At 49.6% G+C, this 60,948-nt stretch overlaps 3 protein-coding genes across 4 annotated transcripts; 1 reads left to right on the top strand and 2 right to left on the bottom strand.

Annotated features, from left to right (window-relative positions):
- Positions 1–2,042: 2,042 nt before the first annotated feature.
- Prr15l (proline rich 15 like) lies at positions 2,043–7,516 on the top strand. The gene is made up of 2 exons (XM_038328513.1): positions 2,043–2,243; positions 6,458–7,516. Exon 2 carries the CDS (start codon positions 6,486–6,488, stop codon positions 6,786–6,788), a length of 303 nt encoding a protein of 100 aa, XP_038184441.1. The 5' UTR covers positions 2,043–2,243; positions 6,458–6,485; the 3' UTR covers positions 6,789–7,516.
- Positions 7,517–9,816: 2,300 nt separating this feature from the next.
- On the bottom strand, positions 9,817–16,684 carry Pnpo (pyridoxamine 5'-phosphate oxidase). The gene is made up of 7 exons (XM_038328600.1): positions 16,426–16,684; positions 14,354–14,478; positions 12,881–12,980; positions 11,925–11,978; positions 11,555–11,683; positions 11,173–11,243; positions 9,817–11,006 (listed from the first exon to the last, which is right to left on the bottom strand). Exons 1-7 carry the CDS (start codon positions 16,561–16,563, stop codon positions 10,838–10,840), a joined length of 786 nt encoding a protein of 261 aa, XP_038184528.1. The 5' UTR covers positions 16,564–16,684; the 3' UTR covers positions 9,817–10,837.
- Positions 16,685–30,757: 14,073 nt separating this feature from the next.
- On the bottom strand, positions 30,758–56,419 carry Sp2 (Sp2 transcription factor). 2 transcript variants are annotated; one of them, XM_038328413.1, is made up of 7 exons: positions 56,356–56,419; positions 40,012–40,088; positions 37,652–38,626; positions 34,651–34,963; positions 33,572–33,746; positions 33,184–33,377; positions 30,758–31,862 (listed from the first exon to the last, which is right to left on the bottom strand). In XM_038328413.1, the coding sequence occupies exons 1-7, from the start codon at positions 56,360–56,362 to the stop codon at positions 31,762–31,764; spliced, it is 1,842 nt and encodes a 613-aa protein (XP_038184341.1). In that variant the 5' UTR covers positions 56,363–56,419; the 3' UTR covers positions 30,758–31,761. The 2 variants fall into 2 exon arrangements, with proteins under 2 accessions (XP_038184341.1, XP_038184340.1); XM_038328412.1 differs by having other exon boundaries at positions 40,012–40,091; positions 56,356–56,392.
- Positions 56,420–60,948: the final 4,529 nt, after the last annotated feature.

Here is a 60,948-nt window from a genome sequence, read left to right as displayed (position 1 = left end):
AGGAAGATATTCCTAGCTCGGAGCAGAGCCAAAACTCCTGAATCCACCTCCCTAAGCACTCTCTGTAACCATCTAGGCAGGCAAAGAAGTGCCTGGGTTCAGGAGAGTTGTTGGGGAAGGGCAGAAGAGTCTGGAAGGCTCTGTAGTCACAACCTCCCTAACATTGCAACCCTTTAACACAGTTCTTCATATGGTGGGGACCTCCAACCATAACATTATTTTTGTGGCTACTTCACAACTATAATTTTGCTACTGTTATGAATTGTAATGTAAATATCTGATATGTGACCCCCAAAGGGGTTGTGACTCATGGGTTGAGAGTCACTGCTATAGAGGTTCCCTCTAAGAGAACCAGGGGTGAGGGGCTCCAGTGTGGGCCCTGGGATGGGAAGTCTTTGAAGTCCATCCAAGGGCAGTTTAGGAGTGGCATGGGGTAGGGTATTTAGGTTATAAAGGAAAAGGATCCAAGGCAGAAGAAGAAGAAGAAGAAGAGGAGGAGGAGGAGGAGGAGGAGGAGGAGGAAGAGGAGGAGGAGGGGGAGGAGGAGGAGGAGGAGGAGGAGGAGGAGGAGGAGGAGGAAGAGGAGGAAGAGGAGGAGGAAGAGGAAGAGGAGGAGGAGGAAGAGGAGGAGGAGGAGGAAGAGGAGGAGGAAGAGGAAGAGGAGGAAGAGGAGGAGGAAGAGGAAGAGGAGGAGGAGGAAGAGGAGGAGGAAGAGGAGGAGGAAGAGGAGGAGGAAGAGGAGGAGGAAGAGGAGGAGGAAGAGGAGGAGGAAGAGGAGGAGGAGGAAGAAGAGGAGGAGATGGGGAAGATGAGAGTTGGCTAGTTAGAGTCAAACATACCTGGAGAGAGTCAGGGAAATGGGAACTTTCATGCCTTTTTCGGCCCCAGTACCTTGCTCTGTGTAGAGCACACATACCCAGCCCAGAGAGGAAGGAAGGCAGCTGTGAGTATGTTGGGTAGAGAAGCTTCCAGAACCCTGGACACGCAGCAGCGGTTTCTTACTCTGGAGAGATGCCCATCTGAAGGTCAAGAGCATGCCTCAGGGCAGCTACCCAAGCATTCCCCAAGGCCAGCAGCCAGGCCGAGGTGGGTTTGTGGGACGTGACTGTGTGCCCACAATTCTGCCTTTCTCCGTGCCTATACCTACCACTTTCTCCTGCTCCTTTCTTCTCTCCCTTCTCCCTTCCCCTCTTCCTTTCTCTTTGGGAATCTGAGAAAAGTTGAGGCTTATGCAGAAACCCTCTGCACACAGGGGATTCTTTGTGTAATTTCCCTAAAAGAGTTCTCTATGTAGGCCAGGCTAGCCACTAACTCATGACTTTCCTGTTTCAGCTTCCTGAGTGCTAGGGTTCCACTGCACCTGGCGTTGGCATATTATCTAAAGCCCCTCCCCCATAACCACCTCTGAGCAAGAGGAGGCTATGCAAGGGGTCTAAAGAGCCTTGCCCACACATCAGGCTGCCCCTGTTTCCTCTAGTGAGATCTTCCGGAATAGGGGGTCTTCAGGTCAGGAGGGAATCCCAGTCCCCCTGCCCACAGAGGAGGTCTGGGTAGGGGAGAGCTGACAGCCTGGGAACCGGTCTGCCAACCAGTTCAACCAGAGACTGGTTTCAACTCAGGTAGTTCAAAGGGATCAGGGATGCCCAGCCTGCTCTGAGAGCAGCGGGCCCTTAACCCTTTCTCTGTAGTGCCCTGGCAACATCCGGGTGGCGGCCCATGCTGGAGAGGGGTTTAAGCTCCTTGGAAGATAAAATGGGTGTGGGTGGCTTTGGCGATGGTTTCAGAGTGCAACCAGACACTGGGGAGTGGGGCGGGAGAAAACTGAGGAGGGAGGCTCCCGTGCTCCCCATCCCAGATGTCCCTCGAGATTCGGTCCTCTAGCGTGGTGATCCCAAGAGGATCCTGGCTTCTGGGTGGCTGCAGGGGCCCTGGGATTGGATTTCTGGGCTAATGAATATTCATCAGTTTGAGCCAGCCTCTGCTGCTGTTTACTTAGCTGGGAGGGGCTGGGTTTCAGGTTCACCTTGACTCCAGGAGCGGCTGCGAAGCAAACTGGTACCTGCTTCTGCACCTGTTTCCCTCACACCTGCCCCGCAGCTGCTCCTACCCACCTCTCCAGGCTGAGTCTGGCCCGCACCCTGGAGACACCCTCGGCTCCTCCAATCTCACCTGCCTGGGCAGCTCCTCCAGTCAGCTCCTCTAGGGAAAGTCTCACCTCCAGCCCAGAGCAGTCCGGATTACAGGTACAGGCAGCAGGGACTGGTGGGTGGGGAAACTCTGACGCAGGCCCCGACCAGGGTTCCCACTGCTGCCTCCGTGGTAGACAAGCCCCGCAGACTCTGTCTTCATCCCGTCTCACCCCACTGGCCTCTGGGAAAATGCCCAGGCCTCCAACAGAATTCCCGCTGAGAAAGTTTCACTATTAAACTCTTCTTTTGCTCAAGACCACCCCCTCCGGCCCGCAACCTGGAACATGTATGTGTCTGGCCGTCTGGTAGAAACATCTCCCGCTAGCTGTCCAGTCTTCTCAGGGTGGTCAAAGGCCTTGGGGGCTCTGCAGAAGAAGGGGAGCAGGTTCTACCATGCAGAACCGACACCCTTCTTCCCCTGCCCCTCCACCTCTCACGCAGTCAAATGGTTAGCTTGTCCAGTTCAGAAGGACTTGGCCCACTCTGGGCACAGCCCTTCAGATAGTGCTCTAGTTGGGGTGACAGGACTTGTCTTGGGTGTTTATGTGCATGCGATGGGGCTAGCCACCGGAGGCAGGAGGTGGCAAGTTGTCCTAACAAGGCCTTTCATGGGGCCTGAAGCTACAGAAACAGCAGAGGTGGAGCTGACATCCTTGGGGCCTGATTTTCCTCATCCCTCGATTGCAAGGCCCAGGGCAAGGGCCCAGCCCTTAACCTGACATCTCAGGGTCCTGGGTAGCAGACAGCTGTTCTCTCTCACCCAGTGCTAGATCTGTGTGTCTACCACCCGGTCCCCTTGACTTTCCGGGATCATGCACGGGCATGTGACGAAACATTTTAACGTTTTCCTCTTTACAACTCTGGCCACCTTTTTCTTTTTCTTTTTCTTTCTTTCTTTTCCTTCTTTCTTTTCTTTTCTTTTTGCTGTTGTTTGTTTGTTCATTTTGTTTATTTTTAAGACAGGGTCTCATTCTGGAGACCAGGCTGAAGTAGAAACTTGTTGGGTAGATCAGGCTGGCTTTGGAGTCACTGGGCTGTCTTTTCCTGAGTGTGGAGATTGCAAATGTGCATTACCACGCCTGGTTCATATCGCCTGCTCTTTGTTGTGGCTTTTTTGTTGTTGTTTTTTTAAGACAGGATTTCTTTGTGTAGCCCTGGCTGTCTTGGAACTCACTCTGTAGACCAGGCTAGCCTCAAATTCACAGACTTACCTGCCTCTGCCTCCTGAGTGCTGGGATTAAAGGCGTGCACCACTACTGCCCAGCTAGACAAGAATATCTTTATGTAGTCCTGACTTCTGGAGCTCCCAATGTAGAGTGGACTCACCTTAAACTCGCAGAGCTCCTCCTGTCTCTGCCTCCTGATGGCTGGGATTAAAAGTGGGTGCTACCGTGCTAGACCAGATTCTATATCGTCTTTTACGTGCACTAAAGACTCTCCAGGCTGAGTTATGCAAAACAGAGAATAGTCCATCACTTTATCTGCTTTAGAGATTCAGATTTCCATGTGTTAGTCTTGCCTCAGGGGGCAAACACTTGTTCCGGTGTCTAGGAGTCCTGGGAGAGAGGACAGGAAGGCCAGCAAACGTATCCTCAAGAGTCCAGGGTACAAGTCCAGGACACAGGGCACCAAGGCAGGCATTAACAGTCTTCCGAGCAGTTCCCCATGACCTGTGCCTCCTTCAACTTCAAGGCGAAGTAGGCTCCGGATATGCCGCCCTGATACATAGTACTCGTTGAAATGGGTACATTTTAACTGGCATCAGCAGAAGCCTCTCTCCCACATAGAGCAAGGAAATCAGGTGCCCATGTCTCTGGCAGCTCCAGAGGGGCAGTGGTGGGCCGACAAGGCAGCTACCGAGCAGGCACCCTGTCCCTCCTTCCTTGCCCTCCCACAGTTCCTTCCAGTAACCCGCTCTGGAACGCTAAGTTCTGTGCAAGGCTGTGCTAAGCCCAGGAGGGGCATGCTGCCAAGGCAAACCTCTCAGGCTGTCCCTCCATGCACTTGACTCTCCAGGTGCCTGGAAGTACCCATCCAGCCCTCATCCCCGCTCCCCTTGCAACCCCGTGCTCTAAGTGGGGCTGTACAAGATCTTTAACTTCAGTCACTTGGACCCAGCTGAAGGGGTAGAGTCAGTAATACGGGTCTGCTTTGTGGATAAAAGAATGGGAAAGAGTATTCTGGGCAGGGGTGGCGGCGGGGGAGATGTATCTAGAGGGGCAGAAGACACCACACAAGGGACAGCAGCAAGAGGTGTTCAGCTTGTTTCCAGCCTAGGCCTGGGTCTTGCTCTTGTTTTTCCTGAATCTGATATGCTCCCCTCACCCCAAATACCTATATGCATTATGGAAATTAGAAAGCCAGAAGGGGAGAAAGCAGTACCCTATGTTTCTTCTACAAAAAAAAACAAAAAACAAAAAAAACAAAACAAAAAAAAAACAACAAACTGGTGGTCAATTTGGATTTTTTTCTTTCTGGTGATTTTAGAAAATGTAACAAAGTCCACCAAGATTTGGGGGTTTTGGTGCTATGGATTAAACACAGAGTTTTGGGTATATTAGGCAAAGGATCTACCACCTAGCTATGCTCCCAGCCCCCTCTATCATCAGCTTTCTAAAAATTACATTTCTGGCACCTTTAATCCCAGCACTCAAGAGGCAGAGGCAGGCAGATCTCTGTGAGTTGGAGGCCAGCCTGGTCTACAGAGTGGGTTCCAGGACAGCTGGGGCGACACAGAGAAACCCTGTCTTGAAAAACAAAAACAAACAAAAAAATCTCTTGGGTGTACATAAAGGGGGTATGCCATGGTTTATTTGTGGAAGTCAGCGAACTTCTGAGCATCAATTCTCTTCTTCTACCAAGTAGGCCCTAGAGGTGGAACTCAGGTCATCAGGTTTGGTGGCAGGTGCATTGCCTGTGGCCCATCTCACAAGTCCCTCCATCGGCTTTAAGGGAGGCAACAAATGCAGGTCTGGGCCGCCTGGTCGTCTCGCTTCCTGGCGTCTGTTAGCTTCTGCCCCCTGCTTCCCCAGGGTTCTTCCAGTGTCTGCCCAGGGTCATAAGACCAGACCCCCAACCTCTCTGGGCCCAGAGATGCCCATGACTATGTCGTTCAGCTCCCTCATAGAATTTAATTCCTCCAGGCTTCTGTCCCCTCCGTACTGCAGACAGCCGTGGCCAGAGAGCTTCATTCCCAGGCCTTCCTCTAGCTCATATGCACCTTTGTGGAAATTAATAAAAGGTCAGGTCTGAGCAGAGGCGGCACTGTGTCAGGGCACACAGCTTGTGAGCTGTGAAGCTTGGATTTCAACCCAAATCCCACCTGAGAACCTTATAGAAGGGTCCGTACAGAACAACCCGCGATCATGGCACCTCCCAGGCTCCAGCTGACTGCCTTGCAAATTTTTAACTCTCCTTCAAACACCTGTCCTGTGGTGGCTTGCTGGGGAAAAAGAACAGCTTGGTAATGATTACTCCATTTCCTGAGTTTTACTCCGTAAAGCTGATGTAACCATATAGACAGGCCGTCGCGGTGGGGCTGAGTGTTAGGCCTAGATGGCCTGGATAAGGACCCCGAGGACCAGAGAAGTAACTTGGCCGAAGTCAGGGCTTAGGCAAACCTTCCGAAGAATGCAGCTCCCAGGCCTCTCCTCAGGGAAGGCCCATGTTTGTCACTGTTGGGAATGACAAACAGCTAGAACTAGCACAAATTCTATTTAATTTTGTTCTGAGTTCCAAGCAAAACACAGGGTGTTTCTGCAAGCATGGCCTGTCAGTGGTCTGCCAACACTGGGCAGAGTGGGAAGGACTTGGTCATGGTGCCACAGACCAAGGTATGTGTGACTAGGTAAGGAGTTCCCCTAGCCTGTAGCCTGAAGGCTTGGAAGGAAGGACCTCCAAGCTCTCTACAGCTTTGCGAGGCAGTGGGGTAGGGCTGTCTCGCTGTCCCATGCCTGTCTTTCCCATTAATGGCTGCCCTGGAGGCTCTTTTCCCAACCCTCAGTCCTACCTTCAACAAGCCTCAACCCTTCAATTCTTTCTTTACCTTTTTTTTTTTTTTTTTTTTTTTTTTGAGACAGGGCCTCACTATGTAGCCCAGGCTGGCCTCCAATTTCCAGCCCTTCCAGCTCAGCCTCTGTGCTGCAGTTCTAGGCGTTAACCAGCACACCGGACTGTTCTTGAAACAGCCAATAACTGTGAATGAGTCCTAGTCCAAGCGCCCATCCCCTCCACCCAGTGACCTTTGTCTCTCCCGCTTGGTCCTGCAGAAAGCCCGGCCTGGGCCTCGGGACCGCCATGACTGAAGTCGGTTGGTGGAAGCTGACTTTCCTCCGGAAGAAGAAGTCCACCCCCAAAGTGCTCTATGAAATCCCTGACTCCTACGCCCAAACGGAGGGAGGTGCGGAGCCCCCGAGCCCTGACGCCGGAGGTCCTCACAGCGACTTTAACACCCGCCTGGAGAAGATTGTGGACAAGAACACCAAAGGCAAGCACGTCAAAGTCTCCAACTCAGGCCGCTTTAAGGAAAAGAAAAAAGTCCGGGCCATGTTGGCAGAGAACCCCAACCTCTTTGACGACAGGGAGGACAAAGGACAATGAAGGCAGCCAAGGAGGACACTAGCACCTCCCTGCCCCCTGCCACTGGTGGGGTCTGAGGCAGGAGCTTGCCACGCTGGCCTCTTTGGTCATAGCTGATGCCATGGTGGCAGGTGATGCCTGCTGGCAGGAGCACCTGGTTCTTAGGTTTGTATTTATGTGCCCCAGATTTACGAAGGGCCTGGGAGATCCCAGGGCCCTCCTCCCCGCGATCACAAACAAAGGCACTCGGGTCTAGGATGAAAAATGGCCGCCTAGAAGTACAACTGTCCTTGGCAAAGCAGCTTGGCTCACAGGGAGGCGGCGCGGCAGAGAGTAGAGAGGGAGCCTGGCAGACTCCACCCCCTCCCTGGGCACAGGGTCAAGGGTGAATTTGGATCGCTGCTCCCTCTACTTTCTCTACCTGGGACTTGTTCTCCCGGACCAATCCTAGAAGAGCAGAGTTTCCAGAAGTCACGTGATAAGCGGTTTCCTTGGTGCCAGAGGCGGAGCTGTTGAACTTGAGATCACCTCTGAATTCAAGGAGTAAACCTCCTGGAACTTCGCTCCTCTCCTCGGAGTGGAGCGGCAAAAGATAGGAGCACTCCCTGGGGTGCTACAGAAAGCCAAATCAGAAATCCCTGAGTTATTGCCTTGACCAGCACGTGTGTGAGTGCTGAATTACATAGCCCGAAAGAGAAGCCTCAGTGGTCCAAGGGTCCAAACTAGAGGAATGGATGGGTTTCTTTTACTTTTTCCCTAATAGTATTTAAGATGGATCCGCCCCAGAAGTCAATCCTGGAGCCTTGAATTTTGTTGGAAGAGTCGTGGTAGGCTTTACCTAGTAATAAATAGTGCTGAGAACCCAGAGGTATCTATGCTGTTATCTCACATGTCTGGGGATGGCCATGTCCCTACCTTCGTGTGGGCTCTTCAAACTTCAGGAAGGGACCCCAAGTGTGACAGTGTAGAAGCTGTGTCAGTAATTCCACCATCAAGCTAGGCTTCATATGGCAGGGGAGAAAGGAAGGAGACAGACACCCCCTGGACAACCAAGAAGTTGTGGGGGCTCTAAGACAGTGGGTTAGAACTTCGGCAACCGGCCCCAAAACTCTGTAGTTCTCAGTGGTTCAGCTTAGGACCAAGGTTTAAATTCTAGTGCCACTGAGTAGCCTGCTGAGCCTGGGGACATTTTATAGAGAGACTTATCTGTAAAGCCAGGTGTGAGGGCAAATCTCAGTTCTTGCTGAGACAGGGGGATTGCAGTTCAAAGGTCAGCCTGTGAAATACTGGAAGGCCCCATCTCAGGAAACACCATAAAACCTCCTCAGAGTCTCAGGTGGTTCCCTTCCTTTTCCTTCTCTTAAAGAATGCCACCATCCCCACTGCTTTGGTTAAAGAAGCAGGGGAGAGTTCTCACTGTGTAATGTCAAGTCTGGTTCTAACCCAAGCCACAGGACCTGAGAACTGAAGAAAAAAAAAAAATCAGTCAAATCCCTGGAGTTCACGGTGGGAAAGACCAAGGTGGCCACTCAGCTATGTGGTTCAACAGCTTCGAGGTCAGTGCCTCAAAGTCTGCAGGGCCACCCCACCCTAGGGAGCTGTTGCTGAGGAAGTCTATTGCCAAAACAAACAGACCTATACAAGGAGACCTTTGTCAGGTGCCTCGCCCAGGCCAGGGAAACTCAGGGGATAAGGGAGGCAGAGCAGGAGCTGAACAGAAAATAGACTGAGGGGCCCTGCCTTTACCTCAGCCTTTTGCACCCCTTCTTCCCAGAACTTTCTAGGTCTGTTACTCAATTCATAAAGTCTCCCACAAAGAGCTGAGATACCCCCCAATCTTGCAACCTTGCTGTTAACTTACCACACACACTGCTCACGACAGGCTGTCTCCCTAGTCCTCCCTACCCCCATCATGGAGACTGGTCAGCTCCATTTTCTGTTGGAGGGTGAGAGAGGTTAGTTAAACTACCAGCCCTTGGCCAGGCACTTGGTTAAAGGGAGAGCTGGTCTGTCTGTGTGACCCATGATGCCCCATACCCCAGCACCTTCCATTCTTGAGCCTCTTTTATTGTGTGCTGGGGTGGCAGGAGCAGGAACAGTTCCCCTCGGCAGAATGCCATGGGAGATGAGACAGGACAGCATTTTAGGTCTTAGGCCACTGGGAGGTGACAGCCACCAAGGGGAATGTAAAAGCTCTGGGACCCATGGGAGAACCAACCCATGAGCCTAGAGTCTGGGTACCCTCTAAGAGCCATCCTGAAGGGAGTACCTAATTCCAGACAGGAAATGAAGATGGGTACTGGGTATAGACTCGTGTTTGGTTTTGCTTTTTAGAGACAGGCGCTCACAGTGCAGCCCAAGTTGGCTTGGAACTCACTATGCAGCCCAGACTGACCTCAAACGCATTACAATCCTCCTGTCCTAGCCTCCCAAGTGTTGGGGTTAGAGGCATGAACCATACCACTAGGTTTATGCCCCCGCCAGACACAATGCTGAGGATTGAATTTACACATGCTAGACAAACACTCTATTGCTGATTCCTTCCATGGGGTCCCTGGTCTCTGTCTTTCACATGCCCTAGAATGATCTCTGTGGGAATCCTCCAGGAAGACAGTACTTGTCACCCTAAGCTGGAGGCCTGGTTGGCTAGAGAGACCCAGCTGCCCCAAGGGAGTCCCAAGCAAGGCAGCTGCAAGCTTGCAGAAGCTGCGAGGAGGAGGAGGAGGAGGAGGAGGAGGAGGAGGAGCAGCCGGAGGAGCCGAGAGAGCAAACACGTGCAGGAGCCGGGACAGGCCATGGTTATCAACCAGTTTCACTGGGAAGCCACCCAAGCGGAGGAAGGGGGAGGCAGAAGAAGCCGCCTGGAACTGGCCTCCACTGCCCAGTAAGGGTCAACTCTAGCTAGTGGGCTCCCCCTGCTGGACCCAATCTGTCTGGCGAGAAGCTAGGAGGGAGGAAAGTCTTGTACATCCATTTGCTCCCCAGCTTTCCTGTCTGCTGAGGTACTTCCTCCTGGGACCAACAAAAAAAAAAAAAATCAGGTCAAGCATTAATGTCACACATGGCCGACAAGTTTTTATTACACACTTGCATGTTGGAAATGACAACTGGGATCACGCTAAAAACTGGGGACATACGCAACCCCCTAAAAGAGGTGGGGTACAGCAAGGTGTTCTCAACAACTCATGTGCACGTACTAACAAAGTCACAGTCCATGGCATAACAGTGAAAGGGGTGAGAGAGGGGAGGGCACCTGGTGGGCGGCAGCAGGGTCGGTGTCCTTCGGGACCCAGGTTTAAGTAGGGGGATCAACGCAGAAGAGGAACCCTTGTCAGTGACAGAGGCTGAAGCACACACCCACAACGTCAAAAGAAGTACAGCGTCCAGAGTAACAGGTTCATGGCCAACCAGAACAAAGAGTAGTGGTTCTCTGATCCTGGCTGAGCCACAGAAAACACAGATTGGCCCAGTCTCCTTTCCGTGGCCGGTGAGCCATGCACGTCGGCAGCCTGGTGATTCTGTTGCTGGAAATGGAGTCATACCAGCTGCTGTCCCTCAATGGGCTTTTCCAAAACCCACAAGCAAAGCCAAGGGAGATAATTAGGAGATTCTTTGCCATTCGTGACTATGACATGATCACACTCTGCTCCTGCTGAGTTCGAAGGACTCGGAGGGGGAGTCCTGGAAAACTTTGATATAAAGGATGGATAGGAAGGGAAATGTACTTAGTGAGCTGGGTCTGGTGGCACAAGCCTGTAACCACTGCTCTTCAAAAAACCGCGGCAAGAGGAACTTAAGGCCAAGACTTGACTGGGGAACATACACAGTGAGTTCAAGGCCAGCCTAGGCAACTTAGTCTCCAAATAAAAGGTTAAGAAAAAAATATTGGGACTATAGCTCAGCGGTAGTGTTACCTAGAATGAGCAAGGTCCCAGGTTTAAGCCCAAGTGCCCCCCAACACACAGAGAAAGGTAGACCTGGCTCCCAGTCCTTTGCCCTCTCTTAGAAGAGCTCTCCCCCACTCTCTTTCAGCTAATTTCAGACAATTCCCCAACATTCTGAGTCCAGAGTCAAGGTGCAAGTCTCTCATACACCCAGTCTTCCTCCCCATGGTGGGTCATGGGTCCCAAGGGGGCATCTCCTGCTGTCAGGTCTCGCCGGAAGACAATGCGGTCATGCAGGCGGTTGGTTTGGCCTTGCCAGAACTCTATCACCTGTGGGTACAGGATGTAGCCACCCCTACGGGAAGAAGCAGAGCTTTGTTGTGCCGTCCTCCTCTCTCATCCCAAGCTCTCTTGCAGGAAGCTCCTGGGATGAGCTGGCGAGGGTTTCACGGAGAAGGGTAAATCCACAGACAGGGCCCCCGTGTCCCTTTTGGATGTCCATCAGGTGTAGTATCGCTTACCAGTAGTCCGGCTTAGGCACCTCTTGTTCCTGGTAGAGCTGCCCCAATTCCTCATTTTTCTTTCTCAGGTACTGTTCAGGGAAGACAGAGTAGGAGCCAGGCATGGGCGATGATGCACTTAAGGACTTACGAACATAGGTTCTGGGGCAGGACCCCGGCCAGGTATGGGGGGCAGAGGGGAGCGAGGGGTTCTGGGGCAGTGGTCAAAAGGAGAGCCAGACAGAGGAAGCCTGTTTTCAGTCTTCCCACTCTTCTCCCCAGGGACAGCATCGTCTTTTTCTCTCTGCTAGACTGACAGGGCCCTGGTATCTTCTGGAGACAGTCCCTGGGGATGTGCCCAGAGCCTCAGGAATCAAGAGGATCACGCTGAAGCCCCACTTACCTCCCGATCGGGGATCACAGAACTTTGCCGACTGACCACAGCCCCAATCTGGCTGCTCTTGGGGCGGGAATGGAAGTAGCTCTCAGCGTCCTTCTCAGGCAGCTTCTTCACAGGGCCCTCCACACGTACCTGCATGCGGATGACCCGGGCTAGGCGATGCTGGGTCCCACCAATCCCTCTTACTGGCGCCAGCCCTGTTTCTTGCTGTTTTCTCTATCCGTTGCCACACCACTCAGCTCCAACCAGACCGTCTGAGAGTTGTGTGGGAGGCAGAATATGTGCCTGGCCTGGGGACCCGCCCTGCAATTGTTTATAAACCGACCCCTGCCCACACGGTCCACAGGAAGTTGTCTTGGAGATGCTCACTCACCTGCCGGTTCAGGGGCTCCCAGTAGAAGACAAGAGAGGCAAAGGGATTCGAGTCCTGAAACAAGACGGAAGTCATAGATACCACTGAAACAGGAAAGCCATGCTCTCTGCGCGGAGGAGGAAGGCAGGAAATGGAGGAGACTTTCGACAGATGCATTCAATGTTCCATCTCATTTAAACTCTCAAAGGCGAGCCTCCTGTTTCAGGTCTGAAGACAGGCTCTCAGGGCAGAGTGATGTGAAGTTCACACAGCTGGTGCTAGAGCCGGGTTTAAGCCGGCTAAACGCCGGTGTGAGGCTTGGCCTCTCCAATCACCAGAGTTGTGGCATTAGACAGGTTTCTTATTGTTTGTTTTGTTCTCATTGTTGTTTTTGAGACAGGGTCCTACTCTGTGGCCTGTGGCAATGCTCCTGCCTCTGCCTCCACACCCAGCTCACCCACGGAGCTTTGGGAGGTGCTGTGAAATGTACCCCAGGGTGGCATGACTAAATACAAATGAAACGCCCGCCGACTCCTGCGCCCCTTAGAACAGGTGTTGGGGACAAAACAGATTAAATAAAAAGCGGCAACCTCTACTCCACAGAGATTACTGTGGAGCAAATATCAATCATGTAACCACATAAACAAATGCACAGTCAGAGGCTGAAAAGAAATGACAAAGTAAAGCTGTAAGGTGCCCTGTGGGCAAACAGTGCCATGTGCCAGGGGCTGACTCAGTGTTAATTGAGGAAGGCTTCCCTAATGAGGGACCATGTGGCTGAGACCCACAGGAATGGCAGCTGATTGGGTAGCGATGATGGAGGGGGGGTGTGGGTCATTCATTCAGAGTACAAAGGTCCTGAAGCAGGAGAGAGCCTGAGCAGAGACAGGATGGAGCAGGGGAGTGGCAAGAAGACCACGTAAACAGGGTGGAGGCTAGCCCTGCCAGCCCTGGGAAGGACTGAGCCTGACCCTCACCAGCTCTTTTCCCTTTCGACTCTCGTAGTTAGTGAAGAAGCGGAAGCCATCCTTGCCAAAGCCCTTCAGCAGCAGCATGCGGGCAGAGGGTTTTCCATCTCTAGGGCACACAGCAGAGCATCAGGTCAGAAACCATTCCAGCGTTCTCACCCCTGAGCAACCCCTTCAGCCACGCCCCTTAGGGAGGCAAATATCAATCGTGTAATCCCATAAACAAATACATAGCCACAAACTGGGGGCGGGGGGAGGGGAAGAGGGGTCAGAAAGCCAAACTGTGGGGTCTAGTGCCATCAAACAACGCCTTTGGGAATTTTGCTGGAGGAACAAGTGTGATATCACTGTCTGGGGCTCCTTGTGGAGCAAACAGTGTCTCCCTAAGGGATGTATGGCATACAGTGTCCCTGACAGCCACTTGCTCTTGAACTTCTAGCGTGTAAAAAGTAAACTTTTATTGCCTAAGCTACCTAGTCTATGGCATCTTACTGTGACAATGTTGAAAAGCACGTGAGACTGGAAGAGAAAGAACCTTCTAGTCCTTCCTTCTGTAGAGGCAACTGATCACTCAAAAAGAGGCAGTGATAGCGGGGTGGTGGTGGCACACGCCTTTAATCCCAGCACTCGGGAGGCAGAGGCAGGCGGATCTCTGTGAGTTTGAGACCAGCCTGGTCTACAAGAGCTAGCTCCAGGACAGGCTCTAAAGCTGCAGAGAAACCCTGTCTCGAAAAACCAAAAAATAAAAATTAAAAAAAAAAGAGGCAGTGATAGACAGACTTCTGCCCTGAGCTCTCAGTGATAACCCAGAGGGTGGTGTCAAAGCCCTGACTCGAAGCCTGGTGCTTTAGTGAGAAGGGACAAGAGCAACTGAGTAGGAGGCTAAACATAGATCTCTCGCTGGGCGGTGGTGGTGCACGCCTTTGATCCCAGCACTTGGGAGGCAGAAGCAGGAAATAATCTCTGAGTCTGAGGCCAGCCTGGTCTACACAGAGAAACTCTGTCTCAAAAAAAAAAAAAAAAAAAAAAAAAAAAAAAAAAAAAAAAAAAAAAAAAAAAAAAAAAACCAGAGGGAGACAGAGACAGACAGACAGATCTCTCAAAGGGTAGGACTGATTGGCAAATCCTATGCCGGGTTTCAGGAGAGGGAAAGGGTCTCGGGAGCAGCCTCAGGAGATGAAGGGCGATAGGGCTTGGGCAGATACGAGCATGAGGGAAGTCAAGGGTGGTGAGCGTTGAGTGGATACATCAAGGATCAAGATGTATATAAGGAGCTGCATTTTATCGCTGAAGAGCATTTAGTGAGCTGGCTTTTTGGTTTACCAGCTAAGGGCTGGTTTCCTGGGGCTCAGAGAAGATCGGAAACTCAGCTGGGGCTCTTTTGGTAGAACTGCAGACGTACAGTTGAGTGCACTTAGTTTAAGCCTTCCTAAGTCTCAACCATCTGGACCCACCCACACAGAGGCCCACGGCTGTGCCTACCTGGTGCAGGTAGCCAGACACATAGCATTGGCTTCCCCTATGTCCGGACACTGAACGGCCTCTTCAAACCATGAAGCGAACTGCTTCATGGGGTCCAGAGAGGTCAGATGAGACTCCTCAAATGCCTAGAAAGAGAGACTGACTCATTTAGTGAACACATAATGCTTATTTTGTGTCTAATATGGATTGAAGTACTTTTCAAGTATAAATGCATTTAGTTTTCTAAACAACCTTGAAACAAGCCAGGCATTGGGGGCACACGCCTTTAATCCCAGTACGCAGGAGACAGAGAAAGGGGGATCTCTGTGAGTTCGAGGCCAGCCTGGTCTACTATGCAAGTTCCATCCAAGATAGGCTTCAAAGCTACAGAGAAACGCTGTCTTGAAAAACCAAACCAAACAAACAAAAACACCTTGAAATAAGAGTACTACCAGGAAGTAGATTCTGTGCCCATTTATAGGAGATGAAACAGGCATAAAAATGACCCAATAAGTTTCTAAGTCTCCTAAACAGGAAGGAATGACCCAGGGTTCGAGAGTGCTGAAGTTCCTGCAGGCCACCTCATCATTTCTCGTGGGTTAGCTCTAAGCTTCACGAAGACCTATGTTTTATTTTTTTTATTTATTTTTTTAAAGATTTATTTATTTTTTTTAAATATTTATTTATTTATTATGTATACAGTTAGCCAGAAGAGGGCAGCAGACCTCATCACAGATGGTTGTGAGCCACCATGTGGTTGCTGGGAATTGAACTCAGGACCTTTGGAAGAGCAACCAGTGCTCTTAACCACTGAGCCATCTCTCCAGCCCAAAGATTTATTTATTATGTATACAACATTCTGCCCCCATATATGCCTGCACGCCAGAAGTGGGCAACAGATCTCATCACAGATGGTTGTGAGCCACCATGTGGTTGCCGGGAATTGAACTCAGGACCTCTGGAAGAGCAGCCAGCACTCTTAACCACTGAGCCATCTCTCCAGCCCCGAAAACCTATGTTTTAGACAAGCACTTCTGGAAATGTTTACATGCAATCAGTCACGCTTAGCAGATGTAGCTCTAGATCTCATTTCCAAAATTGACCTCTTGGTCCCTGACCTGAGGAGGGAAAAGGAAACCCAGGAGGTACTGAGGGAGGTAAAAACCAAGCTTCCAAATTAGCCTTGAACTCATTGTGTGGCAGACGGATGACCCTGAACTTTGGAGCCACCACGCCTAGTTTATTTGGTGCTAAGGACAAAATCCAGAACCTTTGTGCACGCACACTGGGCGAGAACTCTACCAACTGAGCCACAGACCCACCCTCCACCCCTTTATTATTTTATACCATGTCTATACTTGTTTTGTTTAGTCTTTGTTTTTCGAGACAGGGTTTCTCCGTGTTACTGTCCCAGCTGTCCTGGAACTAGCTCTTGTAGACCAGGCTGGCCTCAGACTCACAGAGATCCACCTGCGTCTGCCTCCTGCGTCCTGGGATTAAAGGCGTGCGCCACCACGGGCAGGAGTGTAGGGACTGTATAGGTACTTTGCAAATGCCTGAATACAGGCTGGTGAGATGGCTCAGCCAGTAAAGGAATCTGCCACCGAGCCTGGCGACTTGAGCTCAATCCTGGGTGACCTACATGATGGAAGGAAAAAAACCAATTCTTGAAAAACTGTCCTCTGGCCTATACACCACACACACACACACACACACACACACACACACACACACTAAGTGAATAAAAACGTAAAAATTAGAAAAACCCTAGACCCACAGACCCTTGTAAAGTCGGATTAGTAAACTGAGGCCCAGAGAAGATAAATTGCCCAAGGTGATATGGTGGGGAAAAAAAAAGCTGGGTTCCAACCCAGGTGGGTTCTGAAGTCGGTACCCTTCACGACAGTCTATGACACATCTTTATCCCACGTTTTCCTTCCTAGTTGTCTCTGAAACAACCTTCTCCCATCTGAGTGATCCCTAAATCCTGTTGCCCCCATTAGTGGCCCCTGAAGCCCCAAGGCGCTCGTCCAACCCCTTGGTAGATGACTCAGGAACACCCCCTTTTCGTGCCCTGGCGTCAGCGGCTGCACCTCTCGGTCCCCGCGGTAACTCTTGCGCATCGGTCCCAGGTCCATGACAGCACCCCGACAGCACAAGTGACGGAGGTAGCCTGGCCACTTCAAAGGTCGCCTGAACGTCACGCTGACGCTCAGCAGCCCGTACGTCATGTAGGCAGCCGGCCACGTGACCCGGCGTCGCCTGGTCCTGGGTTCCTCTGGGTTCGGAACCAATTGCTTAGCCTGGGAAGAATTAGCTAGCAGCCCAGACAAGCTAACAAGTTCTAAATTCTCGGAGCCAAGGTGCCAGGACAGCCAATAGCTGTCCAGGATCAGAGCTTGGAGACCGACGCGGAGAACTCATTGGTTTGAGTTTCCTGAAGCGAGACCAATTAGAACGAGAACAGAGGAAGTCAGCAGCCAATGGAATGCGCCTCCAGGGACGGGAGCAGTGAGACAAGGAAATGCTGTCATCGCCGTAAACACGCACGTGGAGGGTTGTTAAAGGTGTAAGGACCCGTGCAGCCGAGGCGGGGGGCGGGGCGGAGTCTCGGGAGCTGGAGAGGAGTGGTCTGCAGTAAGTGGCTGGGCTACTGAAAAAAGAGCCTAGGGCAGGAAGCGCCTCCTGGAAGCGGAGGTTGGTAGACTGGGGAAAGAAACAAGGCTTTAGGGCCGGATTCTGAAGCAAGGTGAGGGAGACATGGAGAAAAGGGGGGTAGTCTGGTTGAGGGAAAAGATTGTGGCTTGAGAGAGAAAGGTAGAAACGGATTGTGAACCACACAGGACAGGTGTTGAGGGCCGTGAGGGTGGGGTGGTACTCTGGGGACTGGGAAGATGCTCTGATGTCATTGGGAAGATTGCGAGGTGAGCAGGGAGGCAGCTGAATAGAAAGAAGAGGGAAAATTGCGATCCGGCTACCCCTGACCAGAGTGGTATTCCCCTATGCCTTGGAATCCACTCCTGCCTCGTTTCCCCTAGGGGTGGGCCGGGCTGAGCGCATCCTGTCCCTGGGCAGTGGATAAAACATACTAGCCGCTCCCCTAACAGATGGAAGGGCTGCCCCTCTCCCAGGCCTCTTGCATCTTGGTTATTTCCCCTTTTTCACATTTTTTTTTCTTCCTAGGTAATGGGGAGGCATAGTTCATGGTCAATGCCAGCAATAGCGAGCTGAGGATACAGGGGACGGGAGCCTGCAAAATGATTTCAGGCTGTAGATGTAGGCCTGAGAAGCAGGTGTGGTGGAGATGACGGTAGCCCTGGTGTCTGCCAGCCTCTGGAATGGGAACCACAGGAGCAAGCCATCTAAACAGGCACCTAGACCTGTGTCAGGTAAGGAACTTCTTGGCGGGCTTATGTTTGCGGCGGGAACCTGCCATCCTATGTTCAGAGCTTGAACCAACGGAATCTGCTGCACAGAAACAAGACGAAGCTTGCTGGGCGTAGTGGTGCGTGTCTATAGGTAATCTCCTCACTCGGTTGAAGGCCAGCCTTGGCTACATAGCAAGTGTGAGGCTAGCCTGGGCCCCATAAGATCCCGTCTCGAGAAAGACAAAGCTCAGTTGTATGAGTCTGTGGGTTCTCCACCGGTTGGCATTGGGGGGGGGGAGCTGTCATTGTTTCTCCCATGAACATGATGGAGACTGCAGTTGACCTAAGTAGTTGTTAATGTTCTTTGGACGGCTCCACTCTGGGCTACACGTCCTTTGGAGCTAGAGTTTTATAGGCTAAGACTGTAAAGTCGAGAGCGTGAGCTGTGTGTGGTGCCACACACCTGTGACTCCAGCCCTTGGGAGACTGAGGTGAAAGGATCAGGAGATCCAACTTGGCTACATCGTGACCCCTGCCTTAAAAAAAAAAAAAAAAAATCCCATGAAGCCTGTGGTGGTGGCACATGCCTTTCATCCCAGCACTTGGAAGGCAGAGACAGTGTGTCTCTGTGAGTTCGAGGCCAGCCTGGTCTACAAAGCATCTCAAAAACCAAAAGAATCCCATGAGATGTGTATTTTTGTATCCTATCCATCTGATAACCCTTCGCTATAGACTACCTTGGGGCCGGGCGTTGAGTGAGGTCTTACTGTTACCAAAGTGAAGGCCACAGCATGGTTCCTGTCCACAGTGGGGCAGACCCATGAGCCAGAGAGAATCGCAGGTGGTAGCAAGTTTCCGTTAGGCAAAGGGAAACAGAATCAATGGGGACAGCCAGTCCAGAAAGACTTCAGCGGAGGAACTGACAATAGATTCATCTCAAAGAGCATTTGCCAGATGGGCCTTGGGACAGGGGTCAGGAAGAGGGAAGGTGGCCAGGAGTAGAAGATGCGCCTGGGGAGGCAGAGGCAGGTGGTGTAAGGCCAGCCTGGTCTACAGAAAAGCCAGAAAAAAGGAAGAAAGACTTCATTAAGGGCTGGATATGGGGCTGGAGAGATGGCTCAGAGGTTAAGAGCACTGCCTGCTCTTCTAAAGGTCCTGAGTTCAATTCCTAGCAACCACATGGTGGTTCACAACCATTTGTAATGGGATTTGGTGCCCTCTTCTGGCCTGCAGGCAGACACACAGACAGAATATTGCATACATAATAAATAAACAAATAAATAAGGGCTGGATATGTACCTCAGTGGCAAAATGCTTTCCTTCCACCACCATAAAAACAAATGCAAACCAAGAGGAGGGGAGGATCGCTGGGTTTGACAGCCTCTCCCTTCCTTGGCATTTATCTAGGAAGTTTGCTGTGGACTCCTCTGTGTTTTCCTCTGTCTCGCGTTAACAACCAGGCCTGTGTGGTGCGTTTCTGCTTGGTGGGATTTGGGGTCTGAACCACAAAGCTGCCCTGCGGTTGTATAACCAGCGGCAGAACAGCTGTGGCTGGTGCTTCCTTAAGTCTTTTGGAACAGGCACTGCATTTTCGTGTTGGCACTGCATGCAACTTTTCAGTGTTCTTCTTTTCTTGAGAGAGGCCTAACTCAAGCCAAGCAACGTCTTGCAAAATTGCACTGCATTTCACAGAGAACTGCGCTGCTCTCTCAGGATGAAGCTGAGAAGTTTGGGGTTCAGGGGCTGTTTCTTGACTGCTTCCAAAGTCCCCCCCCCCCTTTTTTTAAAGACAAGACAGTTTATCACTATGTAATCAGGCTGACTATAAACTCCTGCCTCTTGTCTCTTTAGTACTGGATTAAAGTCATGCATCACTTTTATTTATTTTTATTTATTTATTTATTTATTTATTTATTTATTTTTTGGTTTTTCGAGATAGGGTTTCTCTGCAGCTTTTTTAGAGCCTGGCCTGGAACTAGCTCTTGTAGACCAGGTTGGCCTCGAACTCACAGAGATCCGCCTGCCTCTGCCTCCCCAGTGCTGGGATTAAAGGCGTGCGCCACCACCGCCCGGCTATTTTTGTTTTTTTTGTTTTTTTTTTTTTTTTTTGGTTTTTCGAGACAGGGTTTCTCTGTAGCTTTGGATCCTGTCCTGGAACTAGCTCTTGTAGACCAGGCTGGTCTCGAACTCACAGAGATCTGCCTGCCTCTGCCTCCCGAGTGCTGGGATTAAAGGCGACTTTTATTTATTTTTTAAACTACTTTTTTCATTCAATTGTCTGATGAGATTATTTCTTTCATTTTTCTTTTCCCTTCAAGACTGAGTCTCACTATTTTGCTCTTATTTCTTTGTCCTAGAACTCATTCTGTAGACCAGGCTGGTTTTGAACTCACAAAGATCCTCTTGCCTCTGCCTCCTGGGATTAAAGGCTTGAGACTACATTTCTCTTTGTAGGCCTGGCTGTCCTGGAACTGGCTTCAAACTCAGAGATTCTCAACTTGCCTCTGCCTCCCTTAAATCCTGAATGTTGGGATTAAAGGTGTGTGCCACCACTGCATGATGCTGGTTTTGCTTTTTAATTTTAGCGATTGGATTTGTATTTTGGAACCCGGCTCTGGTGACCAAGTGGACGACAAGGAAGGGAGGGTGAGGCCAATGGCAGGAAGCAGCTGGGAACAGCTGTAGTGTTATTCAAATGGAAGTTGGAGGTGAGGGGTGGGGAGCAGCGAACGTGGCTAATGCGTAAATATTGAGAGGGAGTGTGGAGAGGGGATCAGCTCACCAGGACTGACTTTAGGCTGTATGTGGGTGCTGCTGCTACTTATCAGCGGGAGAAGTTTGGGGGAGGGGGGGCAGATGAATCCATCAGCAGAGCTGTCGAGGGTTTAGGGGACACTTGTGTTTGGCCCGGATGGAAAATGGAAGCTGTGAGCCTAGAAGGTCATGAGCCTCCAAAATGGCACTTACAGCAGTAGGAATGCTGAAGTTGTGTGACAAGCGTGGCTTGGAATTAGGGACGATGGTGAAAAGATGCTGGCGTGGTACCACCTCTAGCGCTCCAGGAGGGAGCAGGGCAGGGTCTGTTCCCGAACAGTGGGGTGGGCTGGGCTCAGGAATTCTCACCCTAGGTGAATTCAGCTTAGAGCAACAAGTCACTCGGAAAGGTGAAGGTTGGCTTCCTGCCAGAGCAGTTTGTCAGGATCCCCAGCTGCGGCTGAGCTCTTAGGGGCTTGCTGTGGGCCCAGCCTGTGGGGTTGTGTGGCTAAGCCCTTCCTCCTGCACCTAGATGGCTTCCCTACCTGGTCTGTGGTCATCATCCAGTGTGGCTGGTGTTGTCCATGAGCCTGGGAGCTTCTCTGAAGTGGGGTGAGGGAGATTACGTGGCTTCTATGGCTCCATCTAAAAAATCTTAGCCCACAGACATGCTCAGGAAATGCTCATCTGTAGTGAAAAAGGACACATCCAGGTTCAGTGAGAGACCCTGTCTCAAGAGAAGAGGACACCCGGTGTCCTCCTCTGACCTCTGTGTGCAGTTGCCACCTGTCCTGTGATCGCTACGGTTCCTTTAATTTCACCTTGACCCCAAAGATTTCAGTCAAGGGCTAGAGAGGTAGCCCAGCAGATGAAGGTACCTGCCTCTAAGCCTAACAAACTGAGTTCAGTTGCTGGGACCCACATGATACAAGGAGAGTGACTTCTGCAAATTGCCTCCTAGTGTCTACATGCTTAATGGCAGATGGACACACGTGCACACGCATGCACACACACAGAGAGAGAATGTAAAAGTAAATAAATAAATTTGAGAAGTGGAAAAGACAGAGGCTTTGGTCAACTCACGTCTCAGACCTGAGGCAGGATCGATCTCATCCTGATTTACATCTCCACAGACTATAGTCCACTGACCAGGAATTTTGCAAGTGGCTACTGTGTGCGAGGCGAAACAGTAGGTAGAATAAAGGCCGGTTGTGGCTAGCAAGTTCTGTTCCAAGCCAGAGCCTTTGCTTCACGTCTCTGGACCCTCAGGGGCCTACTCTCCTCCATAGGCCATTGTTGTGTGGTCTACCCTAATTGTGAAGTTGGTTGGGTGATTTTTTTGAGGGGAGGTGGGAGGGGTGTTGAGACTGTATCTAACTCACTATATAGACAAGGTTGGTCCCAAACTCGTGGCAGTCTCCTGACTCGGCCTCCCAAATGCTGGGAATACAAGCACGTCTTGTGTCTTGTCACGCTGGCTAGAGGTGGTGTTCCTTTAAACGTTTAGATACTTGGGATTGAACCTAGGTAGGGCCTTGTTCATGCTAGGCAAGCTCTCTCCGGCTGAACTTCATCCTTAACCTTTTTATTCTGAGATTGGGTCTCACTGAGTTGCCAAGACTGACCTGAACTCACTTTGTAGGCCAGGCTAGCCGTCAATCCTCCTCATACCCAGTCTCCCAGTAGTTGTAATTATGGCCTGCATCCCAGGCCTTCAAGTGGCTTTGTAGTTCAGGTTACTAAAGGGATGCTCATTGCTCTGGTAACAGCAGCAAGCTGCTCTGCAGATATGACAGAGATATGGTCAACCTTGGGAGGGAGGCATTATATAAGGAGCTATGCAAAAGCCTCTGCCATTGTAGCCTTTACTTTTGCCTGGAGCAAAGGATGTTGAGATGGTGGTATCTGTCTATTCGAGATCTGCAGGTAGGCTTGTGCATGTGTGCATGCGTGTGCATGCGTGTGTGTGTGTGTGTGTGTGTGAATGAATGCCTGCCCCTAGGTCATTTCCCTACCATCAGCTAGAGAGCCCAGTGTGTCCCTCACTATGACGTCCCTACATCACTAGTGGATAAGCTTCAGGCCAGTGCCCTGAGGGCTCCTTGGGCTGGTAAATGAAACCATCCTGTCTGTGGAGGACAGTATATAAGATGCACAGCCTGAGAGGAACCTGGAGTGGGCACTACAGTGAATACCTCCAAGACCTGTTGCTTGAGGGAGGATGGATGGAGTCCTTCTGACCCTGAAGCCTTCGAGACTAGGAATGAAGGGGCACAATGAGACAGGGAACAGAATGGTGCCCAACATGTAGACAAGCCCATCTACAGAAAACCTGAGAGAGCCTGGGAGCAGAGCTAAGCATGACTTCTTGGTAGCAGCGATTTCACAAGATTTGCTTTGCTTGCTAGAGGCAAGCACATCTCATTTAAGAGAGGCTTCCTGACTCAGCTTCAGCTGCAAAACCTTGCAGCTTTTCTAAGAGGTCCTGCCACAAAACACTTAAATGATGTTAATGAAAAGCTGACTGCATGCTTTTTGGTGGTGGCAGGGACCTTGAAACACCATAGAGTTGTGGCAATAAACAGGACTCCGGCAGTACCTCCGCCATGAGGCTGGAATCTCGGAAAGCTAAAGAATGGGCTGGATTCAGCCATCAAATCCACGGCTCCAATCCTAGCCATACTGCTCGGCAAATTAAAGACTTGTGTGGTCAGAAAAAAAGAGAGATATACAGTAAAGATGGATTCAGATGAAGAAAACCTCTAAATGGTTTACAGTGTGTTTAAAAATATATGTAGGCTTGGGAGAAAAAAGAATAAAGTCCTTAAAGAAAGAGAGTAGTTGAGTGTGGTAGCGCACACCTTTAATCCCAACACTTGGGAATCAGAGGCAGGCGGATCTTTGTGAGTTCACAGACAGCCTGGTCTACAGAGAGAGTTCCAGGACAAAGATACACAGAGAAACCCTGTCTCAAAAAGCCAAAAATTAAAAATAAAAATAAAATAGAGGTTAAAATAAAGCCACATAAAGATGAAAAATACACAGAGAGTCTGGATACTGTATGCTATTATGCTCTCTTTGAATTGTTTGAATGTTGAGGAAGGGGCAACAGCTGCTAAAAGATATTTGTTTATAAATGCTGCTGAATTAATTCAAGATAGGTATTTTGAAAATACCTTGACTTCAAAATTGAAGTCAAAAGGTATGTTACTTTGGAGAAGAGCATTTGCTTTTGTTTCCACAGGAAATGAGAAGCTGTGGATTCATTCTGAGTTAAGAAAAATCAGGTTTGATCAAGGAAGACCACCTGAGAAATCTCTGATAGGAGCGGATGGCCCAGATGTCTGAGTTCTACATCCAGAACAGTTCAAAGACTGCTGCCTGAGATAATCAAGCCTCACAGGATACTCCAGTCAGGACTTGACCATAATTGTAAATTTTCTTTAGGTCCCCATAAGATTATCAGTGCCCCTAACCAACAGGAAGTAGCCTTGAAAACTATGCCCACATTCCCAAAAAATGCACTATGGATATTTTCCTTTGTTTAGAATGTTGGTTAGAAGTTATTATGGATAATGATCAGGAGAAAAGCTAAACAAAGGATATTAGATTCAGAGTTTTTGTTTTTTTGTTTTTTTTTAAAGGGGGGAAGTGGTATGGGACAATGGTTTGTACCCTGTCAATTATATTTTAATAAAACACTGATTAGCCAGTAGTCAGGCAGGAAGTATAGGCAGGACAACCAGGCAGGAGGTAGAGGCAGGGCAATGAGAACAGGAGAATTCTGGGAAGAGGAAAGCTCTTTCTGCTGTCATGACCTAGCCACAGAAGAAGCAAGATGTGACTCCCTCGCCAAAAAAAGATACCAAGCCACGTGGCTAACATAGACAAGAATAATGGGCTAATATAAGTTATAAGAGTTAATAAGAAGCCTGAGCTAATGGGCCAATCAGTTTATAGTCAATGCAGACCTCTGTGTGATTTCTTTGGGACTTAACAGCTGCGGGAACCAGGCAGGACAGAAACCTCAGACAAAAGCACAAGAGGTCACCTCATGGCCCGATCTTAGCTAACTTGTCCAACTCTTCTAGGCCGGCAGGTTAGGAAGAGAATAGGTTTGTTCCTTTGTTTTGTGATGCTAGGGTTGAACCCAGGCATTTCGGGCAAATACTCTACTGACTGAGTTACATTCCTAGCCTAGGGAAAAGACTCAATTTTTTATTATTTATTTATCTATTTGCTTGTTCGTTTCTTTAACTGTTTTAGGGTCTCATGCAGCCTAGCCTAGCCTTGAACTCACTATGTAACCATGATTAGCCCTTAATTCCTGGCCTTCATTCCTCTGTTTCCTGAGTGCTGGGATTCCAGGCATGTGCCACCACACCTGGCTTGAAACTAAATTTAGACAGGTTAAAGTATGTGAGGCTTCAGAGGAAGGTGGCGGCAACAGTGCAGATTAATGACCAGGACCCCTTTCCATCACGTAAGAGAGCAGGAGGCTAGAGAAGCTTATTGCACGTGGTAGACACATCAGCAGAGTGTGGATAACTGAACACCAGCAGGCAAACAGAGCACATGCTTCTGGGTTGTCAGCAGAGGCAAGGAAACTGGCCTAGAGACCGTTCCTATTATAGCAAAATAAATAAAATCTGTCCGCTTTCTGCCCATGTCCTGAAAACCTAAATGAGACTGAATTTGAAGGGCGTGGAATAAGCCTGAAGAAATGGCTTAAGAGAGGTTAAGAGCACTGGCTGCTCTTCCAGAGGTCCTGAGTTCATTTCCCAGCTCACAGCCATCTAAAATGAGATCTGATGCCCTCTTCTGGTGTGCAGGCAAGCATACAAGCAGAGCAGTGTATATATAATAAATAAATCTTTTTAAAAAGATATTTGGCAGATCTGGGAAGTGGTGGCACATTCCTTTAATCCCAGCACTCTGGAGGCAGAGGCAGGCCGATCTCTGTGATCTCTGGTCTACAGAGTGAGTTCCAGGACAGCCAGGGCTACACAGAGAAACCTTGGCTCAAAATAAATAAATAAATAAAAATAAAACCAACCCCCCCCACACACACACAAAAGATATTTGGCAGAGGAAAGTTTAAGATAAACATAACACGCTTACTACTCTTGGTCAGAAATATATGAAAAAAAGTTCAGTTTGTTGAAAAAGGAGATGAATAAGTTTTAAATTGTGAATGGGGCAGAAGCAGAGAAAGGAGAAAGCAATTATTCCATTAACTAGATAAACTGATGATTTGAATGAGAATGGTCTCTATATAAAAAGCTCATATATTTGAATGTTTGGGCCCCAGTTAGTGGAACTGTTTGGGAAGGATTGTGGGTGTAACCTTGTTGGGGGAGGTGTGCCACTAGGATGAGATTCAAAAGCCCACATCAGGCCCAGTGTCTCTCTCTGCCTGTGGCAGATCAGGCAGATGAGGATGGCAAGCTCTTTGTTACTACTCCAAAGACATGTTTGTCTGCTTCCTTCTGTGATGATCGTAGACAAATCCCTCTCAAAGTGTAAGCCAGCCTCCAGCTAAATGCTTTCTTTTATAAGAATTGCCTTGATCATGGTGTCTCTTTACAGCAATAGGACAACTCAGGCAATTTGTTACATTAACCAGAGAAACCTCTTTCTGCCGTAGGGACGGTGTCCTGAGGGCAAAAGTCTGACCATCGAAGGCTCCAATTTAGGAACTGTACATTCTTTTGAAAGAAGAACGCTTGAGCTGGGATTGCTGTTTGGGAAGTGTTTACCCAGGTCGCCAACTGCACAGAGCCCTGCGGCAGCTGTGGCAGAAGAGGGCCAGGTGGTATCTAGAGCATAGTTTAGCAGCCCTTACCATGTGGTTTTGCTGGCATGCAAAATGCAAGGGCGACTTCCATCAGTGTTCCTGAAGGCGCTGAAACCACACGCTGTGTGGTAGGGTTGGAAGGAGGCCCTGAGAAGTCGCTGTCTGAAGCTAGGAAGGTGAAGCCTATGATGCGGTGGGGACCCCAGGATACTGGAGATTCTGGGGCCGTCTGCTGAGAAAAGCTGCAAAGAGAAGTGTGTGATTTAGGCAGCAGAACTGGAGCGGCAGGGGTACCTAAGACTGTTCGAGCCTAGATGATGCCACCAAGAGTCCCAGATGCCAGATAATGGAGCTTCAGGGTTTTGTTTTATTTGCGGGGTGGGGGTTCCAGACAGGATTTCTCTGTGTGGCCCTGGCTGTTCCTAGAACTCTCTCTCTAGACCAGGCTGGCCTTGAGCAGAGATCCACCTGCCTCTGCCTCCTGAGTGCTGGGATTAAAGGTGGGGCCACCATGGCCAAGCAAGCTTCAGGTTTTCTCTGCCTTACTTAGTCTTGCTTCGGTTCGACCTTTCCTTGTGCTTCATTCCTTGGCTTGGAACGAGGGCATTTGCAGTGTATGCTGGAAATACGTCGCTTGCTGTTTGTCTCACAGTTAAGAGGTTTCCTGGGCTTCAGGAGAGACTGCGTCGCCGTTTGGTGTGAAGACTGTTAAGAATGTAGAGACTTAGAGATGGATTAGATACATTTTATATTATGGGGGCCAGAGGTGTGTAAAGCGATGTGTTTGAGCACAGTTGACGAGGGTAGTGATTAATCTTTGCTAACTTGGGCTAGAGTTAGAATCATGTGAAGGTTCCCAGGGAAGTGTAACCAGACAAGACCCGTCCTGGGCTGGGGTTCTAGGCTGATGAAAACAGGGTGCAGGGAGGAAGCCAGCTGAGCAGTGGGGCTCATCTCTTTCTGCTTTCTAACTATAGATTCAGTGACCAGCATTCGACACCCCTAGTTTCCCTACCATGACAGATTCTATCCTGAGCCAAAATTAATCCTAGTTTAAGCTCAGGAAACTGGTTGCAGTGACAAGAGCAGGTAATAGCAGGCACTAGAAAGACATTGTAAAGATCGATGGGGGAGTTGCAGGGAGGTTTGCTACTCAACGAGAAAAGGTGCTGGAGATAGAGCGCTGGCTGCTCTTGTACAGACTGGGGTTTGGTTCCCAGCACCTACCTGGTGGCTCACAACCATCCGGAACTGCAGTTCCAGGGATCCAATGCCCTGTTCTGGCTTTTGTGGGCACTGCATGCATGTGGTGCAGGTACATATATGCAGACAGAACGCTCATGCACATAAAAATAAAAAGGTGGCGCATGCCTTTAATCCCAGCACTCGGGGTGTAGAGGCAGGAGGATCTCTGTGAGTTCAAGGCCAACGTGGTCTACAGAGCGAGTTCCAGGACAGCCAGGGGCTGTTACACAGAGAAACCCTGTCTAGAAAAACCAAAAAGAAAGAAGAAAAAAGGGGGGGAAGCAAAATAAAACCCCCTATGTGTAGTGGTACATGCCTAGAGACCCCACACTCAGGAGGCTGAGTTTGGAGAATCTTGAGTTCAGGGCTCCCTTGAGTGCTCTATAGTAAGATTGTCTCAGAAAGTCAAAAGGAAACAAAACAAAGCAGTCCATTGCTTCAAGAAGTGGGTCTTTCCTACCCTTCTCCAGGAAGTAATTCTGGAGTCTGGGCTGAAGAGCTGCAGTGTTGCCTGTGAGGGGAGCAGAGAGGCAAGGACACAAAGTGGGGCTCCGGTACAGATGACCTAAGAAAGGAACTCACAAAGGAGCAACCACACTCGGGTTGTAGGGGCCCCTAACCTCTGAGCGTGGCTGTACCTAGTCGTCAAGAGCCCCTTCAAGTATCTGGTGGAGGTCCCTTGCTCAGAGGAGAACGGGCACCACAGCCTTGGTCACTGCAGCTCTCAGAGACACAGGGTGGCTTAAAGCCAGACAAGGGCCCCTTTGCTACTGAACCTTTGGTTTGTGTGTGTGCTCATGTGTTTGCACAAGCGCAAACATACTCAGGCCAGGGGTCATCTTTGGATGTTTTTACTTAGGAGACATCCACCTTGGTTTTTAAGACAGGTTCTCTTTCTTGGACCAATTAGGCTAGACTGGGTTAGCTGATTAGCTCGTCCCAGAGACCTGCCTATCTCTGAATCTCCCAGGACTAGGATGATTAAACATACCAACCAGGATTGGCTTTTTTTTTAATGATTTATTTTTAATTTACATGCATTGATGTCTGGCCTATATGTATGTCTGCGTGAGGGTATATCTGAACTAGAGTTATAGACAGTTGTGAGCTGCCATGTGGGTGCTGGGAATTGAACCGGGGTCCTCTGGAAGAGCAACCAATACAACTTAACCATAGCCCTCCTGGGCTGGCTCTTTATGTAGGCTCGAACTCAGGTCCTTATGCTAGCATAGCAAACACTTTACCCACTGAGCCATCTTCCCAGGTAGGAGCCTTTCTACTCCTTGATCTCGTGCTAGGTAGGACATGTTCTCTTCCTTTTAAAACTCAGGCATCCAGGGGCTGGAGAGATGGCCCAGTGGTTTCAAGCTCCTGCTGCTCTTCCTGAGGACAGGGTTTCAGTTCGCACGTGTACTCACAACTTGTCTGTGCCTCAAGCTCCAGGGGATGCGAGGCCTTTGGCCTCTGAGGACACCTACCCGCATGGGTGCATGCTCTCATGCACACACACACCCCTACGGATAATTTAAATAATAAATTTTTAACAAGCAAAACATTCCAGGCATCCCACAAGAGACGGGTAGAATGCCACAGCCTGTATATGTGTGTTGTCTCCCTGAGAAGGGAACTCCCATATACCAGCCTGCTCCTTCTAGCTGTGCGGTGACATCATTTTTTTGTTGTTGTTTTGTTTTTCTTTGTTTTTTCGAGGGTTTCTCTGTGTAGCCTTGGCTGTCCTGAACTCACTTGATAGACCAGGCTAGCCTCTCAAACTCACAGAGATCCACCTGCCTCTGTCTCCTGAATGCTGGGATTAAAGGCATGCGCCACCATGCCCTGCTAACACCATCCTGTTCACAAAGGGGGCTAAGGGGTCAGCTAGAGGTAAAGCAGACCTTGAAGTCCCCAGGTAATCCTGTGCCTGAGGCAGTGTGTGGCAGAAAGTGGTCAGCTGGTTTTTTGCACTAATCCAGGATTCAGAGCACAGCAAGACCCTTCCTTCCTGAGATGCAGGCTGGTGGACTAATAAGGCTTCTGTGCCAGGGTTGATCCAGCTATTGGTGTAATAATGCCCACGGGGCTTGAGAATAGGCAGCAAGGGGCACCCTCTGCTGACAGAGAGATTAAGGGCAGAGAGCCCAGATCCAACTGTGATCCTTGTCCTTTTTACTTTTCAGCTATGTGGGGGTTGACTGGCCCTGGGGAAAAGCTGTTGGCTACTGCAAGCGGCTGGCGACAAGGGAAAGGCCAGCGCAGGAGTCTCGGCACGCAGAGCTGCGGTTCTGGCTGGTCTGAGGGTTAGTACCAAGTGCTCAGTTGTCTAAGTGTCTGAGGCAGGACTTTTTGAATAAATCACAACCCATGACTTCTTTGTAGTTCAGTCAAGATGAAAAGGTCCCAAACACAACAGGCATGGCCAACCAGCTGTCCTCTCTGAGGGGCTGGGCCAGGAGACAGAAGAGAAGCAGAACCCAAAGCCAGTCAGGGTCTTCTCTCAGGAAAAGCTGGGCCTCTAGCTTCTGACCCTGGAAGGCCTCCGCGGTGGAACGAGCTCTCACTTGATGGGAACCCAGCCTTGTAAGCAAAGGTTTTGTTTTTCTTTTTCCTCCAAAGATTTATTATGTACAGTGTTCTGCCTGCAGGCCAGAAGAGGGCGCCAGATCTCAGTACAGATGGTTGTGAGCTATGTGGTTGCTGGGAATTGAACTCAGGACCTTTGAAAGACCAGGTAGTGCTCTTAACCTCTGAGCCATTTCTCCAGCCCCAAGCCAACGTTCTTAACTCCTCTGCTAGCTTTTTATGGACTAAGAGGTAACTGCCTTCCTCCAGGGCTGGAGCAGGATAGAGGAGTTAGTCCACCAGCTCAGGAAGTCCCTCTAGGATCTGTCTCTGTGGCTGATGCAAGACTGGTTAGTGGAGAAGAAAAACAGAGACATCTGCATTTATTTCTGGGCTCTGGAAGTCCTACTCCGGAAGTCCCCAGAGGTGCTCCAAGCACTCCTCTCCTTTGGGGCCATGGTTTGGACTTGCTAGGGCTAGGGGGGTAAGTTGAGAGTGTGGAGCTCCCTCCTCTGGAGTCCCCTCTGTGGGACCTCTGAAGGAACAGACAAAGGGAGCCCAACTGCCAAGAGCAGACTTTGCCTCGGGCAACTAAATTTATTAGCGAGAAAAATTTTTGTCAGCCCAGCACTGACCAACAAAATACATCGTTAATAAAGGATAACAAATCTGTCACTTAATTAATAAAACATCCTCAAGCAGTTACAACGAAAAATAAAGTTGGATTTTTGTTTAATTTAAAAGCCTCAAAAATAACAAGCAATATGTTTTTTTTAAAACATGTCGTAGACACAATCGTCTATTATACAATATACACTGTACACAATAGAGCTCAGGCAGGTAGGTGATGAGATGAAAGGGTGTGGAGGGAGTCAGAATGGAAGGTGTTTCCACGTGAGTCCAGATCCGAGTTGAAATGTGTCATTTAGAAAAGAAATGTTAGTGAGAAAAAAACTCCTATGCTCAGCATTGCCCCCAAACCCTAAACTGAACGCAGGTGAGGGGCAGCGGCTAGTAAAGAAAGGAAGAAGGGAGCAATTAAATAAAATGTCTTTAAAGCACACACATACACAGTGTTCATCATCTGAAGTCCGAGAATAAGGCAACGTTCTCCATAGAAAAAGGAGTGGGAGGAGTCCGCCGGCATCTGACCTTTCAAATAGGAAGTTGGAATGTCTGGAGGAGAGCCAAGGCAGGGGCTGGGCAGTGGAGTGGAGGCAGCCTCCCAGCCCTCCGCAGAGGTGGGAGCCAGTAGGAGCCTGGGTACAGGGCCCCAGGGTGTCCCTAGCGGCCAGGGGAGGTAACTGAGGGGGACAAGAAGGCAGAGGATTGGGGGGCATGGCACAATGGGACTCCGGCAGTGTTGGGGCAGGGCATGGGTTAGGATAGGGGGCTCACTTTGCTCCTCGACGGAGTGAAATGCATGTTTTTCCTTTGGAAATAAGGGTCCCCATGCGTCCTGGTTTAGAACGTCTCATTGGGCATGGCCAGTGTGCGTGGCCTGGGCAGGCCAGGAGCTCCTGATGAGAAGGGAAGGGCCTTTGGAAGGAGGAGAGCACAGGAGGAGAGCCCCTCCCTGTGGGGACACAGCCACAAAACAGGAGTGGGGTGAGGGCTGCCCAGGGCAGTTGTGGGCACCTGTCCACCACAGACCCAGGCCAATTAGACGGGGATTCCATCTTCAGGGCCTCCTGCTTCAGCTGGCCTTACAAGTTCTTCGTGACTAGGTGGGTCTTGTAATGTTTGGTGAGGTGGTCACTCCTCATGAAGCGCTTCTGACACTGGGCGCACTCAAAGCGCTTGTCCCCTGGAAGAGGAAATAACTGTTACCAAAGAGCCCACGTACAGACACTGCCACAGTCCCAGAAAGGAGAAGCACGTGTGAGAGCCCCTGGAAAAGCCGACCCGGCCTCATCTCCATATTCCGCTAACAGGGTCCTTCCTGTCACCTACTGATTTCATCTCTCTGCCCCAGCTGTCCCTTCTAGTCCACCTCGTTCCAATGAGTTCCTTGTTCCCTGCCCAGACTGTTCTCTTGAGCCTCTGCAAACCTGCTTTATTCTGGACTGTGTGCCTTGGAGTTTAAACTTTGATCAACATCCTCCTTGCAGGAAGACATGCTCACCCACCAAGTCTGGACCACACTGTCAGGGTATTTATACTTCTGCCTCTGAGAGGGTCTGATCCAGCTAGAAGCTGTAACTTTGGCTCACATGTCCAGACTCCAATCTCTGCTCAGCAGGGCACCATTCACTACAGCAGTATCTGCCAGTGTACCTTGTGGACACTGGGCACGCCCAAGACAGGCTTAGGGCACCCTTCTATAGTGTGGTCTGTATTTGTGAGTGCATTAAAGCACAGAACTGTGATAGCAACCGTGACACCAACCCTAGCAGGCCTGTAATACCAGCGTTCAGGAGACAGGAGGACTGTCATGAGTTTAAGGTAGACCTAGGATACACAACAAAATCTTGTCTTAAAAAAAAAAAATAAAAAAAGAAAGCTGGGTATGTTGATTTACACCTGTAATCCCAACGCTTGGAAAGCTGAGGCAAGACAAAAGAGAGAGGACTGGCTTAGTTCACGAAGATTCATGCCTGCCTGTATCTCCAATGCAGAGGGCTGAGTCAGAAGGAGTCAAGTCCTAAGACAAACTGGTACATCACAGAAACAAAAAAAAGGGGGGAGGATGGCTTGAACTGGACCCCAGCTTGCCTACCACAAGCCACTTCTCCAAGCGTCTCCAAGACCTTCCTGGGATTAACTGAAGTTAGCTGAAAATGCAAAACACAGTGCCTGGCAAACCTCTTCAGCGCTTGGTGGGATTTTCTGATTTATTTTTACTTGTGACACAGTTACTCATGTTACCCAGGCTGGTTGTGAATTCCTGATCCTCCTGCCTCAGTCTCTCTACTGACAGGACGATAGCTGCCCAGCTCAGAGCCTGTTAAGCAAGCAGCTCTGCAGAAATGACAAAAGGTGACCACGCTGTGGAGTGCAGCCACCCGACTCTGGGCAACAGCTCAGTGCCTTGGAAGAGCTCCATGGTGGTCTGATGGCTGGGGACGCTCCTGAGCAGCCAGGGTGGTGGTGCACAAAGGGCAGCTGAAGGGCACAGGGAGACTGACCTGTGTGGGTTCGAGCATGTCGCTGGAGCTCATCGCTCCGTGTGAACCTCTTCCCACAAAAGAACCAGTTGCAGACAAAGGGTCGCTCGCCAGTGTGCAGGCGGACATGGGCCCGAAGCAAGGATGTCTTCCGGAAAGTCTTTCCGCAGTCTGGGATGTGGCATACGTGCTTCTTCTTGCCCTGCTCCCCAGACCTGAGGGGGTTGGGTTGGCAGTGGGGAGGAAATAGGAAGAGGGAGGGGAGAGAACGAAGAGAAGCATGGGGAGTCAGGTCAGAGAGCTCAGGAGAGAGGTGGGAGGCAGGAGTTAGGAGCTGCCACCTGTCCACAGAGCAACTGTGGAGCAGGGCGTATGTCAGGCTGGGGGTTTGGCCCTCGGTGTGTATTACCTCTTCTCCCCATCCTTGCAGTTGGGACACGTGCAGGCCATACGCCGCCTCTTCTCCCCGGGCTGGGCCTCTCCAGATAGGGCCTGCTCCATCTGCAGCTGGATCTGGGTGGGGCTCAGCCCACTGATGGTCAAGTTGTTTCCAGAAACATTCTGCACTGTCAGCTGCTGCTGCCCTATGGAAGAGAGGATGCGGTTCAGGAAAGGAAGCCCAGGCCAGACCTTCTTCCTCTGCCTCCTGCACAGGTTAAGGATGAGTCATGGCAGCTAATACTCTGGAAAGCAGTGAGAGCCAGGACCTCTCTGAGATTCTGACGCTTCTGGAGGAAACTCTCCCAAGAACTTTTTATTAATGAGCTTTGGGAAAAACCACTCTAGGCTACCTTGTCCTCCCTTAGTGTCCCCTAAAAGTGGACAAACCAAATGCATAAAATCTAAGACAGAAATTCAGTAGGGAGGAAGAAAGTCGTGACCTCAACCTGGACAGCTGCCCTACACCCGGTGCAGAATGAAGACCGCCTCTGCTAGGCAGCTCAGCTCTCCCTCTTCCCTAGGTTTCTTAAAGATCTACTTACGTATTTTATGCAAATGGGTGTTTTGCATGCATTTTATCTATATACCAGAAGAGGGCATCAGATGCTATGGGACTAGTTACAGACTGTTGTGAGCCACCATGTGGGTGCTGGAATTTAAACCCAGGCTCTGGAAGAACAGCCAGTTCTCTTAACCACAGAGCAATCTGTCCCTGTCCCTCTTATTTTCAAGACTGCATTCACAGCATTTATCCTCACTGAACTCGTGTGCAGGACAAGCTGGTCCTACTGTCCAGGACACCCTTCTCTGCCACTAAGCCTCAGCACCAGCCTTTCTCTTTAAGAAGCCTTCCTTAGCAGGAAAGTGGTGGCACACGAATTTGAGCTTAGCACTTGGGAGCAGAGGCATGAGTTCAAGTCCAGCCTGGTCTACAGTGTGAGTTTCATGACAGCCAGAGCTACACAGAGAAACCCTGTCTCGAAATGGCTCAGGATTCCTATGTGCTGAATGCAAAGCCCACACCCTGGCTGCAGGGCTTTCCCTCACCGCCAGTGTTGGTGATGGTGACAGGCACACCCTGGACTTGGACTCCATTGATGTTGATGGTCTGCATGGCCTGAGCAGCTGCCGCCAACTGTGCAGCATTCAGGCTGATGATGCTCCCAGCAGGTGCAATCTTTGGCAGGGGTCGCTCTTTTCGGAGAATTGCAGCTGAATGCTTTTTGCTGGTGCCACTCAGTTGGGGAGCTCGGGGTGCAGGGCTGTTACAAGTGGTGGTTGACGTGGTTGCAGCTGTTGTTGGGGGGCTGTCCTGGACAAGGACTGTCTGTACCTCACCAGAAGGTGTACGAATATAAACCTGAGGGACCAGAGAGGAGAGAATCCTAAGAGACAAGGCACCGGCACCTTCACACAGCCTTCCCTGTCCAAGGGAAAACTGGACACCTCCGTCATCCCATCCTTCAACCAGCCCAAACATGTATTCAGACAATACTGATGTTTTGAACAGGACACAAAACTGGCATAAACTGGTTACTGACCTGCGACCAAACCTTTAATTTGCTTAGTATTGAAAAATGTAACTACTAAATCTCAAAATTGGAAAAATTTTTAAAAAGCACAACACCAGCATGGGCTACAAAGTGACCAGGCCAGCCTAACCTACATAGCAAAACCATTTTAAAGGGGGGTGGGGGGGTGGCTCAGTGTTTAGGAGCATCGGCTACTCTTCCAGAGGACCCAGGTTTCTCTTATTCACACGGCAGCTTGCAATCATCCGTAACTCCAGTTCCTCTTCTGACCCGGGGCACCAGACATGCAGAGTACACATACATACACACAGGCAAAACACTCATACACAGAAAAGAGAATACATCTAAAAATTTTCAAAGAGAAACAGGATATTTATCTTATCCGAAAATGTTATCACTCTTCAAAATACTAATGAAATACAAAGAAGAAGAAAATAATTTTTATCGTGTGTGTGGTATATGTGTGTTTGTGTGTGCACATGTGCTAAAGCACACTTGTGGAAGTCACAGGACAACCTTGGGTGTGAATCCTTGCCTTCCACCTGTGTGAGGCAGGGTCTCGTTCATGCCCGGATGCCCAGCTGGCTGGCTCACAGAGCTTCTGGTAATTCTGTCCCTTCCCATGTGTGAGCACTGCAAGGGTAGCTGCAAGCTACTGCGTCCACTCTATATGGCTTCTGGGGATACCCCACTCTGGTCCCCACACTCGCATAGCATGCGCTTCACCCTGAGTGGTGGGAGATGTCTCCAGACACAGAAAAAGTTAACTACTAAAGTGCATAGGTGTGTTAGGTATTGACGCTGTAACCACCCAGCAATGGGACAGCAGAATCCCGCACACATCCACTCTGCGACACTTCAGTGAAAGCATGCATAGCCTGCACCAGCTCACGCGGGAAACATCACGCGAACACACAGTAACCAGCCTGTGACCTTCGAGGCAGCAAGGTCATGAGAGTCACATTAAAAAGGAAGTGGGGCTGGGATATAGCTCTGGAGCAGAGCACTTGCCTAGGATCCACAGAGTCCTGAGTTTAATTCCCAGCCCCATGGAGTGGGGGTGTGAGGAAGTGTCTCAGATAAGAGATGTGACAACCACGTGTACGGTGGACAAAGTCCTTAGGTCAAGTCCTCAAGAATTATTAACTGGGGCTGGAGAGATGGCTCAGCGGTTAAGAGCATTGCCTGCTCTTCCAAAGGTCCTGAGTTCAATCCCAGCAACCACATGGTGGCTCACAACCATCTGAAATGAGGTTTGGTGCCCTCTTCTGGCCTGCAGGCATACACGCAGACAGAATATTGTATAAAAAATAAATAAATGAATGAATGAATGAATAAATAAATAAATAAAAATTTGAAAAAAAAGAATTATTAACTGGAACACGCAGTGAAGCCTAAATGGAGACTCCCAATTACACCAGCATTTCACTACTGATTTCACGAGGGTTTTTTTTTAAGCTTTATTTATTATGTACATTGTGTTCTGCCTGCATGTTATGCCTACAAGCCAGAAGAGGGCACCGTATCTCTTTACAGATGGTTGTGAGCAACCATGTGGTTCCTGGGAACTGAACTCAGGACCTCTGGAAAAGCAGCCAGTGCTCTTACTTGCTTGGCATCTAAAGAAAAGACAGAGTTGAATAGCTGGCACAATTGCCAGCTGACTTAACAGCTGCAAAGGAGGGGACGTAAAAGACGCGACAGCAGCAGATGCAGAAACAGCTGTGAAAGTGGCCTTCTGGGTGCTGGCCTGACCAAGAGGCAAGGGCACAGTGTGATGAGAACAGCCAGAATGAGATGTCATCATGTCAAGTGAGATACAGCAGGCTCGGAGAAACCTCACGTGGGATCTAGACTAGTAGGCAAACACACACACTCCCACATGCACACACACATGAAGCACAAGAGAAACCATGTCGGGGTGAGGGGAGAAGAGGGTGAGCACAGGTGGAAAGCAGCAAGTATGGCGGCTCACACCTGTGATCCCAGCATTGACACTGAAAAAGGACTTCAAGTTTGAGGCCAGCCTGGGCTACGCAGTGAGGTGAAGGCCAATCTGAGATATACAGTGGGCCCTGCCTCAGAAAAGGAAAAAGCCTAACTGTTCTACCTGTGATCTTTCTTGTCATTAACAGTAGGCAGCAGTCTGTCCTTGTGAACTTTCCTACTTTACTGTGGTTCTGACCTGAATTCTCATTCTTGCTGCTGTTGTATGTAATTTTATGATAAAAATATTTTATTACAAAAGTGTTCATATCTACCCCATAGTCATGCCCAGAGCTACCCCATAATGAAAGAATACAACAGACTAGATATCCCTGTTCCATCTGATTTCTACAGATCAGGACTACTTGGCCTAAAACCCAAAGAGACCCCAGGGCAAAAGTCATTTCCTGCCCACCCAAAAATGATGGTGACTCCAACTTCCTATCAGATCTGGCGATGATCTGCCGCAGTTTCAAAAGCAAGGCAAAGGGTGAGCAGAGGAGAGGGAGGCGGGGCAGAGACTGTGGTACCTGGGTTGGCGCCGACTCCGTTGTCTGGATCTGAAAGTTTTGGGAGGGCTTCTGGGGAACGGTGGGGAGGGTTGCAGAGGCAGCCTGCACCACCCGCAGGGCCTGCTGGGGGATCTGCACCACCTGCTGTTGCTCAGCCTTGGGGGGCACCACTTGGACTTGCTGGACCACAGCTGGCTGGCCCCCCCCAGGGCTCTGCACAATCAGCAGGTTATTTCCTGCCTGGATGATGTTGTCTGCCGTGGTCTCAATCAGCACCGTCTCCACCTGCTCAGCTACAGCCACTGATGGCTGTGAGACAGGAAGGCTCTTCTTCCTGGCTTTTTTGTTAGTCTTAGACAGTGGGGTGGGGGGGCTCTCAGTGAGGAGCTGGGCGGGGGCCCCAGCGTCACTGGTGCTCAGCAGGTTGTTGACCGGCAGGGTAAGTGTTACGTTGCCGCCCCCACCTGTCAGCTTCACCACGTTGGCCCCACTCTGCACAGGGGTGGTAGTTGCGTTTGACTTCTGGACAGGAGCTGGCTTGATGGGGACAGGCTTATGGCCGGATGATGAGGGGGCGATGATGGCTTGGTTGGTGCCTGGGATGATCTGGATCTGGTTGGTGAGATTGGGCTGCATCTGGATGGTCTGGGAACTGTTCCCTTGAATCTGCGGGACTGCTTGGTACTGTATACTTGCACTTGATCGGCTCCCTTTGTTGATCACAGTGGGGTTCTGGATGGCAAACACCAACTGCCCTCCAGGATAGGAGCCACTCAGCTGAGAGCCCTGAATCTGAAGTATGTTTCCTTTAGATGACAAGATGCCAAAGCTATTCTTGCTGGGACTGAGCGGAAGAGGGGCTGGTTTAATAGGGACCAGTTTCCGTGGGGCGGGCTGTGGAGGAGCAGGAGGTGTCACTGCAGCTTCAACAGCTGGTGGGCCAATTTTGCTACATGTCGCGGCAAGCAGGGCCAAGGGAGACGGCTGGGAGTCCTGCAAGAATCAGCAGGGGACAGGAGTGAGGTGAGAAGACTGGCTAGACACCCTTCTGCCAGTGATCCCAGCAGCTCTAAGAGCTCCTCCCCACCCATTCCAGGACATCACCATATCCCCACCCCCCTTGCTGTGGTTCCCGATCCATGAAGTGAAGGAAAAAGACAGGGAAGGTCTCTCAGGGTGAAGCCCCTCCCCTCCCCTCCCCACCAGAAGTAGCCCTGGCCATAACAGACCAACAGCATGAGATGTTTTCCTACTGGTCTTGCTGGCCTAGTGTTAAGGACAATGACACATCCTGCATCTCAGGTGGGGTTTTATTTTTGGTCTTTTTTCCTTTTTTTTTTTTTTTTTTTTTTTGGTTTTTCGAGACAGGGTTTCTCTGCAGCTTTAGAGCCTGTCCTGGAACTAGCTCTTGTAGACCAGGCTGATCTCGAACTCACAGAGATCCGCCCGCCTCTGCCTCCCGAGTGCTGGGATTAAAGGCGTGTGCCACCACCACCCAGTTCTATTTTTGGTCTTTTGAAACAAGGTTTACTCTGTGGCTTTGGAGCCAGTCCTGGAAACTAGCTCTTGTAGACCAGGTTGGCCTTGAACTCACAGGGATCCGCCTGCCTCTGCCTCTGAGATTAAAGGCGTGTGCCACCACCACCCGGCTTTTTCCTCCTTTTTTTTCTTTAAAGATTTATTTATTTATTATGTATACAGATACAGTGTTCTATCTGCAAGCCAGATGGTTTGTGGTTGCTGGGAATTGAACTCAGGACCTCTGGAAGAGCAGCCAGTGCTCTTAACCCCTGAGCATCTCCCCAGCTCTTTCACCTTATTCACTTTTTAAATTCTAAATGATTTATTTTTATTTTACATACATTCATGTTTTGTCTGCATATATGTCTGTGTGAAGATGTTGGATCCCCTGAACTGGAGTTGCTGACAGTTGTGAGCTGTGAGCTGTGGGTGCTGGAAATTGAACCCAGATCCTCTAAAAAAACAGGGCTCTTAATCACTGAGCCATCTCTCCACCTCACCGTATTTTTTGAGACAAGGTCTCCCACCGAATCTGAAGCTCACTGAGCAAGACTAGGTGGCCAGTGGACTACAGGCATGAACTACCATGCCCAGCTTTTTACGTGGGAACCTGGAATTGAACTCAGGTACTCATGCATGTGCAGCAGGGACTTGCTAACAGCCTCGCCTCAGGAGCACCAAGTTTTAACACTGCTCTTCTGCACAGCTTTGACACCTTAGCCAAGTGGTGATGTCTCAGTTCAGAGAATGAGGATAAGTGGATCTTCCTGGTGTTTGCAGGCAGAGTAAGGTGGAAAATCCACCTCACTGCCCAGCCAGCTTCTGGCCCCCGCCCTCAGAGCCCACCGTGCACTTGCCTGGGTAGCAGCGGCAGCAGGCTGCAGGTAGTCACTAGGACTGACAGCAGCAGTGGCGGCCATGCTCATCTGTGGATCTGCTGGGAGAAAGATGGAGCAATAGGTAAGACACCTGAAGAGAACCCAGGGCTCCCTGACGCAGCTTTTCATTTTGCCTCTCTCGCTGCTTCTCTGAGAGGTTAACAGCTTTTCCTACATGGGCCCAGTTTGAGCATCACAGCCCTGCTTGTCAGGGGTGAGCATCACAGCCCTGCTTGTCAGGGGTGAGCATCACAGCCCTGCTTGTCAGGGGTGAGCATCACAGCCCTGCTTGTCAGTTTGAGCATCACAGCCCTGCTTGTCAGTTTGAGCATCACAGCCCTGCTTGCCAGGGGTGAGCATCTCCTTTGCTCACACTCATCTCTCTGGGCCAGGCCTGCCTTCATCACACTGGGAGACTCCAGGACAGGAAGGCTGGCTCAAGACTGGATGTGGTGGGTCTGGAGCACCCCCTGCTGGACACTGCTGACTCTAAATCTCTCCATTAGGGGTAAAGTCTTGTACTAACTGAGGCTACCAGCTCAATCCAGCTGAAGCTAGATGCAAACCAGTCTGGGAGTTGAAGAAAGGCTAGGCCAGCACTCCTGAGTAGGACACCCCTGCCCTTTTCTAAAAGCTGTATGCTCAGCCTTCATACAAAGACACAAGGGCCCCACAAATCAGTAGATGGCAGCTGGGTAATTCCTTTACGTGAATTTACACTTTTACACTGGACAATTGATATAACCCCATAGGGAAGAAGAATGAACACTGAGTAAATTTTATTGTGTATAGATAACTATATATATATTATATATAGCTATATAGTATAATTATATATTATAGATATAATATATATTCTATTATATATGTAGTTATATCGCTGACAGATTTTTCTCAATTTACTGTATTTTCCCACAATGATTAGTCTCCATAGCCACAGGTTCTATATTCACATATTCAACCAACCGTGCACCAAAAAACGCTGACTCTAATCCGCAAATGATTTAAAGTATATAGGTGTGTAGCTTATATGTAAATTCTACAAATTATATATATATAAAAAAAAACCTCTTAAACATTTATGGATTCTGGTATCTCCAGGGCTCCTGGAACCAATCCCGTGGGTGCTTGGGGACCATTGTATCCTCTTGTAATTTTTAAATTTCATTTTTACTTTATTTGAGACAGGGGTCTTATACCATACCCCAGGTTGACCTGGAACGTGATCACACCACAGCCTCTCAGGGCCTGGGAGTGCAGGTAAGTGCCCCTAGGCCCAGCCACTTATTTTCAGTAAGGGAGGAACTAATAAATGAAGTATCTACTTTGCACTTTTATTTAAAAGGTAAACAAGCCAGGGGAGGTTGCACACGCCTTTAATCCAGGAAGTAGACAGGGGGATCTCTACTAGTTCAAGGCCAGCCTGACTTTCAGGACAGGCTTCAAAGCAACAGAGAAACTCGGTCTGGGGGTGGGGGAGGGAGGAAGGTAAACAAGACTGGAGGCTGGAGAAATGGCTCTGTGGTTAAGAGCACTGGCTATTCTTCCAGGAGACCCAGAGTTGCCAGAAACCATGTGGTGGCTCATAATTCTCTGTAATTCCAGTTCCAAGAGATATGATGACATCTTCTGGCCTCCAGCGTGTATTGTACACACTCATGTTGTGTAAAACATACGTGCAGGAAAAACAGATACACATAAAATTTTAAGAAAATAAAAGGTAAAACAAGAGGCTAGGTGTGGTGGTGCACACCTTTAATCTTTAGCACATGGGAGGGAGAGGCAAGTGATGTCTGAGTTTAAAGCCAACCAGGTCTACACGGTGAGTTGCAGGCCAGCCAAGGGCTACACACTAAGACCATCTCCGAGAGCAGGTGGTAAAGAGGGCCATCCCAGAGTTCAGAAACTAAGGCAAAGCGCTCCGGGCAGAGTCAGGCGGATCCCAGACATTTGGAAAGCAAATTCCAGGAAACAGAGAGATGGGGGAGATTGCTTAGAAGACACAAGGGACAAAGGCTCAGTAACTGAGCCCATGTTGAGAATCTAGTGAGGACAGAGGTCAGGGAGAAAACACAGCCATGCATGTTTCTTCAGGCATCTAAGGGAACATGATTCTCAGAGAAACAGACTGGCTGGTCAGAAGGCAACACAGGCTATCAGTGGTCACATCCGTGAGAATGCTGCAGATGCTGCCAACTGTGAAGAGCCAGAGTACAGCTCTGGGTAGAGGACGTGTGGATCCTAGGACAGGACAGACACAGGTGACTGCAAAATCCTTGCACAGATGAAAGCATGCAGCTGCAAAACGCAGTCCTGTGCGCCCAGCCCAGCTGCTCTGAAGGGTTCTCGATGGAGACATCAATACAGAGCATACACCACCGACACTGAAATGAGCAGGGTGGTGATGGGGCTCAGGACCGGGCCCACGGGCACCTCCGGCCTTCTCACTGCCCTGCTGTCCTCGTGACTGCCCTGCTGTCCTCGTGACTGTCCTCTTCTTTTGGCTGTGTACTTACTTAGAGTCTTACACTCTGCCTACTAAGGGCTAAGATTTTAGGCATGGGTCACCATACCCAGATAACAAAAACTTTTTTCTTTTGTTTTTTTGAGAGATGGGTTCTACGTGTAGCCCTGGCTGTTCTGGAACTCCCTCTGTAGATCAGTTTGGCCTCAAACTCAGAGATCTGCCTGCCTCTGCCTCCCTAGTGCTGGGATTAAAAGTGTGCGCCACCACTGCCCAGCACAAAAAACTAATTTTTCCCTCTTTTTGGTTTTTCGAGACAAAAGCTTTTATTTAAAAAAAATCTAAAAAACTCAATCATAGGATAAGAAAAATAGTATTTCCTATGTATTATTATACATGCTGGGTTCTATCTGGAACGTTGGCCCCATTTTAAGGGGCATTCCAACGAGGTTCTGACCAGGGTACTTACTCTGTATGTAAGTTTAAAGGGCAAAACCAAGCCACTTGTTTGAATGTTCAAAAAGCCAGATTTCTGCTTAATTCAATGAAGCCTTTAAAAGACAGAACCAAGAGCGGGAGAGATGGCTCAGAGGTTAAGAGCACTGACTGCTCTTCCAGAGGTCCAGAGTTCAATTCCCAGTAACCACGTCACAACCATTTGTAATGAGACCTCGTGCCCTCTTCTGGCCTGCAGCATACATGCAGACAGAATACTGTATACATAATAAATAAATAAATCTTAACTAATAAATCTTACCAAAAAAAAAAAAAAGACAGAACCAATTGCCTCTGGGGGTGAGAGTCCCCTTTCTTGAAACTGTTTAACCAGAGGCAGATGTTTATTCTGTTGAAGACGGGATGAAAAGTCGAGCTGAATTTTCTTTCCAGTGTTTATCCTTTTGAGGTACAAGGGTGTGATCAGTGGGAGACCCTGCCTAGCATGTACAAAGCCCTTGGTTAATACCCAAAATCAGTAAAACAACATTTTTCAGACCATGTTGTGTTGATAAAAAACACAAGATGAAGCCAGGTGATGGTGGCGCACGCCTTTAATCCCAGCACTTGGGAGGCAGAGGCAGGCGGATCTCTGTAAGTTTAAGGCCAGCTTGGTCTATAGAGTGAGTTTCAGGACAGCCAGATGTACACAGAGAAACCTTGTCTTTGGGGGAAAAAACCCCACAAGATGAGTCAGTTACTAGAAGGCCTGAGAAAGCAGGCAGTGGGTCTCCTAGGAGGCCCTCAGGGTTCATGTTCTTATCTTAACCCGTGAATGACAGCCTTCCGGTTAGAAAACCAGGGACACTGCAGCAGGGCAGAGTGCAAAGGAAGTGGGATGAAGATGGCCCAGCATGTCCTAGCCACTTCTCTCTCCCTCTGCAGTCACCCACCCTGGACTCAAACTGATTGGGCTCCCAGTGCTTATTCAGTTAAAACAATGGTTCTCAACTTGGGGGTCAAACAACCCTTTTACAGGGGCCGCATATCAGGTAGCCTGCAAATCAGATATTTACATTATTATTAATTACAGTAGCAAAATTAGTTATGAAGTAGCAATGAAAATAATTGTCATTGAGGTCACCACAATAAGAGGAACTGTATTAAAGGGTCATAGGGTTAGGAAGTGAGACCCACGGAGAAGTTAAAGCAGAGCCTACGACATAGGCTGCAGGTGCTCCCGATTGCACCATTTAGTTTTGTTTCATTGTCCTTCCCAGCTGGCACTTGAAATACTTCTTTGGTCTAAAACCACCCTCAGTGTGTCTCCTATTATCACTGAGAGCTTTATGTGGCCCCTGGGCTGCAGACCTGGGCAATCAAAACAGAAAGCCATTTCTCTGCCACTCCAGAACTGGAAAGAGAGAGCTACAGAAAGAGAAGCACTTCCAGTTGGTGTGTGGGAAGGAAAGCAGTTAGGAGAAAAGCGCACAAATGTAACCATAGCTCTCTGAGCAGGCTCATTTAATTTGGAACCGTGTGTTTAAAATGTGTAATGTGGATGTAAGTCATGCTTAACTTCCCTCCATCCTATTCAAAGCACCGCTAAGTGGGGTGTGAAGCCACAGAGGGACTCTTAGAATTCTACACCACTTTCAGAATTTCACAGCACTTCCACCATGCTACAGTTTTGGTTCTGTGCTAGAGGTTGGACCAGGGCCTCACGTGTGCTAGGCAAATGCTCTGTCCCGAGCTATCTCCAGTACATCCAGCACTGTAACAGTACCACTGGCCTGTAACAGCAGTTTATAGTTGGTCACTGAAACCTACATTTATTTATTTAGCAATATGGGCAATAGGGATTGCTGCATATTCCTTCCTTTTTATATTTATTTGTATGTGTTTGTTCATATGCAGGCATGCACAGTGGCATGTGAAGTTAGGGAACAATGTGGGAGTCAGTTTTTTTTTTTGGTTTTTTTCGAGACAGGGTTTCCCTGTAGTTTCTAGAGCCTGTCCTGGAACTAGCTCTTGTAGACCAGGCTGGCCTCGAACTCAGAGATCCGCCTGCCTCTGCCTCCCGAGTGCTGGGATTAAAGGCGTGCGCCACCACCGCCTGGCTGGGAGTCAGTTCTTTCCACCATGTAGATTCTGGGGCCTGAACCTTGGTCATCAGGCATGGCAGCAATCACCTTATCCACATCATACACCCTTACCAAATATTCTTTTTTAAAAATATTTATTTATTTATTATGTATACAGTATTCTGTCTGTATGCCTGCAGGCCAGAAGAGGGCACCAGACCCCATTACAGATGGTTGTGAGCCACCATGTGGTTGCTAGGAATTGAACTCAGGACCTTTAGAAGAGCAGGCAGTGCTCTTAACCTCTGAGCCATCTCTCCAGCCCCACCAAATATTCTTGAAAGAATAAAGTGCATGACTCTCAATGGCATCATTTAATCTTATCATTAATTCACTTCAGCTAGAACTTCCCGAAGTCTCTAGGCTGCTGTCTGACATGATGAATGACGCAAGCACAGTGACCGTACACCTCAGTTCTAAGGAAAAGCCCTGAGGGGGTTGAACAAGGCAGCAAGGAGGAAGGAGCATAGGGTGCAGAGGGACCATAACAGAACCCCAAGACTGACAGAAAAGCATCGAGCTTCTAGACTCCCACCATTGGTCTCCACCCTCCTTAGCCAAACTCGGTCCCCTCCAGGCCACCATCCACACCCAGGTCACCACAGACCTCTTTGCGCAGACCTCTCTTGTTGGTCGCCTCCCCCTGCAAATTCCCGCAGGCTCCTCTACCTGGCCACCACTTAAATACTGGCATTCTTCAACAAGTGTCCCTTCTCACCCAAGACCCCTTCCGTGGGGGGATGTGTCCCTTCACAGGGTTTCAGACACCTTCACAGAGGCCGACACTCCCTGGTCTGGGCCGGCCCCGCCCCTGTGGGCCTTCACTGGGCCAGCCAGACACTCCCAACCTGAGCATTCCCTCGGGGCTTTCTCCTCCCCAGCTTCCACAGGCCTCCTTTCCATGCTTTTCTTCACTGTCCTTCCCGCACTTGGGGCTTTTCTGTGTTTCAAACGAATGCTTGCACCTTTAGACCAGCTTTCATCTTCCTCCCTAGCAAAATTTATGGCCAGCCATTTTGTAACAGGTATATCATGTTCTTGGGGTCCTTTCTGGACTGCAATGAAGTCCTCTGCTAGCATTCGGCGCCCACTGCTGTGACCATGGGTCTCAGGTATGGGATGGGTGCAAGGACTGGCTCTTCAGTGAGCTGTGTCTGCACTGAATTGCTGATCCCACCCAGACCTGCTTCCCAGGGACAGCTGCGGTTCCTGGGGAGTCGGGTGAGGATACAGGAATCTTTGGAATGTAGCTTCTTTCTGGTAGCTCTAATCACAGCGGAACTGTGAGCAGCACCCTCCTGATAGATAACTAGCTCCTCGATTCCCCTCCATAGAAGTGTCCTTCTTACTACTAGTTCCTTGGCCCTGGTCCTTGCTTAAATCACCCTCACTCAGCCTGAACTCCCACCCACCGCCTGCAGAGCAGCTTCCAGCCACCAGCCCCCTCCCTTTATCCAGCCGGTGTATTCCGGGAAGACTACCTTTGTAAACCTAGAATCCGATCCAGCTACTCCCTGGGCTACACCCTTCCAGTTTCTATAAGCTCTTTTGATAAGTTTCGAGAAACCAAGCACTGAGCCTCCTCCCTGTCCCTCCCTCCTCTCCCATTCTTTCTCTTCCTGGGAGCCTAAAGTCTGAGCTCTCCCTCTGGCCATTTATAATCTCTAGATGTCCCTCACTTACTCTCTAGAAGCAGATGACCTCGCTGCGTGCCAGTGAACGCTAACCTCGCCACAGGGTAGGGAGCGGAGCTCTGTCCTGGGGGTGGGGGTGTCTTTCTCTGGCAGACTGGCTTTGGACTGCGTGATCTAACAGGAAGGACCCTAGAGCCTGGTTATCAAGCTGTCCTAGGCTAGAAGGGCTCAAAGTCCACAACTAGACCCTAGGCTATAGGGTTTGTTGTTTTGTTTTGTTTTTTTAACTTTGCAGCTATGGCTTCCTTGGCCCTCCACTATGGCATTTCCCCAGCAGGAATTTCACTCTGTGCAAACAGCCCTTCTGGTGGCTATTTTGGTCAGTATGACTGGGCCAGAAGCCAGTAGAGCAGTTTCTAAGGCCAGGCTTTCCCAGTTGCCTAGCCTGGAAGAATTCAGAGCTGGTAAGGGAAAAGCAAACCATGGCTGATTTTAAAGAACAAAACTGGCCCTCCAGGGAAACTGGTGAATCAGCATCAATGAAGAAGGGTGGAGTGAGAAAGCTGGGCTGTGAGACTCCAAACTGCCTGGACAACTGGACATCCAGCAACCACAATACAAGAAGATGACACTCAGGCCTTTCATTGCAGAACAACTCTGGGAAGACACTGCTAAGGCCACAGGCCAATGGAGAGAACAGAGAATCTCTCCACCCTCAGCTCTGACCCCAAGGAGCCATGACCTTATACTTCCTTAATGAGCTGTGATTCCTAACCTCTCCCCTCAAACAGAACTCCGCAGTCACCAGTTGAGACAGTCCTTTCTATGGTCCAACTTCATTTCAATCATATTTTATTTGTGTATGCATGCGTGCTTATTTGTGCATGGCTACATACATGCCATAGCTAACATGTGGAGGTTCTTTCTTCCATCATGGGAGTCCTGGGGACTGAACTTGGGTTGTCAGACTAATCCTGACATGACAGGCACTGGGCAAACACCTCCAAGCACTGAGCTAAACTGCAGGCCTCCAATTTAACTTTTCAGTGCTATACAGTATACGAAAGAATACTCATAGTTATGTTTTCTACTTTTAGTACAGTATTCAGTAAGTTACATGATAGTCAATATTTTATTAAAAAAATACGTTTGTGAGCTGGGCAGTAGTGGTACATGCCTTTAGTCCCAGCACTCAGGAGGCAGAGGCAGGTGGATCTCCATGTGTTTGAGGCCAGCCTGGTCTACAGAGAGCATTCCAGGACAGGCTCCATAGACACAGAGAAACCCTTTCTCAAAAAACAAAAGAGAATAAATAAAGCAAACCTTTGTGGTAAATAATTTTGTCCAACTCTCAGCAAACCTAAGAGGTCTTTTTTTTTTGTTTATTTGTTTTTGTTTTTCGAGACAGGGTTTCCCTGTAGTTTCTAGAGCCTGTCCTGGAACTAGCTCTTGTAGATCAGGCTGGCCTCGAACTCAGAGATCCGCCTACCTCTGCCTCCTGAGTGCTGGGATTAAAGGCGTGCGCCACCACCTCCCGGCTTGAGGTCTCTGTTTTTGAGACAAGTTTTATTCACACAGTCTATGTTGGCCTTACATTCACTATAGAACCAAGGATGACCTTGAATTCCTGACCCTCCCATCTCCACCTCTGGAATGCTATGAATACAGATAGGAATCACTTTGCCTACTTTTCTTTTATTTCTTCCTTTCTGTTTGGGTGAAAACTTCACCTCAGTCCCAGGCACCCCTATATCTAAAGAGTCTGAAATGTTTGGGTGGAAAGTTCCATCCCAAGCCCCCTCCTCTGGGAGTTGCCTCAGTCCAGACTCCACCTCCAAGAAAGGCCACCAAATGGTAACCCTCCCCAGAGAGGCTCTAGATTACTCCCACAGGCTATTTCAATTGTCTCCCAGAGAACACACTGTGGTTTCCTAGTTTTCCTTCCCCCACCTCCTCTCTGAGGGCCTGGAAGCCAGGAGCGCTAGTATCCATTAAACCTGGCCTTTGTCTAATTTGGTTTGATTTAGTCTGATCTGGATTATTGTATCGGTGGAGAGGTTTATTGTTTTTAATATTTATTTACTCATTATGTATACAATAATATTCTGTGTGTATGACTAGAGGCCAGAAGAGAGTACCAGACCCCATTACAGATGGTTGTAAGCCACCATGTGGTTTCTGGGAATTGAACTCAGGACCTTTGGAAGAGCAGGCAATGCTCTTAACCTCTGAGCTATCTCAGAGGTTTATTGGGACGCAAAAACTTTTCACCTTTTTGTTTGTTTGTTTTCAAGACAGGGTTTCTCTGTATAGCCTTGGCTGTCCTGGAACTCTCAGTGAGAGATCTACCTGCCTCTGCCTCCCAAGTGCTGGGATTAAAGGCATGCACCATCACTACCCAGCACACCTGGATTTCAAACCCAGGGCTTCATTCATGCTAGACAAGCATTCTTCCAATGAAACTACAGCCCCCCCCAACAGGCGGTAGCAGCGCATGCCTTTAATCCCAGCACTTGAGAGGCAGAGGCAGGCGGATCTCTGTGAGTTTGAGGCCAGCCTGGTCTACAAGAGTCAGTTCCAGGACAGGCTCCAAAGCTACAAAGAAACCCTGTCTCAAAATGAAAAGAAAAAAAGAGGGGGGGGGGGGGGGGGGAAGGAGGGAGAGGGAAGAAAGGAAGGAAGGAAGGAAGGAAGGAAGGAAGGAAGGAAGGAAGGAAGGGTGTTAGGAGGGAGGGAGGGACACCCTCACACACACTATAACATTTAGAAGGCTGGGTATGTTAAAATGCATGTTTGATGGGCTGGAGAAATGGCTCAGAGGTTAAGAGCATTGCCTGCTCTTCCAAAGGTCCTGAGTTCAATTCCCAGAAACCACATGGTGTCTCACAACCATCTGTAATGGGGTCTGGTGCCCTCTTCTGGCCTGCAGGCATACACACAGACAGAATACTGTATACATAATAAATAAATAAATAAATAAATATTAAAATGCATGTTTGACTTCCAATCTTTTCAACTCACTACAAATTTATCCAACAAATAGCCTAAGTCAAGGAGGGTCTGTTCTTGCTGATCCTAATGACTCCCAATATTCATTTTTTAACTTGGCTCCAACCACACTGTGCCACCCTCATGCTACTCAAATTGCTAATGCTACCAGACCTCATGTTACTGAATCTAACTGCTAACTCCTAGACCTGAGCCCTCCTCTTTTGGGATCTAACAGCTAACTGTTCTTGCTCCTGGAAACACTTGGTTGATTCCCAAGACAGCTACTTCTAAGTCTCTGATGGTCCTCCCCTTTCAAATTTTCAGCAGCTAGGCCATCCAGATTTCTGGGCTTGTATTCTTTCTGTCTATACCTAATTTTCTGGGCAATTTCATTTACTCTGATGGCTTTCAAAACCAATGCCACATAGATACTATATAATGATGGTGGCCTGAGTTTGTCTGCAGACTTTGCCCCCTGTGAGCTGCTGATACCTTCACTTGGACATATTAGAGAGTGTCTTGACTCTAGCCAGCACTATACTATGTGTCTGATAGTTTCCAATTCCATGCTTCCTGCAAACATTCCCCACCACAGTGAATACTAACTCCGTCCTTCCAGCTGCTCAGCCTTAAAGCCTTGAAATTATCTTTTTGTTTTTCCTCACATGTGAGAGCAAACACTTGTAGCTCTAACTTCTGAACACATTCCAAATATCACTGCTCTGCCATCACCTTGACTCATGTGTGTACCTAGCCAACCCGGAAGGCCACCGAGCTGTCCTTCCAACCTTGACGCTGTCAGTCTGTTCTCAACATGAGACATAAACGTAATGACATCACACTTCTATTCAGAGGCCCTCACCAGCATCCCATCAGAGTCAAAGTGCCAACCATCACACACAGGCATGTGGCCTGACTGCCTACCCTTCCTCCCTCACTGCTTTCCTCACGCTGTCTTCCCCTAAGGTCCTGGTGCTTGCTCCCACATCTGCTTGAGTTTACCCTCCTCCCTCACTCTAGACAGAACTGGTTCAATCCCTTCCACTCTTTGAGGGCTTCATGAAGTCACTTTTTCATCAAGACGTCCCTGAACACCCTATGTAAACTGCCCTCCCACACATTTTCCCTACCTCCCTCTCTTCTATTTTTATCCTTGGACTTATCACTTTCCAACAAGTACTTATTAGTTACTTAATTACTGTCTCATTAAGAATGCAAATTTGCCTGGTGGTGGCGGCAGCGCACGCCTTTAATCTCAGCACTTGGGGGGCAGATCTCTGTGAGTTTGAGTCAGCCTGGTCTACAGAGCTAGTTCCAGGACAGCTAGGGCTACACAGAGAAACCCTGTCTCAGAAAACAAACAAAACCAAAAAGAAACAAAGGGGGAGCCGGCAGTGGTGGCGCACGCCTTTAATCCCAGCACTGTGGAGGCAGAGGCAGGCTGATCTCTGAGTTCAAGGCCAGCCTGGTCTACAAAACAAGGTCCAGAACAGCCAAGGCTAAACAGAAACCACATCTCGAAAGAAAAAAAAAAAAAAAAACAGAAGAAGAACCAAAGGAGGGCTGGGATGTGGTTCAGTTTCACCAAGCTGGGGTTCCATCCCCAGTACCCAATAAAACAAATGTGGTCGTGCCTGTGTGAGCTGGAGCGGTCAGTTCAGTGCACAGCGAACTGCAGCTCCAGGCCACACTCCGATGCCCTTTCCCATTAACACACACATGGGGACATTAGCTAGGACATTAGAGCATCTGAATGTGAACACTCCCGGTTTGTCCCGGGCTCAGTCTTTTCCGCCACACCTGACTGCTGTCACTCCTAGTTTGCTTGCGGCCTGGGCATCAACGCGGGGGCAGTAGGGAATGACGGGAACATTTCGGCATGATGGAAGCGCCCCAGGAAACCATGTAAAGGTTTTCTGCTTGAGAATACTGGGACTCCGGGTTGAAGAGATGGCTCAGACATTAAGAGCACTGGCTGCTCTTCCAGAGGTCCTGAGTTCAAGTTCCAGCAACCATATGGTGGCTCACAACCATCTACAATGAAATCTGGTTCCTTCTTATGGCATGTAGGCATACATACAGGCAGAACGCTGTATAGATAATAAGTAAATCTTAAGAAAAAATACTGGGACTCAGGAGAATTCTGAGAACAAACAGGAGAAATAAAAGCAAGTGTCGCCCCACACACTAGGAATCTCCTTATGCATGAACATGTTGCCCTCTCTGCTTTGGCACTGTATGTGAGTCACTCTGTGCTCGCCCAGCTTCTGAAATGAGTAGTGACTTCATTTCCCTGGAGAAGGGAGGGAGGCTGCTTGCTGCTTGCTCTTCTGAAGCCTGGGAAATGTCTTCATCTGATTTTGATTTTTTTGTAGTCTAATTTCCAAATTAAATATAAACCAGAGGCAGAAATATTTCACTTCCAATCACATGATCCTGCTAGCTGTCTCAGAAGCTACTAAGGGATTTTACAAACTCCCACGAGAGGTGACAACCCAGTGAGGAAGTCTGGAGAGACATTTGGAAATGTGCAGTGCCTGCTGACTCCTCCTGAGCCACTGTCGCCCTGTGGCTGAGACGAATGACACCTGAAGGGCCTAAATCACCTCACAGAGGCAAAGAGGCACCTCAGGGGACTGAGCCTTGGCCACCCAAGTTAAACCTCTGCACTACACGCAGCAGCTGCTGGCTGGACACAGCAAGCAGTCCTGATGCTGGAACAAAAGGCAGCTAAGGGAAAGAGACGCCCATCAGCCGACTCCTATGGCTGGGCTAACAAGCACGCTTGTGTTGAAGGGACAGCCTTGACATCTCAACACTACTCAGAGCTCTCTCCGGGCCACAGTGAGAATCACCAAGATGGAAGGCTCTGCTCGTCTCACGAGAGCATGGTGCCCTGGAGCACTGAGGACAGGCTCTGTGACTGGTGACTCTGACAGCGTGCTCCCAACGCTCCCAATCGTGTCCTGAGAGGTCTGGCTGCCCCGACTCTGGGGCCAATTCGGAGCTTGCTCCGATGCTGGTTTTGTGCTTTCCTTCAGGATCCCACGTAGCAGCAGAAACATTTTCTATTTCACCATTTGTCAACCGGAACAAATCCACCATGACATGGGGGCATCTCCTCAAGAATGACCCCGATCCCACTCCTCTTTAGCCCGCCACACTTCACCCTCTTTTTCCTTCCCACCAGCTCCTCAGGAGAGCTGCCCCTGAGGACATCTGTTGGTTACGGAGCTCACACCTTAAGAGACAGACCTGCAACTACAGCTGAGAAACAAAGACCTGAGCACTGGCTATGCAGGAAAGTGAGAAAGAACTACAGGAGGTAGATGAGCCTGAGGAATATTCACGGGAAAAGCCACCAACAGCCTGTGTGTGACACATTTCTCAACCTGGAAACACTTATTTGCCCACCCTCTGGGTAAAATTTCCTTGCTTTCATTTTTAAAGGTCTTGCTTGCTATGTAGCCCAGGCTACCCTGCAACTCACTAAGTAGCCTCGGGCGGGACTTAAACTCTCAACCTTCCGGTCTCAGACTGTGATAGGATTAGGTGCATCACCACACCTAGCCTAGGTTCTGGGTTTAGAAAAGCTGGGAAGCAGCTCACAAATTCTTCAAGTCACCCAAAAAGACAGTTCAGAAACGCCACCCAATAAATGTACAAGGGAGTGGATGACCTTCTCCAAACAGATGACTCCAAGTTCACAGACCACAATACTGCAAATGAGGCACCGTAATCCTATCAACTCAGACGTGCTTACTTATGAATACTCCACACAACCTTTACAACAGCGTCTCTGCCTCTCTCACTCTGGTCATCATCTACTTGACCCAAAATAATTACTATTTTCAGTGTCTGGAAGCAGAGTTTCTGAGTGTAGATGGAACAGAGGCAGAATAAAGGTAACATTAAAAAATGGCCCATTTGGGCTGGAGAGATGGCTCAGCGGTTAAGAGCACTGACTGCTCTTCCAGAGGACCCGGGTTCAATTCCCAGCACCCACATGGCAGCTCACAACTGTCTGAAAATGCAGTTCCATGAGATCTGACACCTTCACACCAATGAACATAAAGTTAAATAAATCATTAAAAATTTAAAAAAAAAAAAAGTAAAAAAAAAATGGCCCATTTCTAGCACAGAAATGGGGGAGTCAGGGTCTAGAAAATTGCTGAGCCCACATCAATGCCAGCAGAGTCTACTGGTTGGCTGCAAGAAGCTTTAAAAGTCATTAGAAGGGCCAGAGTTGGGCAATACTTGCTTAGAGTAAGCTCGCCACATACCTATGGTCAAGGACTCGTCACTGCTTAGTACAAGAGACTATAACTTCTCCAAAACACTTAACTACCACAACAACTAAGATGTTCAAGACCCAAATACTAACTTCCCTACCTGCTGGAACCCTAACCCTAACCCTAACCCTAATCTTTTTACTGCTTATCTCCTCTTTGACAGGCTTCCGCAGGCCCAAACATTTTTATATTTGGTTGGCTCACTTGTGCGCGCGCTCTCTCTCTCTCTCTCTCTCCCTCCCTCCCTCCCCCCCTCTCTCTCTGAGGGTGGGGGACAGACAAGGCAATGTGGAAGTTGTTTCCCTCCTTCCTCTAGGTGGGACCCAAGGATTGAACTCAGATAACCAGAGTTGGCAGCAAGTGTCTTTACCCACTGAACCATCTCTGACCCAGGCCCAAACTTTAAATCAAATCTAGGGAGAGCCAGCCTGTGTGATGTTCACAGGGATGCCAAACTCTTCCTCTCAGAGCCAGCTGGGTGCCCAGGGAAAGATACAGTTATGAGGAAACCCTAGGCAGTTGTCTTTGGCAACAATCTTTGTATTTAGCATCTAGCTCAGGGCTCATAATGGTGTCTGAGCAGCTTATTTTCCCTGTTGCTGTTGCTTTTAACCAAAGAGGGAAGTGTCTGTAGAATCAAGTAGGAACTAGAATTAGAAAACCCAGCAACCACCTCAGGCAAAGATAATTCATACTAACGGGGCCTGATGTTTGTTTGGTCACCGGCCTATAATTCCAGAACTTTGGAGGCTGAGGCATGAGGATCTCAAATTCAAGGCTTATACAGATGACAATACGAATACAAGCCAGCCAGGGTTTCAGAGTGAGGTCAAGTTTCAACACCCCCCACCTCAAAAAAAAAAAAAAAAAAGAAGCCACAGGAACACTGACATCAGCCCCACTGACTGGTTTTGACTGCTCCTTTCGTCATCAAGAATTTAAATGAAAACAAGATACTGATGGCCCCATCACTCCAGACAATGGGTTCCTTTTGGTCGGTAATGGGAGCTGCTACTGTGATCTGGGCTCCGTCGTTCCCTCTGCTAACTCACTGTGTGCTGGTTAACACCCTAACCAGTCTAGCCTTAAAAATCTTATCCAAAGCAGCTCTCTGGGCTGAAGATACAGCTCAGTGGGAGTAGGAGGATCTAGATTCAGCCTCCAGCACAACAGGGGGTAGGGTCAACTCAGGACTTTGCCATCCTCTGTAATGCCCAGTGCCTGGCAGGGCACAGCATGTAACAGCTGTAGACAGCACATACCAGTCCACACTGCAACATCAATCGCCTTTCTACAATGAAATCTGTGTAAGGGGGACCTGGGGCCAATTCCTGGCTCACGGATCACTGGCCTTTCTCCACGAAGCAACAAATAAATGATCCAGTAACCTCCTAAAAAGGGAAAAGTTCAGGAGAAAAGCCAAACAGTGTCAAGTTAATTATGAAACAATTAAACATGACAGACTATTGGAATCAAAACCAAGGAATGTAGTGAGGACAGGTTTCTCAATTGCCCAAGGCAGAAGAAACACTTCCTTTTGTACTAAAATTAGAAAGGCACTGGGAAAGAAACCTAAGAAGGACGGGAGGAAGCTAAGCACCCTTAAGTCAGCAACGAGGATGGAGGAAGAAAGCGAGTATCTATTTTATTTCTTAGGTCATCTCTTAAGAACGATTGCGCCTACGCTTTTCCTTGGCATTTCAGTGCATTTTTGCCCCCGCGCGGGGCATCGGGCAATAGTCTGGGAGCTCGGTCAACAAGTTCTCAAACTTCTCAGAATTCCAAGAGTTTGAAGCTACCTAGTCGCAGGCTCAAGGGCGAAGGTACAAACAGTAAGATTCGGTTTTCACTCAGCAGTCATCTGCCTAGGGAGTGCCTGACACCGCCTGGGACTGCGGGGCAGCAGGCTGCAGCCTAGGCCAGTCTGATGGGCACCACCTGGCTCTCAAGCGTTGCCTGCCTGCAGGGAGAGCCCGAGTGGGCATCGGCCGCCTGCGTGGAGCAGACTCGGACACAGTCTGACGGTCCCGCGCCACCTAGCTAAGGGGGCGAAGGAGGGGGGGTCCAAAATCTCCTAGCTGCCAGCGCCGCCAACCAGGCCCGGAAGCGCCTCCCGCCCGCCCGGGGCTCCGAGGGGCGGGGAGTCTAACGCCCCCTTCCGGGTGCCTCCGCCCGGCCGGCCAGCCGCGCTCCTCCTCCGGGCGGGAATCCTTCCTCCCCCGCCCCTCCCGTAGCCGGGCCCCGGCGCCAGGCCCAGTCCCAGGGGGGCACCCCCGATTCCGGCTCCCCCTCCCTGAGGCCTCTGCCCATCTTCCCAACCCTTGAGGGCCGGGAAGACCCCACCGGCAAAGGCCAGGACCCACCGCTCATTACGACATCTTCCTCCCTGGCCTCCGCCGCCTCCGCCGCCACCGAGAGCCTGACACCGCCCGCCTAGCACCCGCCAATCCCGGAGCCCGCCACCGCCCGAGCGACGGCAGCGCTCACCAATAAGCGCTCTATACATTGGGGACCGACAGCATTTTTAACCAATCACTGGGAAGCATCTAGAGTGACGTTGGTCTGGCCAATAGAGCTGCGAAACGACACTGATAGACGGAGGTAGTCACCAACCGGAAGTCAACTGAGGAATGAACGACGTGTCCACTAGCCAACTGGCAGGAGGCAAAGTCCCGCCTGCTAGGAGGTTGATGGACAGCAACAGGAAGCGGGATGGGGAGGGGCTTAGCTGAGAAGTGCTTCTGTATTGGTCGTGGTTGACCTTCCACCCACCTCTAACCCAGAAGATGAGTGATAGATCTGCCCTGAAGCCAATCAGAAGTGCTTAGTGTGAGGCCGAGAAATGCCCCATAAAGAGCTTATACATCCTTGTAGGTACAGTCAGAGGTGAAGAGGGCCAGGGTAACTCTTGGTGCCCGACCCCGTATGAGCGCATAGCCTTCCCCTCAGCCCTTTGCCCCTTGCTTGCGGGGGTTGGTTACCTGATCATGAGATTAGCAAATCATTTCAAGGCCCTGTTCATCTTCAACAATGTGTCGCAGAGCCGCCTTGATCCTCACGGCTCCAGACGGGCGCATCGGAATCGCCTAAGCCGTTTCCAAAAGCAGATTCCCAGGGTCGTCCCTAGTCACATTTGCTCCATCTCGGGCATGCCTAGAATCTGCATTTTAACCTGCGCCTCTGGTGGGCTGAATTGCACACTGGAATCTTAGCGACCCTGCTTGGTCGCTGCCTCATTTCCTCCCGAAGGAGGTACTGCTCTTGGTAGGCATCGCAGGTAGGTTTATCTTTCTCTCCCAAGCCCTCCTCTGCGTGCGACTTAACTTGGGCAGGCAGGCGGCATGGCATCGAGAGGGAATTTCATGCGTGGGCCGGAAACTACACACCCACCTACACTGGAACCTTAAACTCTTGTTTAAAGCCAGACTGCTCACACCTACTTGGGAGGCTGATCTCTGAGTTCGAGACCAGCCTGGTCTACAAAGTGAGTTCCAGGACAGCCAGGACTGTTTCACAGGGAAACTCTGAACTGAAAAAACAAACAAAAAAACTAGCATATGAGAGTATATAATAAAGCTCACTTGAGCGACTGATTATAGGTAGATACAACATACATTGCTGGGGTCTCATCTGGACCTTTTGTGATGCTGAGGATGAATCCCAAACACTTAGAATAAACTTTATCATTGAGCTATACCCCCAGGTCTCAATACATTTTCTCTTAACTCCCATCTTCCTTTTCCTTCCTTCTTCCTATCACTGCAAAGGAGAGGTTTGCTGGGATAAAATGGTACAAAATTGCTTAGAACATGGTACTTTTGAATTACCTCTGTGGTTAGCTTTTGAAAAACAAAACATTAGATGCTGTCACTCCTGTAGCTAAAATCCTTCACTGGGAGCTGGGAAGGTGTCACTTGCTGCTCAAGCATGAGAGACCTGAGTTTAAATCCCCAGAACCCATGTAAAAGGAGTCCAGCATTTGAAACCCCATCATTCGCTGTGAGGTTTGCGCACAGACTGGAGGGCAGCAGGAGTTGGCTGGTGCCACCCTAGCTCCAGGCTTTCAGAGACACAGCAGCCGAGCAAGACATCCAGCGTCCTGCTCTGGCCTCCATGTGCACATGTATGCCCACGTATGTTCCTTCACTGGGACTCTATGCCACTTACAAGGTCAAAGCTTTCGACTTAAACCAGGTCCTTCACGCTTGCAACACCATGCTCCACACCCTCCACACCTTTGCTTCTCAGGGAAAGGGGTCACAGTCCCTAAACACATCCGTCTCTTCCTGACTAGTTCCCTTTCCTCTTCAGTAAGCCTTTCCTTTGTAAGGGCCCTGATCAAAATCTGTTCTCTTCATTTCTGCCCAGCCGAGCTTTGTCTTGTTCATGCTGCCCTGGCTGGATTGTTCCTGGGACAAAGAAAGGGCTTCCCTCTCGGACTCTTCTACTTCGGTTTGTTTGTGTCTGTGCTAGGGATCGAGGCCAGAGGCCATCTTCCACAGGCTCCCTCCTCCCTCCTGACAGCCCTAAGTGGCTGAGCTACGGCAGGCAGGCAGGCGGAAGGACTAAGCTCCTATACAAGCCGATCAGGAAATGGATTCAGAGTTCTAGAATGACTGCATACACTTAGATCTGCGTAAGACTTGTTTAGCCCATACATTCTGTTCCCAGGCCAGTTTCCAGTTTGGCTTGCTTCATTGTGTAGCCTGGGACTCCACCTGGGCTCAGTGACTCAGCTGCACTAGGGTGCAGGGGTTTTGGTGGGGAGGTGGGGTTGACTATCCTGCTGGGTGGCTGTCAGACCTCTTCTATGACAGAAAGAGGCCCTGTCAGGAAGAGTAAGTAAAGAATGTGAGTGGGGGACATGAGAAAACCTAGAATTCACCAGTGACTGGTGGGTTGTTTTGTTTTTGAGACAGTTTCTCTGTGTAGCTTTTAGAGCCTGTCCTGGAACTTGTGTTATAGACCAGGCTGGCCACGAACTCACAGAGATCCTCCTGCCTTTGTCTCCCAAGCGCTGGGATTAAAGGCGTGTGCTACCATCACCCGGTTTGGTTGGTGTTTTCTTTTTGAGACAGGGTCTCAAGTAGCCCAGCCTTGCCTGAAATTCATGATCCTCCTGCCTCCACCTCCCAAGTGCTGCAGTTCTAGGCATGGACCACCAGACCCAACCTGCACCATTTGTTTTGAACTGAGTGATTGCCGAACAGTTTTTGGTTTGGTTCGGTTTGGTTTGTCTCATGTGATACTGGGGATTGAATCCAGGGCCTCCTGCATGCTAAACCAGCTCTCCACTGAACCATAATAATGGAGTCTTTGAAATTCATTCATGAGCCCCTCAGACTACCACACAAATTCTTTTCTCACAAACCTTCTTTTTCCAAGTCGTCCCCTCTCTTCCGCATGAGGGAAGAAGAGGCTAGGCTCCAAAGTGCCTGATTTCTCCCTGACCACATTGATTTTTGCCATGCCGGGGATCGAACACAGAGCCTTGCATTTGCTAGACGAGTGCTCTACACCTCAGTCACAGCTTCAGTCCCCTGAGCATATTTCAGACTCAGCAGAAAGCCTTTCACCAGTTCTGAAGTTGGGCTCCTGTCCTGTCCTAGGAAGTCAGTCCCTAGGATGGAAGCAGGCATCTGTATGAAGAAGATCCTCAGATAATTCATGTGTAAGCTAGGCACAAAGGCACTCCTTCACCAAAGACCCTCAGCCCACCCACTCCTGCCCTTCCATCCCTGACTATTTCTTGTCCTGCCCTACCTGCAGTGGTATTTGAAGAGCAAAGATGGCTAGGTAGTTCCAGCTGGGTCTTCTTGCATCACCCAGGGCTCCATCGTGTCCCTAGTGGGTCTGGAGGCAAGTTCTGTCATTGCTGGTCTTCGTGCTGCCAGCTGCTTTCAGTCTCTTCCTAGTGCAAGTCGTCACTGTCCCCATTTCTAGTATGTGAAGCTACTTGCTCTCCACCACTCAGTCCCGTGTTTATCTCGTTCCCCGCTGCACACCCTCCACGCCCAGCCCGGTGCCTGACGGCAGGTGCACAGGTGTTGGCTCTCCTTGGCACTTCTCTCAGCCTTACCCACTGCCCCCACTGCCCGTTCAGGCTCGGCTTCCTCTGTGGCCACTTCACTCCTTTCCTGGCCATGGCTTCCTGTTAAGTCCCCTCCATACTACTTCGCTGCTTGCCAGCCCTCCTCGTCTGTTTCTGTTTGTGGCCGCCCTTGTCTCTCCAGAGTCTCCGAGGATGCTGAGCACGCTGAAGGAGACACATGGAGTCATGGTCTCTGTCCCCAGGAAGCTGCAGATAGCTTCAGGAGTATCTTACAGAAAGAGCCACAATGCTCAACAATGTTCCTGGCCTATAGCCTAGAAGCATAGGGCAGCCTTGGACCCCATACTGGCTCACACTCCCTTCTATGACCCCCAACTTGACAGGATAATTCTTCAAACAATTACAGCCGCCTCAGCCTTCTAAAGATGCTGACATTTGCCGTGAGGATCTCCCCATGGTCTCTCCCTTTTCCTCCTCTGGTTTTCTCTTTCTTCATCCTCTCTCTACCTATGGGTAAGACTTTCCCAGCCTGCCTTGCTTCCCTGATACACAAACCCTGACAGTGGCTTGATGGGAAAACTCTTGGTTTGAGTGAACCATGGTTCTTTTTTTTTCCCCCTCTAGGTTCCTCCATGATTTCTGGGTCTCAGCCACTCCAATCTTCCGGTAACGTCAAAAGTAGACTCCCTGCTATGTTCTGGCTGTCCTCACTCTGCATCTCGGTGCATACACACAGCCATCGCCTGCCCTTGTCACAAACCCGGGGATGCCACTCCTGCCCTGTGGCCTGACACTCCAGCTCCCTCTACTCTTTGGCCTTCCTGTCCAGGTTGATGGCTGCTGGCCAACTGTCACAGAATCTCCCAGCAAAGACATTCCAGCCATCCCTCCCATAGGGTTCTTC

The sequence above is a fragment of the Arvicola amphibius genome, chromosome 4 (assembly GCF_903992535.2).
Source record: "Arvicola amphibius chromosome 4, mArvAmp1.2, whole genome shotgun sequence".
In the NCBI taxonomy this organism is placed as follows: Eukaryota; Metazoa; Chordata; class Mammalia; order Rodentia; family Cricetidae; genus Arvicola; species Arvicola amphibius.
The sequence above is the reverse complement of the archived record's forward strand: the minus strand, read 5'-3'. Positions and strand labels throughout refer to the sequence as shown.

Coding starts and splice junctions, on each gene's coding strand:
- Pnpo (XM_038328600.1), bottom strand. CDS start 16,563: ATGACGTACGGGCTGCTGAGCGTCAGCGTGACGTTCAGGCGACCTTTG. Junction 11,979..12,880: donor GTCGAAAGGGAAAAGAGCTG/GTGAGGGTCAGG, acceptor GTCTTGTTTCAG/GACTCGAATCCCTTTGCCTC. Junction 11,244..11,554: donor CTGTGATCCCCGATCGGGAG/GTAAGTGGGGCT, acceptor TTCCCTGAACAG/TACCTGAGAAAGAAAAATGA.
- Prr15l (XM_038328513.1), top strand. CDS start 6,486: ATGACTGAAGTCGGTTGGTGGAAGCTGACTTTCCTCCGGAAGAAGAAG.
- Sp2 (XM_038328412.1), bottom strand. Junction 38,627..40,011: donor CTGCTGCCGCTGCTACCCAG/GCAAGTGCACGG, acceptor TGATTCTTGCAG/GACTCCCAGCCGTCTCCCTT. Junction 31,863..33,183: donor ACATGCTCGAACCCACACAG/GTCAGTCTCCCT, acceptor TTCCTCTTCCAG/GGGACAAGCGCTTTGAGTGC.